Below are 72,089 nucleotides of genomic sequence, written 5' to 3' on the forward strand. Positions count from 1 at the left end.
CGACGGAAAAAAAGGTCATCGACGTCGCACCTGTCTGTTAACCACGCTTCCAATTACCACCACAACAACCCAAGATCTCACAACTCGTGTTGCAGCTTGGTCGATTACGTCACTTCGAGTTCGATCTCGACACGACTTAGCAGATCGAGAGACTGATTTGGCGACGGGGCACCACCCATTTCAGCCCTAACTTCTTGATTTCGTCCGACTAGGTGGATGTGGACAACCCTCGTGCCTCGATGTTCCCGTGCTGAAGCTTTGTGTGGTTTGTGACCGACGAGGTCACGATAGACTTGCCAAAGACGGTGATTGACGGCGGAAATCCATAGCGGTGTAAGAAGCTGCATAAGTTGTCGCGACGGCATCGTCTGCGACCTAAGAAGCCGATGAGGCAGGAGAAAAGATGGGAAATGATGCGTAGCCGACAGAGACAACTGCGGCATCGAGAACGGCGGAGCTGGTGAGGTTGCTGTTGATGGACTTGTTGGAGACAGACTACTAGATGAGGATGGAGGTGGCAACGGGAGATTCTTGTTGCATTCAAGCACAGAGCATATGAGGATGGAGTATAGGAGGAGATGAGGTTATTGGGATAGGTGAATGCGGCTGAGGATGGGGAAGACATGGGTTTTAAGGTTTATTTTTTTATTTTTTATTTTTTATTTTATACTTGTTTTTAAATAATTATTTTTAAATTTATAAAAAATTATTTATTTTTGACACGTGGCACAAATGTAGCATCCACGTGACATAAATGTGGCAGCCATGTAAGCTTTTAACGGAACAATGGATGGAAAAGCTAACGGAAGTATTATTTTGAAATAAAATAGTACGTGAGGTATGAAAGTAAAATGTTTTAAAGATGTTGTATGAGATTGTAATAGACCTCAAACATGAGAAGGTACTATGTAATTTACCCTTTATTAAATACATTTATTATTCATTTCCATCTACATGAATAAATACATTTAAAACATGTAAATTGTGCGTAGCACGCTGTGATTCAAAAAATGTCTTCTGCATGCGCTTTGCATATAAATACATTTAAAATATCTAAGTCGAGCGTAGCGTGCCATGATTCAAAAAATACCTTTTGCACGTGGTTGTTTATTAAATATTATTTCTCAACTTTTAAACACTTAAGATGTGCGTAGTGCTAGTTATAAAAAAGTATATCACACGCGCATAATAATGTGATTCAATTAATTGTCAAATGATCATTTTTTTTAACAAACGATTTTATCTACATTAAAGGGAGGGAGTGAATTTAACCTCATAATAAACTAACAATTAGTAAATCGTATGTAGCACATTGTGATTCAAAAAATATATTTTACACGTATATGAGCACGTCCATGAAGGCTAGTAACTTACAAGAAACAAGAAAGGGGTGACTTTTCTTTTTTAGTGTCGATATTTATTAAAAGTTTGGGCATCCAAAAAGACATGAGAGTGTGTGATGACTTTGCTTTCCATCTTCTCCTCCTTTTGCGTCACCATTCCGTCTTCTCATCGGCTTTTCTCTGTTTGTGATCTCTTTGTTTTCTTTTTTTCATTTGTTTTTCTTATCGACTAAAGTAGTGTACCTAAGGACGACTCTATGACATATACATGTCAAAGAGATTTTTTATTTCTACTTTATAGGATTTGGTCAGTTTTAGAGCTTGTTTAGAATTGTTTGTAAAACGAATAAAAATATTTTTGATAAAAATATTTTTAAAATCAATTCTTAGTAAAAATTTAAGTAGATCTGGAAAAACAATTTAAGTGCTTCTTACAAGAAGTATATATTTGGCGTTTCTTCCAAAAAACTTTAAAGTACTTTTGGGACTCAAAATTAATTTAACAAAAAGCGTTTTCAATCATTCTAAAAACACTACTCTTAATAACGATGAAGGACACTTAAAATGCTTCTCCATGATTAATTTGCATTTTTTTCTTCTGAGGATTGGTTTCAAAATAATTTTCTCCAAAAGTGTTTGTAGTCAGTTAAAATAATAATAAATAATTTTTTTTTCCTTAACATTTAAACAAAAGAAAAATCTTGTTTGTTACGTTACACACTACAACTAAAAGGTCCTTTAGTAACTACAACTAAAATTGTCCAATTATAATTTTGACCATGAGTAAAGAAAATGAGAGAATACCGGGTTTTAATCACGATTTTACATTTAATAAAAAATCGAAATTAGCAAAAATTCTTGCTCCCGTTTGATTTGGGTTTAGGTATAAATAATAGATAGTCAATTAACAAGAGGCGTAAGTATTTAGATATGAATAACAGACATCCAATATAGTATCCTTTCCATTTTAAATTCTAATCACCAGTGAGCGAAAAGGTCAAAGTTACTATTTCAACACTTTTCCACTGCTTGAACAAAAGTTAATTTTGGTATTAACTGTAGATTAATACCATCTTTTCATAGTAAAAAAAATTGAAAACAAGAAAAAATAAAAAATAAAACATGGTTGGCCTCTCATCTTTTGTGCACCAGACGTGCAATTCATGATTCATTGGCTTTCGAGTATGGTTGGTAACCTCATCTATAAATTGTCATCTTATAATATAAAAAAGATAGAAATAAAATTACCATTATTTAAAGTCACAACGTCTGTTCTAACAAAAATAAAGTTTACAAGTTTTAATGCTGTTTTAGAAGTATTTTTAAAATAGTTGAAAGTGTTTTAGTAAAAATATTTTTAAAACCAATACTTTATAAACATACAAGTAAATTATATAAAAGCATTTGAAGTGTTTCTTGCAAGAAGTCCACATAATTGATTTTTTTTGCAGGAAACACTTCGAGTGTTTTTGTGATCCCAAAACATGTTTAAAAACACTTTCAGCAATTTAAAAGCATATCCAAACCGGGCGTTTAGTATTTAAAGTTGCAATTTTACAAGTGCTTCGAACTATGATGTGGGTCGGTTTTGTGTAAAAGTTCAAAGATTTTTTAAGTAAATCGATATCGATATTTTTATACTAAAGGGGGGGGATTTTGGCTAAACCACATAATAGGCAGCCTAATTTGGTATCAAATTTGTCATGTACGAGATTCGATTCTAAAATATTTCACTTTTAAGTAAAAGAAAATACTGCCAGATCGTAATACTGAGTAGCTGATGACGCATGCAGGTCTAGAAGGCTGTGACTGTTTTTTAAGGGGTTTTTTAAATATTTAACATAATAAAGAGAGAAAGTAGAAATGGCTGTGACTGTTACTGACTGCCACTCTTTGCTCTCTCTTTTGCGGTTCATCTTCTCTGTCCCTGCCTGCGTGTTTGGTGGCCATAAGGAGGGTCCTTCTCATTTGCGGTTCCCTATCGTATTTCTTATCCGAGTCAAGTTCTTGCAACTGGGTATATTGCTTTATTTCTCTGAAAATTCTCACTTTTTGTTCTATCTTTCAAGGTTCATTTCTCTCTTTTGAGGCCAACAAAGTTCTTTTTTTTTTTAAGGCAAGAGAAAAAGGTTGGTTTTTTCTTGTGCGTTTTCAATGGCGCCTGATCTCTGACTGTTTTTTGCAGAGATATAAGGTAAAGAGTAGGCAGTTTTGGAGAGGAAGGGAAAGATGGGGGAGAAACCTGAAGTATTGGATGCTGTGTTGAAGGAAACTGTTGATTTGGTATATAGATCTGAGAAATTTGAAGCCTTTTTTGGTTTGTTTATCTGGGTTTTTGGTTTTGTTTACTGGGTTTTTACCTTTCATACGAACTCTGTGAGTGCAGGAAAATATACCCATTGAAGAGGTATTTGAGAATCTGAGATGTAGCAAAGAGGGTCTCAGCAGTGAAGCTGCTGAGGAAAGACTCACCATTTTTGGACACAACAAGCTTGAAGAAAAGCAGGTTTGTTTTTCATGCTTACAGCCCTTTTTTCTTATTATTTTGTATTTTTGAAGCTCACCCTTCTATGCTCACACAATTCCATGTTCTGGGTCTGTTTCAAACTTTCAGGAGAGCAAATTTTTGAAGTTTTTGGGTTTTATGTGGAATCCTCTCTCATGGGTTATGGAAGCTGCTGCCATAATGGCCATTGCTCTTGCAAATGGAGGGGTAACCGCTTGGCTCTTTCGGTCGCTGTTGTTATTTCTTTGACGCTGCTTGTGCTTTTGTGTTCTTATCTTTTAGTTGATTTGTACCATGATTTTCTGTGTGCAGGGTAAGCCACCGGATTGGCAAGATTTTGTGGGTATTATGACTCTGCTCGTCATCAATTCCACTATCAGTTTCATTGAGGAAAACAATGCCGGTAATGCTGCAGCAGCACTCATGGCTCGTTTGGCTCCCAAAGCCAAGGTATCAGATTGGAAACTTGTTGTCTTTAGTTTTTATTAAGGTTGTAGGAGTACTTTTTATCTTATGGAATTGAGTAATCCGTAAATTTCACCTTAGTACAGTGTCTATTCTGGATGCAGTGCAATCTTATGTGATCGTGTGCGCACAACTATTAGTTTTCTATTGTGATATATGTTTCAATTTCTTTGCTGGTTTCATTTCTAACAAAAAGAAATGTTTGAAAGGTCCTTCGAGATGGAAGGTGGAATGAACAAGATGCTTCGGTTCTAGTTCCTGGTGATATAATTAGTATTAAGCTTGGTGACATTGTTCCAGCTGATGCTCGTCTACTTGAAGGGGATCCTTTGAAAATTGACCAGGTTTGATCTGCAATTATAGCTGTCTTGTTTATCATGTTGAAGTTGGCAATAATATGTAATGGCGAGTCTTGGAAAAATTTGGCTGTTTCTGAAGTTTCCAATTTGGGCTTGCAGTCTGCACTTACAGGTGAATCCCTTGCCGTGACGAAAAGCCCTGGGGATGGTGTGTATTCTGGTTCTACTTGCAAACAAGGAGAGATTGATGCAGTGGTCATTGCCACCGGTGTCCATACCTTCTTTGGAAAAGCTGCTCACCTTGTTGATAGCACAAATCAAGTGGGCCATTTCCAAAAGGCAGGGAGACTAGTTTTTTTTGGCTTTCTTTTATTTTGGGCTTTGTGGGCTGTGACTTTATTGATTCTGATTTCATTTCATTTTTTTAGGTCTTGACTGCAATTGGGAATTTCTGCATATGTTCCATTGCTGTGGGGATGGTAATAGAGATAATTGTCATGTACCCGATTCAAGACCGAAAATATCGTCCTGGAATTGATAACCTTCTTGTGCTTCTCATTGGTGGAATTCCAATTGCCATGCCGACAGTTCTGTCTGTGACAATGGCTATTGGGTCTCATAGATTATCACAGCAGGTTGGCTTGATTCCTTGTAATGCTACAGCACTATGTGGTATAAGGTGTTTTGGAATGTGATTAGTTTTGTTAATAATGATTGCAGGGAGCTATTACAAAGAGAATGACAGCAATTGAAGAGATGGCAGGCATGGATGTTCTTTGCAGTGATAAGACTGGAACTCTGACATTGAATAAGCTTACTGTTGACAAAAATCTTATCGAGGTTGCTTATTTGTTATAAAATATTTTTTTTCCTCTATGAAAAAATCCTTGTTTAAATGCGTGATTGACCTTTAACTTGTAGGTTTTTGCAAAAGGAGTGGATCCAGATACTGTTGTGTTGATGGCAGCTCGAGCCTCCAGACTGGAGAATCAAGATGCAATAGATACTGCTATAGTTGGGATGCTTGCTGATCCTAAGGAGGTGATCTCATTTTTATATTGGATTATGCCCGTTTCCAAACATAGCTCTGAAGTTCTTTAGGCGTGTTTTACTACATATTTTGAAGTTGAGTAGTTTCTGAAATATATTTGTCATACACGAGTTATTATCTTTTAAAAATCCCATTTCTTTTGATTTTTGTGAAAAGGCACGTGCTGGAATTCAAGAAATACACTTCCTTCCTTTCAATCCTACTGATAAAAGAACTGCATTGACTTATCTAGATAGTGATGGTAAAATGCATAGAGTTAGCAAAGGTGCACCAGAGCAGGTAAATTGCCTTCCACTTTATGTCGTTGTCCTCCCTTTGTTTTCAAGATTAAATACTAATTCCCAGATGCTTTTTTTTTAGATTTTGAATCTTGCACGCAATAAGTCAGACATCGAGCGCCGAGTTCATGCTGTTATTGATAAGTTTGCTGAGCGAGGTTTACGATCTCTTGCTGTAGCATACCAGGTAACTGAATCTCTAATCTTTATCTTGGGCTTATGTTGTAGTTTAAAATTTTATTCTTATTTAAAGTCATTTCATTTGTTTTATGCAGGAAGTTCCAGAAGGAAGGAAGGAGAGTGCTGGAGCCCCGTGGCAATTTGTTGGTGTAATGCCACTCTTTGACCCACCTAGACATGACAGTGCAGAGACAATAAGGAGGGCGTTAAATCTTGGAGTGAATGTGAAGATGATTACTGGTATGTTTCTTTATAGTAGGTTAAATTAGTATTGTTTCTTCTCGTTGGATATTTGAAGAAGCATTAATAAATCTTTGCTGAATCTTTGACAAATCATGAGCAATCCAAGTGGTTGTTTTCACTTTTCAGTTAACATACTTTGGTCCTGATTTAGTTATGCCTTGATATTCTGCGTAATGTTGGACCATCCTTGGGGTGATATGTCATGGATGCTGCAGCATGTCCACACTTTACTTGATATGTGGTTATGGTGAAGCTGGTGTATTAACGGGTTAATGTGTTTGTGTTGTTTTAAGAGACATAGGTGTTGAAAGAAATGGGTAGAAGTTTGTTCTGTTATTTTTCATTAATAATGTTATTAATTGGAGTCTCTAATACTGCAAGTACGTAATTAGTTGTGTTTCCTGCCACCCTACCTCTGAGTTCAATAGTAAAAGTGATGATATTTAGTTCTTTGTTTATGTTGCCGTCTTGCTCAAAGTTGTATTTTGTCAGGGGATCAACTGGCGATTGGAAAGGAAACTGGACGTCGCTTGGGGATGGGAACCAATATGTACCCTTCATCTGCTTTGCTAGGACAGGACAAGGATGAGTCGATTATTGCTTTACCGATTGACGAGCTGATAGAAAAAGCTGATGGCTTTGCTGGGGTTTTCCCAGGTATGCTCTTCCCTCCCCATTGTTGGGGAAATCTCACACACGTACCATAGCATATGCTTGAGAAAAGGTTTTCAGATTTTACTATTGGCTGCTAGAACATGGTTTCAATTATCCAACTTAGAGTGACCGGGTTAATTTTGTTTTGGTACAGAGCACAAATACGAGATTGTGAAACGCTTGCAAGCTAGGAAACATATCTGTGGAATGACTGGTGATGGAGTCAATGATGCTCCTGCCCTCAAAAAAGCTGATATTGGTATAGCTGTTGCTGATGCAACAGATGCTGCTCGCAGTGCTTCTGATATTGTGCTTACTGAACCTGGCCTTAGTGTCATCATTAGTGCTGTTTTGACCAGTCGGGCAATCTTCCAGAGGATGAAAAATTACACAGTAAGCTTCTAAAGTGGCATATTATTCTTGTGATAAAGAGTCATTGTCCACCTCAGCAGTGAACTAAGTAACAAATTCTTGTTTATGGTTGGCAGATATATGCTGTTTCCATCACAATTCGTATTGTGGTAAGTTAATGGTTCTTTGTTTTGAATCGTTTGATTCATGTAGATGGCATCTTTCATAAAATTTTGAATTAAATTTCTTTTAGAGCATTCAATAGTATGGCCTGACTTTTCTGATTCTTTTTCATGACAGCTTGGTTTCATGTTGCTGGCTCTCCTATGGAAGTTTGACTTTCCGCCTTTCATGGTGCTTATTATTGCGATCCTCAATGATGGTTTGTTCTTTCTTCTCCCTGTTCAAAATCTCTCTCTCTCTCTCTCCCCCTCTCCCTCTCTCCCTCTCTGTGTACACATTTGTATAATTTTTGTTTTAGTTGAGTCCTATTTTGTCTCTCGTTAGCACCATCTTTTATTGATAGTTGGTCAATGTTGTTGCTGAAAGCACATGCACTCTTCTGTAGCCGATAAGTGTTTTCTTCTGCAGAATTTACTAACAGAATGACCTTTTAGGTACGATCATGACAATATCAAAGGACAGAGTTAAACCGTCTCCTCTGCCAGATAGCTGGAAGCTGGCCGAGATTTTTGCAACTGGAATTGTGCTCGGAGGCTACTTGGCAATAATGACTGTGATATTCTTTTGGGCAGCATACAAAACAGACTTCTTCCCAGTAAGATTCTGTCTTGTTTGAGCATAAAATGCTCTGATTGTTGCTGATGTATCTCTTGTAGTCATAAAATGTGCATTCGTGGGGCTAATTTGCTTATTCTGCTGCTACTTGCCATCTCTTGTTAGTGGTTAATTAATATCCAGCCACTAATTGTTTCAGAGAACATTTGGGGTATCAACCCTTGAGAAAACAGCTAATGATGACTTTCGGAAGCTTGCCTCTGCTATATATCTACAAGTGAGCATTATTAGCCAGGCCCTCATATTTGTTACACGGTCTCGAAGTTGGTCGTTTATTGAGCGACCTGGATTGTTGCTTATGGTGGCTTTTATAATAGCTCAGCTGGTGAGCCACTTTTCCCAATCTTCTCGTTTTATTTCCATTTTGATTGATTTTGAGGGGAAACTGAATTTCTTACCTTCTATTTTGAGCAGATAGCCACCTTGATTGCAGTCTATGCAAATTGGAGTTTTGCTGCCATTGAGGGGATCGGTTGGGGTTGGGCCGGGGTGATATGGCTTTATAATATCGTCACATATATCCCTCTGGATATCATAAAATTCATGATACGTTATGCTCTGAGCGGGAAGGCGTGGGATCTACTGATTGAACAGAGGGTACGTTATTGACACTGGATTGCTTACCCAGTATTACTTGATCAGGGAGTTTCTTGTTAAACTGTTTATTGAGGGGTTCTTTGTTTTTTGTTTTTTGTTTTCTAGGTTGCTTTCACAAGGCAAAAGGACTTTGGAAAGGAACAACGTGAGCTTCAATGGGCACACGCACAAAGGACATTGCACGGGTTGCAGCCACCGGACACCAAGATGTTTACAGAACGAACACATTTCACAGAACTCAATCAGATCGCCGAAGAGGCCAAAAGAAGAGCTGAGATTGCAAGGTGAGCCGCAAACTTTCTTTTCAGCTTGAGATTTTAGTCTCTTCATGTTGCGTTGGTTCTCTAACCGAGACTCCTGCCTACTTGTAGGTTGAGGGAACTCACTACACTGAAGGGTCACGTAGAATCCGTGGTGAGATTGAAGGGGCTCGACATCGACACAATTCAGCAATCATACACAGTTTAAGACAGATAGAATGTATTTACCTATTTATATACTGTATAAGATGATTGTGTGCTGAGAGTAAAGACGTGTACTCGGCATGTTGTGAGTAACCTCGTAGTAGACAGTCGTTTTAAATTTGCTACTCTGCTTTTCGGTTTTTGGCATGTAAAATGAGTGCTGCAGTCAGCTGTTTTCTTCCCTTTTCTTCACTCTAACCCTCTTCCTTGTGATTAAGAGAGGACGGAAATAAACTTTTCTCCATTGATCAGAACCGTTCATTCGATGTTTCGGTAGCCCCACAAGTTACCTAGCTTTGTGGTTTGTCCTACCCAGGTTTTATGATTAGGTTAACACAAATCGGTCTCTTGAAATGCATCAAGAGCTTGTTTACTTACCTGGAATAAGGAAAAGTCAATAACAACAACAACAACAACAAAGCCTTTTCCCACTAAGTGGGGTCGGCTATATGAATCCTAGAACGCCATTGCGTTCGGTTTTGTGTCATGTCCTCCGTTAGATCCAAGTACTCTAAGTCTTTTCTTAGGGTCTCTTCCAAAGTTTTCCTAGGTCTTCCTCTACCCCTTCGGCCCTGAACCTCTGTTCCGTAGTCACATCTTCGAACCGGAGCGTCAGTAGGCCTTCTTTGCACATATCCAAACCACCGTAACCGATTTTCTCTCATCTTTCCTTCAACTTCGGCTACTCCTACTTTACCTCGGTTATCCTCATTCACAATCTTCTCCTTTCTCGTGTGCCCACACATCCCACGAAGTATCCCACGAAGCATCCTTATCTCCGCTACACCCATTTTGTGTACGTGTTGATGCTTCACCGCCCAACATTTTGTGCCATACAACATCGCTGGCCTTATTGCCGTCCTATAAAATTTTCCCTTGAGCTTCAGTGACCTACGACGATCACACAACATGCCGGATGCACTCTTACACTTCATCCATCCAGCTTGTATTCTATGGTTGAGATCTCCATCTAATTCTCCGTTCTCTTGCAAGATAGATCATAGGTAGCGAAAACGGTCGCTTTTTGTGATCGTCGCTAGATTGCTCCGGTCATTAGTGTGGATAAGTATATAAATGGATAGAGATAGGAAAGCAAACACCAGATGTACGTGGTTCACCCATATTGGCTACGTCCACGAAATAGAGGAGTTCTCATTAATTGTGAAGGGTTTACACAAGTACATAGGTTCAAGCTCTCTTTTAGTGAATACAAGTGAATGATTTAGTACAAATGACATTAGGAAATATTGTGGGAGAATGATCTCGTAATCACGAAACTTCTAAGTTCCGGAGTGTGGTATCGTCTTGACTTGCCTTATCTGTCTCGTAGGTAGATGTGGCATCTTCTCTGGAAGTACTCTTCCTCCATCCAGGGGTGGTATCTTTAACTGGTGGAGATGCACAAGGTAATGTATCAATTTCACTTGAAGCTTACTTGTAGTTTCAGGCTTGGTCAAGCGCGATACAAACCATGTAGTAGGAGTCCTCCAAGTCGCCGAGTTAGGGGATCTGCTGAAAGAGGTGACAAACAAGGTAAGCAATCAGAGCTCCAAGCAATCAGTCCCAGATCAGAACTTTGATTTCGAGTTCCGGCTGATTGTTCACATTCTCCCTATCTTGCAGGCAGCATGAAGGATAAAGAGAAGAAAAATGAGAAGAGATGATATGGGATACTTTTGCTTTTGAAGAAGTAACTTTCCACAGGCTTATTCTTGAACTGGGCTGGAGGGTTTTCTGGTTTCCTCCAGAGTATAAGGCCGACTGAAGAATTTGAGGGTCAAAACAAGTCCATCAAATCTATAGTATGTTCGACCCTGTTGATATGGGATACTTTTGCTTTTGACAGAGTAGTGGATGTATCGGCACGTGTGCTGTTACGCTTGTCTCCACATGCTTCCTTGTATCCTTCTCACTTGCCTTATATGTTCCTCAGGCAGATGCGGTATCTTCCCTGGAAGCATAAGATGTTGAAGATGAGTACTCGAGAGCAATGCAAGGTAAGTAATCAAGTAAGGGATTCCAGGCAGTCAGTTCCTGACTGGAAGCTTGATTCCAAGTGCTGACTGATTGCTCTCTTTCTCCTTGTCTTGTAGGTAAGAACAAGGCCAAAGGAAAAGACAGGGAAAAAACATGATATGAGATACTCTTGCTTTTAACCCTGATGATATGAGATATTCTTGCTCTAGTATAGCTTGTTTGCAGAGGTATTATCGGGGGGAAAGAAAGCTGAATATTTCGAAAGGCTTCTTTGGGAGTGCCCTCTCAGATATGAGGAATGGTTGAGCATTTTTGCAGGTCTGCCTGTCTGTTGGGGATGGAGGTCAACATATATAGGAGTCTCCCAAACAACAAGTAGTAATGCTATTCCTTTACCCTGCTTGGCATAACACGGTAGTGGGAGCTGCCAGCTTCACATGTTTTAACTTTGTCAGAGCACTTTGAAAAAGTGGTCTATGGTATCTGGAAAGCTGATGTTGCGTGTAAAGATTACAGACAAGCTTTATCCAAGGAGATCTGGCTCTTGAAGTTGGGAAAGTGGTGCCTCTTCGGTTTTCGAACAAGCAATCCTGTCGGAGATCTGGCTCTCGAGGTTCGAAGAACGATGCCTTTTCAATTTTTGAGAAAGCCATCCTGCTAGGGGTCTGGCTCTCGAGATTCGGAGAGCGGTGTCTGTTCGATTTTTGAGAAAGTAATCATGTTGGGAGTCTGGCTCTCGAGATTCGGAGGGCGGTGCCTTTTCGATTTTGGAGCAAGCAATCTTGTTGGGAGTGTTTTCTCGAATGTGAGAAAAGGTTGGGCATGTTTGCTAGTCTATCTTGCCACGAAGCACAGAGGTTGACACACAGGGACTTTCCAATTATCCAGCAGTGGTACTGTTCCTTTACCCTTGTGGGTAATAATATGGTAGCTAGACCTTCAAAATTTATGTGTCTAAACTTTGTTAGTGCTGTTTCTTTGCTATTCTTTTACCCTTCTTAGTTAGAGCGGTGTAGTGGGAGCTGCAAGCTTCACGTGTCTCAACTTTGTCAGAGAACTTTGGCAAAGTTATCTGTGGTACCCATGAGCTAATGTTGCGTGTAGGAAGTGGGTGATTGAACAGTAAGATTCATGTGCTTTCTACTTCACCAGAAATCTTCGACATAATGCCCATAATTTCCGCAAAGCTGACAGGTGCTGACAAGGCTAGAAAAGTAGGTGCCTCTTCGATTTCTGAGATCGGCCTTCGTGGTCTCTGAGCAGCCCAGCTTTTGAGAAAGCAAGCGCCTCTTCGATTTCTGAGATCGGCCTTCGTGGTCTTTGAGCAGCCCAACTTTTGAGAAAGCGAACGTCTCGTGGTCTCTGAGCAGCTCAGCTTTTGAGAAAGCAAACGCCTCTTCGATTTCTGAAGCTCCGTCGAATGCAGATTTTTATAGAGGCTGGCATTAAGTTCCAAAGCACACTTGAATCTCCACCAGTAGAAGCTCCATTCTTGCACTTCTAAGATCTTGATTTGTCCGACCTCTTCTCTCTTCAACACCTTTGAAAATGTCTGGCCCCTCCGACCGTCGTTTTGACTTGAACCTTGTTGAAGAGGCAGTCACGCCTTCTCTAGACAACATATGGCGCCCATCCTTCGTCTCCCCTACTGGTCCTCTTACTGTTGGGGATTCCGTGATGAAGAATGATATGACCGCTGCGGTAGTGGCTAGGAACCTTCTCACTCCCAAAGATAACAGACTACTTTCCAAACGGTCTGATGAGTTGGCTGTTAAGGATTCTCTGGCTCTCAGTGTTCAGTGTGCAGGTTCTGTGTCTAACATGGCCCAACGCCTATTTGCTCGAACCCGCCAAGTTGAATCATTGGCGGCTGAAGTGATGAGTCTCAAACAGGAGATTAGAGGGCTCAAGCATGAGAATAAACAGTTGCACCGGCTCGCACATGACTATACTACAAACATGAAGAGGAAGCTTGACCAGATGAAGGAATCTGATGGTCAGGTTTTACTTGATCATCAGAGATTTGTGGGTTTGTTCCAAATGCATTTATTGCCTTCGTCTTCTGGAGCTATACCGCGTAATGAAGCTCCAAATGATCAACCTCTGCTGCCTCCTCCTTCTAGGGTTCTGTCCAGTACTGAGGCTCCAAATGATCCCCCTCCCGTGCCTGCTCTTTCTGGGGCTCTACCGACTGCTGAGACTTCTCCTAAGCAACCTTTGTGAAGGCTCCCTCTTGTTTGTTTATTTTGACTCATGTATATGTACATATTTGTGACTTATCGGGGATATCAATAAATAGCTTTCCTTCATTTCAACGTATTGTGTTGAATACACCAAAGCCTTCTTCGCTAAGTTCTCTGAATTTTCTTTTGTTGAAGCTTGTATGTTGAAGCTTTGTGAGTGGAGCATGTAGGTTGAGGTAGTATTCCCTTAATTTCCCGAGTGAGGAAAACTTCTCGGTTGGAGACTTGGAAAATCCAAGTCACTGAGTGGGATCGGCTATATGAATCTTTGAACGCCATTGTGCTCGGTCCTGTGTCATGTCCTCCGTTAGATCCAAGTACTCTAAGTCTTTTCTTAGAGTCTCTTCCAAAGTTTTCCTAGGTCTTCCTCTACCCCTTCGGCCCTAAACCTCTGTCCCATAGTCGCATCTTCTAATCGGAGCGTCAGTAGGCCTTCTTTGCACATGTCCAAACCACCGTAACCGATTTTCTCTCATCTTTCCTTCAATTTCGGCTACTGCTACTTTACCCCGGATATCCTCATTTCTAATCTTATCCTTTCTTGTGTGCCCACACATCCAACGAAGCATCCTCATCTCCGCTACACCCATTTTGTGTACGTGTTGATGCTTCACCGCCCAACATTCTGTGCCATACAGCATCGCCGGCCTTATTGCCGTCCTATAAAATTTTCCCTTGAGCTTCAGTGGCATACGGCGGTCACACAACACGCCGGATGCACTCTTCCACTTCATCCATCCAGCTTGTATTCTATGGTTGAGATCTCCATCTAATTCTCCGTTCTTTTGCAAGATAGATCCCAGGTAACGAAAACGATCGCTCTTTGGTATTTCTTGATCTCCGATCCTCACCCCTAACTCGTTTTGGCCTCCATTTGCACTGAACTTGCACTCCATATATTCTGTCTTTGATCGGCTTAGGCGAAGACCTTTAGATTCCAACACTTCTCTCCAAAGGTTAAGCTTTGCATTTACCCCTTCCTGAGTTTCATCTATCAACACTATATCGTCTGCGAAAAGCATACACCAAGGAATATCATCTTGAATATGTCCTGTTAACTCATCCATTACCAACGCAAAAAGGTAAGGACTTAAGGATGAGCCTTGATGTAATCCTACAGTTATGGGAAAGCTTTCGGTTTGTCCTTCATGAGTTCTTACGACAGTCTTTGCTCCTTCATACATATCCTTTATAGCTTGGATATATGCTACTCGTACTCCTTTCTTCTCTAAAATCCTCCAAAGAATGTCTCTTGGGACCCTATCATACGCTTTTTCCAAATCTATAAAGACCATGTGTAAATCCTTTTTCCCATCTCTATATCTTTCCATCAATCTTCGTAAGAGATAGATTGCCTCCATGGTTGAGCGCCCTGGCATGAACCCGAATTGGTTGTCCGAAACCCGTGTCTCTTGCCTCAATCTATGCTCAATGACTCTCTCCCAGAGCTTCATTGTATGACTCATTAGCTTAATACCCCTATAGTTCATGCAATTTTGTACGTCGCCCTTATTCTTGTAGATAGGCACCAAAGTGCTCGTTCGCCACTCATTTGGCATCTTCTTCGTTTTCAAAATCCTATTGAAAAGGTCAGTGAGCCATGTTATACCTGTCCCTCCCAAAACTTTCCACACTTCGATTGGTATATCGTCTGGGCCTACTGCTTTTCTATGCTTCATCTTCTTCAAAGCTACAACCACTTCTTCCTTCCGGATTCGACCATAAAAAGAGTAGTTTCTACACTCTTCTGAGTTACTCAACTCCCCTAAAGAAGCACTCCTTTCATGTCCTTCATTGAAAAGATTATGAAAATAACCTCTCCATCTATCTTTAACCGCGTTATCTGTAGCAAGAACCTTTCCATCCTCATCCTTGATGCACCTCACTTGGTTTAGGTCCCTTGTCTTCTTTTCCCTTGCTCTAGCTAGTTTATAGATATCCAACTCTCCTTCTTTGGTATCTAGTCGCTTATACATATCGTCATAAGCCGCTAACTTAGCTTCTCTCACAGCTTTCTTCGCCTCTTGCTTCGCTTTTCTATACTTTTCACCATTTTCATCGGTCCTATCCTTGTATAAGGCTTTACAACATTCCTTCTTAGCCTTCACCTTTGTTTGTACCTCCTCATTCCACCACCAAGATTCCTTTTGGTGTGGGGCAAAGCCCTTGGACTCTCCTAACACCTCTTTTGCTACTTTTCGGATACAACTAGCCATGGAATCCCACATTTGGCTAGCTTCTCCCTCTCTATCCCACACACACTGGGTGATTACTTTCTCTTTGAAAATGACTTGTTTTTCTTCTTTTAGATTCCACCATCTAGTCCTTGGGCACTTCCAAGTCTTGTTCTTTTTTCTCACTCTTTTGATATGTACATCCATCACCAACAAGCGATGTTGATTAGCCACGCTCTCTCCTGGTATAACTTTGCAATCCTTACAAGTTATACGATCCCCTTTCCTCATTAGAAGAAAATCTATTTGTGTTTTTGACGACCCACTCTTGTAGGTGATCACATGTTCTTCTCTCTTCTTAAAGAAGGTGTTGGCTAAGAAGAGATCATATGCCATTGCAAAATCCAAGATAGCTTCCCCATCCTCGTTTCTCTCCCCAAAACCATGGCCACCATGAAAACCTTCATAGTTGCCTGTCTCCCTGCCCACATGTCCATTTAAATCTCCTCCTATAAATAACTTCTCCGTCTGAGCAATTCCTTGCACCAAGTCTCCAAGGTCTTCCCAAAATTTCTCCTTCGAACTCATATCCAACCCTACTTGAGGTGCGTACGCACTAATCACATTGATAAGTTCTTGTCCTATTACAATCTTGATTGCCATGATTCTATCTCCTACCCTCTTGACATCTACAACATCTTGTGTCAAGGTCTTGTCCACAATGATGCCAACACCGTTTCTCGTTCTATTTGTGCCCGAGTACCAAAGTTTAAACCCTGAGTTTTCTAGATCCTTTGCCTTAAGACCAACCCACTTAGTTTCTTGTAGGCACATAATATTTATCCTTCTCCTCACCATAACTTCCACTACTTCCATAGATTTTCCCGTTAAGGTTCCTATATTCCACGTTCCTAAACGCATTCTACTCTCCTGAACTCTACCCTTCTGTCCTAGCTTCTTCACCCTCCCCCGTCTAATGGAATCAAAGTACTTCTTTTGTGTGTCCCGTGTAAAGTTGATAGGTGCATATGCTCCCAAACAACTTTGAGTGGAGTCGTTCGAAAAGAAGTTTCTATGGCCCCCTTGCTCATTTAACACTGCATCCGGGTGCCTATGGAGATACAGCGACCCTTGCTCACTTATCACTGTGCTCGGGCCACACAGCGCGCCACTTACGGGTGACGCCCTAGCTTTAGCGCGATTTCGTTCTGAATTCATTTTCATAAGGATTCGACGTAACTGTGGAGTGCCGGCTGTCGACTACCTGACGCCCTCCCCCTCCTCCTTTACCCGGGCTTGGGACCGGCCATGTAAGATAAACTTACATAGGCGGAGTTAATAAGGAAAAGTCAATCATGGTAAAAATTGTCGAGTAACATATCAACTATAGTATAATCAATCCTAGTTGTGCACATATTAGATGAAGGATTGTAATGTGGACTGCACATGTTTTTTGACTTCATGTGTTGGAAAACAACATGAAGTCGTGAATTAGAATAATTTCGATTCTTTTGATACTATTTCAAGTAAGTAAATGTGCTATTATAAAATTGACGATGGTTTTATTGTTCACTTATGTACTTTAGAAATCTGGTAGAAATATACATTCTCATCTAGGTTTGCATCAAATCTCATGTTCATGTGATTTCTGCACTACTTCAACTGGAAGGGCATTGTTGTCCCCATCACCTTTGTACTTGTACCACTTTGCACACACTAAATAGTATCCCAAACTAATGGCTCCAAGAGCAGCAATCAAGTAATAGTAGTGATCCAGCCTCCCCTTGTTGAGATCTTCCGGCAGCCAATTCCCGGTCTCAGCCCTCTCAGTATTCCGGTGAACTATGACGATTAACGCACTACTCAAGTAACTAGAACTAGCCAGTCTACAAAAGTAGATAGACCCTCCAATGCTTCTCATGTTTTCCGGGAATTGCTTGTAGTAGAACTCGACTTGGCCAACGGAGGTGAACGCTTCAGCAAGCCTGGTTAGTGTGAGCTGAGGGACCAGCCAAAAGCCGGACATGGATGAAATGTCACCCCTTGTCTGGATTCCTGGAATTGGTTTTGTTAGCGCTATAGTCCTTCGGTGTCCTTCTACAAATCCAGATACTAGCATGGCGATCACAGAGAGAAAAATGCCGATTCCAATTCTTTGCAGCAATGTGATGCCGCCTTCTTTTCCCTTGAGCCTTTGGAGGAATGGGACAAGAAGGCGGTCGTAGATTTGGAAGCTGGTTTTTCCGAGGCGTCGATTGGATTGAAGGGCTTGGAAGACAACAAAGGTTTGCTGCTGGACTATGGGAATATGGAATACGAGGGCTGCTGCCCATATTGGCAACACTCTCAGCAGGCATTTCACTTCTTCCACTTGCTGCATGCTGCAAAGTCTCCACGGATCAGCAGCTGATCCATCCGAGTTCATTTTGTCTTCAGGCGTAAGAATTGCTGCCTTGTCAAGGCATCTGAGAAGTGAAAATAAGATTCTTAAGAACTTACCTACACCTGGGATACTACCTCGTGGATTTCACATTTGAAATCTTTCGAGTCAAACTCAAAGACTTCAAAGAGTTTATGAACCGCCAACTAAAACAGCCTCTTCGAATTGATTCAAAGAGTTTCCAATTTGAAATCGAAGAACGTGCTCAAAACTGAATCAATCAAAGAACATGATAAAAATGTATGTATATGCAGAAATTCTTTGTGCATGCGCATGGCGTCCGTTTCTTTAATATGTTCCAGATATGTGCATTATCTTTAACTTTGTATTTCAATCCAATCACCCGTTGCCAAGGAAAGTAAACAGTGCGCGATTGACTTAGAACACCACAATGTCATTCCAGGTGTAGATAAGTTTCTCTCTTTCACAAAGAAGGCATATAAAATGCATGAAGTTATAAACAAAGAAGGCATATATAAATGCATGAAGTTATAACTAATTTACCTGAATTGATTTGTGTAAGGAAGCTTGGAGTTGATTGAATTGGGAGGCATGTACATAAACATGGAGAGGCATGGATGCTCTGGCTCTTTAACTTTCAAGTGCCTTTTCGCAAAGGAAACGGCCACCACTTGTGCTACACTCTCCATTGGACTACCGGAGGCTTTCACTTTCACGTACATTAATTTTTGATCCCATGAAGAAGAGAACACATGATATCAACATTAAAATGGCTGGAATACCATACCCTAGACCCCAACTTACATTTGACTGGACATATACAAGCTGTTGATTCCTCGTTTTCCGGACTCCGTTTTCGGGTCGAATTGGTCTGCCCCAAATGCCAAGTTACATGGCCTGATGCCTGCAGCTCCTACTGTTAGCATCCCAAAACCAGTTAGTAAAAATGCCATTTGACCAACTGTTGGTCCTTTACATGTTCCTCTCTCTTCTCGTTTGCACTGAGGAGGATGCAAGTTCTTGAATACTGCAGTAAAATCTATCAGCAGCAGTCCCTAGATAAAGCATTAATTATAGGATTAAGAAATATACATTTTGGAGCTAATGAGTTAAAAGCGGTCATGATGAGGTAAGAAACTTTGGAAGTGAAAATTAATCAAAGCTTCTTTTTCGAGGAAATATGAACAAAAAAAAAAAAAAAATTAGTTTCCAAATTTTAATAAAATATATAATCGGATGTACGTTAAACATACAATAAGAGACACTAAAATGTGGTTTAGAAAAGGCTTATTGCTTAATTGTGTGCATGTTTTTGGAATTTTCGTATGTTGAACATTGAAAATGAACCAAAGTAGCAAATAATAGTTTTGTCAGTACCATAAAAGAAGTGATATCCGAATATCTCAGCATTTTATAATGATTGAGATAATTAAGTGTTTGTAATGAAAGCTCCGAGCATTAAGATACATTTGGAGCCAAATAGTCATAAAGGTAAGAAACCTTGAAATAGAAATTAATCAAAGCCTAATTTTTGAGAAAATATGCACTATAATAGAACCGCTACAAACGTTTAATATAACTAGAATCAGATGGACGCTAAATAGACAATAAAGAGGAACTCAACGTTGGTTTATAATATACTATTTAACGTCTATTTGTGCATATTTCCCTAATATTTGTATGTTGGACAACGAAAATGAATCAAAGTAACAAATGGTAGTTTTGTAAGTACCATAAAAGAAACGATCGACGAAAATCCCAACGTCTTGTAACGACCGAAATAAGTGTCGGTAACGAAAGCTCCGAGCAAGGTTGCAACGTTGGTGCCACTGAAGATAGTAATAAGAGTTGCAGCTGTAATTCTATTCAGGTTGAATACACTAGTATGATAGACCAAGAGGTTGGCCAAGGTCCCAATGGCTCCTAGCATCTCAACTGTTTCATTTCCTGGAATTTTATGCAGATGGATTGCTAAAAAATAAGTGAAAAAAAAAGAAAGATAAATTCATGATTAAACAGAAGAGAAAAGGAAATTAATCTGATGGGAAGAGCATGAAACAAAAAGAAAGAAAAAAGTTGCACTCACCTATGACAAATGGCATTGCTTTCCATCCTCTGTATATAATTGGTTCTTCACCTGTAGAACCTCTCTTATTCTTCTCCACGCTATCTCTCTCATTGTTTTCCATGATTGCTCTCATGTTTTAAGAAAAAAGGAATCAAAATGAACTATATAATGGGAGAAGAAAACTTGACCACGTCATTCACATAGCACTTCTCATCATATTAAGAGATTTCTCACTGTATTAAGAGATTCAGTGTATTTGGTCTCATCCGACACTACACTAGTCTCATTTGAGCTAGAACTACACTAATCGAGCAGCTCTACCACATGTAGCCGAGCTACCTATCACGACTAGTTTGTATTTTACCAGATTAATAGATTGAGTAAGTGCCCTGTCTGTCTTTGGCAGTTGTCCCGATTTGAGCAGTATTTACATATGCTTTCTGAGATTTGTTGGACCAACAAGTCGTTATGTGACTCTAAGTCCACCAGCTAATCTATATATGGTATGGTTAAATTGAATATTAGTCTCAAAATTAAATCTTGAACGAAAGAAACTTCTATAAATATCATACACAATCTATATGTAATGCTGGATTATTGCTACATCTAATCCCTTAATTTTTCTTCTTATGTTGTTGAAATCGGTTAACTTTGAATAAAGAATATTGCGATGCCAAACTTTTATTTTCACATGCGATAGGTTAAATTGGCCTTATTTTGATGGATGAGGATTGGATTTGGAGGATCGAACTCAAGTACAAAGGAGGAGACATTATTGCTCTAATGAACCAGCCTAATTATATATTAAAAAAATGGGTAAAGTACAAAAAACTACATCAACTATTGGTGTCATGACATTTCGTACCTTATCTTTTAAAATTGACAATGTCATACGTCTTCTTACGAATTTGTGCCAATGTCAGACCTCCGTCAGTTTTTCTGTTAAATGCTGACGTGGCTAGAAACGAGACCCATTTTTATTAAAAAAAAAAAAATTAAATATTTAAAAAAAAATTAAATATTAAAAAAAACCAAAACAAAAAACAAAAAAACTAAAAAACAAAAAACCAAAAAAAACCCATCAACCCGTGTCCCCCCTCCCCAAAAACCCAAATCCCTTTCTCTGAGTTCTCCCCCACCCTCTCTCTCTCTCTCTCTCTCTCTCTCTCTCTCTCGCCTCTCTCTCTGCTCTTTCTCTTCTCTCTCTCTTCTCTCTCCTTGCAACCTGCATCCCTAAAATCCCAAAACCCAGAAACCATTCCCACCCAAGTCATCACCGCCGGCGAGCTCTAAATCCTCTGAGCCGACGATCGCCGATTAACCCCAGACCCTTCCCCGCCACTCCCGCTGGCGTCAGAGCTCTCTTTCTGGCATCACAGGTGCTTTTGGTTCCCCCACTTCAAATACCACAACAAGTTGAAATTGTGCAGAGGCTTCGCCCTCTCAGAACCCATTGCCATGGACTTTACCTCCACTCTCTCTCCTCATCCGACCCGCCTATATACACCATTTATCGGAAACTCAAACCAAAGAGAGCCACTCTCAGATCACAACTCTCTCTCTGTTTCTTGCGCCTCCTCTGATTTTCTCGGAAAGTCTTGGAATTTTCTGGGAAAAACAGAGAGTTTTTCTATTGGGATTGTTGTTGTTGTTATTGTATTGTTTTTCTCTCGCAAATCGCCAGAGGGGCAGACTCCGGGGGCGAGGAGGAGAAATGAATGTTGTTGTGGAGGTTGTGGCTAAAGTTAGGGTTTGGGGGCGATTGGGGGTCGTGGCTGTCATCGCTGGAGTCAACGACAGAGGTAGGGTTGTCGTTGGTGGGATCAGAGAGGAAGGTTGGGGGGTATGGGTGGGAAGAATTTTTGGGTTTTGGGATTTTAGGGATGTAGGTTGCAGGGAGAGAGATGCGAGAGAGAGAGAGAGAGGAGAGAGAGAGGGTTGGGTGGGATCTGGGTTTTTGGGGAGGGGGACATGGGTTGATGGGTTTTTTTTATTTTTTTATTTTTTTAATTTTTTTAATTTTTAATTTTTAATATTTAATTATTTTTTTAATATTTAATTATTTTTAAATAAAAATGGGTCATGTCTCTGGTCACGTCAGCATTTAACAGAAAAAGTAATAGAAAAATTGACGAAGGTCTGACTTTGGCACAAATTCGTAAGATGAGGTATGACATTGTCAATTTTAAAAGATGAGGTATGAAAATGTCGTGACACCAATAGTTGAGGTAGTTTTTTGTACTTTACCCTAAAAAAATTCAAGTTTGGAGAACAAATGAAGATTTGTAGATGATATGCATACAAAAATGTAATTATCCAAGGTCAAATAGACGTCTTAAGAAGATATAGTAAATCCCCTCAAAAAGGAAAATAGATGATGTAGTAGGAGAAGGCTCATTCCAATGGTTTCTACTCATCCTTGGCTTCAACCCCATCGTGTACCATTGCAGGAAAAAAGTAGAACCCAACAAGATTCTACAAAGTTAGGAAAAGAAAAAAAGAAAGCTTAGTTGAGGAAAAGTTGCTTACGTTTTGATGAATGCATACATTGGAATTTCCTACAATTTCAATGATAAAAGGAAGGAAATTTTATAAACACCTCCCAAAACCAATATCTTATTTTTATTTTTAGTCATTCCTTCCACGGTAATTACGGGTTCGTGTGATAATTTCTTCATAATTTTTTCAGTGTGTTTTTAGTGTAACACTGCATACAACCACTTAGTACTACAGTCTAGTAGTATTTTTTTTTACTTGTAAGTGAAAGGTCTTAGGTTCGATTCTTGCCAAAGGTAAATTTGAACTACATTATTGCTAGCCCATTGTGAGATTTAGCTCATCCCCTCACTCTTTTAGTGTAGATAATATCGTTTGTTAAAAAAAAAAAAAAAAACTACTACATGCAAACCTCTACAGGCAGGGCCGACCCCTATGAGAGGCTGCCGCATAGCGCGGCTGTATGCTAGAATTTATCGACAAAGATGTGGGCACAGGAGGCACCGACTCACTGTCTCTGATCATGAAACCCCAAGAGTACTTAGACCCTGTTGTCGTGACACTTTGGTGTTTCACTAGTCTTCTGTTTTGTTGGGTGCAAGCAATTGTCTGCAACCCTAATTTCAATTTATTGTACTTGTTTCCAACCCTATAACCCTAATTGCAAATGATAGTAATAAAATAGAAGGGAAGCTAGCTGCAATTGTACTACATGAATGGAAATTAATGTCTTGGTTTACATTGCAAAACATCTAACAATGCTTTAAACCATTATTTTTGGCGATTATCTTGTTGACTCTAAAAACTATTACGTGGCTCACACTCGAGTACAAATAGTTAACTACGTCATTTTCATTCAACAACTTAGAATATATTGGCCAAGTGCGTGCAAAAGGGGGTACAAACAGATCTACTATTTAATTCTTGAGTTGACTGAACATGATAAATATCTGCAAAAAAAAATAAATGAAAGTTTCATCCTTGTTCTTTTGACTCTCCATCTCTCCTGGGGTGCAGTCGTGCATGTTGAATTGAAAATTCTGATCCCAACCAAAAAATTCCAATTTGAAAAATTTCTAAATCCGAATATTTCGAAATAATAAAGATGGAAACTGACTACATCCAGAGATTACGAAAATTTCAAATTTCTCTCTTATCCAATAATTCAAGCTTATTATGATTTGATAAGTCATAAGTGCAGACTGCAAAGCATATTCAAGGCATAAAGATGAGAATGTAGCGGGAAACATCAGACAATATTGGAATTGTGCAGATTTTTTTAATTGAAAAAAATAGTTTGAAACTAGTGAACTGCCCATTTAGTCTCTGAATTGTCACATCCCGGCCCTGGGCAGATCACTTCCAGAGCCCGCTCCACCACTGTAGCACGATATTGTCCGCTTTGGGCCCCGATTACGTCCTCATGGTTTTGTTTTTGGGAACTCACACGAGAACTTCCCAGTGGATCACCCATCCTGGGAATGCTCTCGCGCGAACTCGCTTAACTTCGGAGTTCCGATGGAACCCGAAACCAATGAGCTCCCAAAAAGCCTCGTGCTAGGTAGGGATGAGAATATACATTTAAGGATCACTCCCCTGGGCGATGTGGGATCTTACAATCCACCCCCCTTAGGGGCCCGACGTCCTCGTCGGCACACATGCGGCCGTGGTTAGGCTCTGATACCAATTGTAACATCCTGGCCTGGGGCGGATCACTTCCTGGGCCCGCTCCACCACCGTAGCACGATATTGTCCGCTTTGGGCCCCGACTACGCCCTCACGATTTTGTTTCTAGGAACTCACACAAGAACTTCCCAATGGGTCACCCATCCTGGGAATGCTCTCGCGTGAACTCGCTTAACTTCAGAGTTCCGATGGAACCCGAAACCAGTGAGCTCCCAAAAGGCCTCGTGCTAGGTAGGGATGGGAATATACATTTAAGGATCACTCTCCTGGGTGATGTGGGATCTTACATGAATTATCACCTGAGTCTGAGTGAAAATTAGGTCCCTAAACTAATTTTTTTTCCAGAAAAATCAGTCATTGAATTATAAAAATCTATCAATCACATCCATAATATTATATTCGAACTACTATATTCAATTTTCCATCAATTTAAGTCACGTTACTTGCATGTGATACACATTAGAGGGTAGATTGGTAATTTTATCATAAAGAAATAGTGCATTGAGTTGCCTTTAGAGTGTAAATTATACATTAAATTCGCAACCTGTATGAAATGTTAAGGGCATATAGGTGAGAAAATGATGATATTGCACTCTAAAGTGTGTCAAAAGACTTAAGTTGAAAAATTGGATAAAATAGCTTTGATTGTAATAGTAGGGATGAAATTAGTAATTTGTAACGAATTTAAAGACTTATTTTACTAAAAAAAATAATTTAGGGACCTAATTTTCACGGAGGTGATAGTACATGGACTAAATTGGCACTTCACAAAATTTTTTTTATTCAACAATATATTTATACTAAGAGGCTGAAGGAATAAATTGGCTGCAAACTCGTAATTACGAGATTCGAACTAAAGACTTCTCACTTACAATGAAGAAGAATACTATATATTGTAATACTAAGTGACTTAAAACCACAAAAATTTTCATTGGAATTGGAGAGCTTGTTTCCGATCCGATTCTCTTCTATTCGTTTAATTGGAAATATTAGAAAGAAAATTGTTTCTTTCAACAAATTCTAATATTATAAGAATAGAAAAGCAGTGGGATAAATATTTAAACCAAATTTTGTAAAACAATTAATGTGGATGTTGATGATTAGATTATTACTTAAATGTTGATTAAAGTGCTTATTTTATATTAGTGACATATCATTTTATTTGAAAATTTAGTTTAAAAATTTGGTGCATATCCTATATGTTTGTTAGTAGTTACATATAAGATACTTTCAGGATCCGTTAGGAAAATGATTTTAGGAGGGCAAAATCATTTTTGTGAGTTCATGGAATCAATCACTTACGTACATCCGTTAGGAAAATGATTTTAGGAGGGCAAAATCATTTTTGTGAGTTCATGGAATCACTCACTTACGTACAAGCATATGGTAGATATTTCTTTTCAAAAATAAGTCTAACGATGACTCTTCTAGAGTCGTTTTCGAATTGGCCTTTAATGCTAGAATCTTTAATTATGCGATTCTAGAATCTTAATTATCAGAAAGTTCCTCACAATATGCTCATATTTGATCATCATACTGCTGGAGAATGCATCCCACATCAATTGTACAACAAAATGCTACTTATATAAGAATTTCCACATTTAATATTACCGAGACCAACAAAATTTAACGCCTAATAATAAGCGGTTATTTTGATGATGAACTGTGCTGACCATACAAAATTTGTCACCTACCACTTCAACTAATTCTAGATTCTGAACTTTAATGATAATCATATCATATATTTTGATGTAGATGTTGAATTCTCCATATCCTTTCGATTTTCTAAAACCATAGGGATGAGTGATATGGGTCAACTGTTGCGTCATGCAATATGGTTTCCCTTTCTTTTTGTTAGCCAGATATTTATAAATTATATATATGTATAATTGTAGCTTGAATTATTAGTCCATATTTCCCACTTGTTGTATATGTGCACTGGATGATCGGCATTGAGCTTTCATTTTCTTCACAAATGGAGTTGCTCTCTTGGTTTGCGTTTAGGACTTGGAGATGGAGAAATTCTGATCAACCTCTTTATACCAAAACAGCAAACACGTGTTGCAATTGTAAAATTTTCTTTTGGTATAATGTAAGAAATTTTTGTGTGCAACTGAATTCATGCTCCTTCAAAATAAAGGAAAACTAATGAAAATGGCTTGAAAACTTTGAGTTTTAATGATAAGGACAAAATAAAGGGTAAAATGAATAGTACCAGGATTGACTTTTTAGTGTAAAAATGTGGTTTTTCGTTAAAGTGAACAGTACCGGGAGCTTTTCGTTAAAGTTCCCTAAAATAACCGTACAAAAGAGGAGTAAAGTAAAATTGTAACAGAAAAAAATTACTGAAAATATGACTTTGGCCCCTAAAACTTAATTTTTTTTACATAAAACTCGACATAAGTTTTTTTTTTGAATAAAACTCATTGACTAGATTCTACATCAGCAAATTCATTAATTCTGTTTGACTTCACACATTAAAAAAATTTCGGATACCTAAAATACCCCTATTTGAATTTTTTTTTGTAAACCCTATTTGAATGTTTGATGTACATAATTAATGCCATGCGGATGGATGGTAAGGCAGAATTAATGATTTTACAAAAAAAAAATATTAATGTTATAAATTCATTGCCTAATATATAATAACATAAAACATGTCTAATATATGTTATTATACATGCTTAATTAAGTCAATAAAATTATATTTTACATATTAATGTAGGTAAATTGTTTCACACACACACACACACACATATATATATAAATGCGTGATATATATATATATATAAATGCTTGATATATGTAAAATTCATGCAAAATAATTTACCTACAAAAAAAAACATTTGATTCAAATAGTGCACCTACTATTAAAATTTTAAAATGTTAGATTGCTTAAAAAAGAAAAATAATATACCTAGTATATGTAAAATACATGAAAAATAATTTACCTACATAATAACAAACCCATATATGCAAAATACATGCAAACTAATTTACCTTATAAATTCATTGTTTAATTTTTAAAAGAAACAATGTTTCTACGAGTTTTTTTTTTCCAAAAATAAAGTACCTATTATTTAATTTTTACGAAAATTGTGTACCTATTGTGTAATTTAAAAAAAAATTACATATTGTTTATTTTTTTTATGAAAATAATGTAACTATTGTTTAGTTTTTACAAGAAACAATGTATCTACTAGTTTATTTTTACCTTTTTTAAAAAAAAAAAAAATTTCACAAGTTAATGTATCTACTTTTTCAATAGAATGTATATTGTACTAATTAGATTTGGATTAGGCGATTTCACATAAAAGAAGAAAAGAACTTCTTCTTTTTAAAAAAAAATTAAAAGCAAAAAACGCTACTAATTGAATGTTGTTGACAAACAAAAGACAATAAATTAAAAGTCTACAAAAAAAACTGTAATAGCCATATTAATGTTGGTGGCATGGTGCTGTAAACAAATTTAAATGTATGGACATCTTTTATCTTACATGGCATCAAATTCAAAATTTAGGTTTTATTTAGATGTTTTAATATAGGTGGGTTTATGTCTAGAGTTCAACAGTTGTAAGGGGCTAATTCTAAAGCACCCAAAAAATTATACACTCGTTTCTTGCATGATTTCCCTAATCGAGACCACGATTTTGTAGCTAGCTGGCTACGTTTGATCTTAGTCTATCAAACAAGATGTTTCTCAGATTGCATATTCTCCATCCCAATTTCAGAGGCACTTCCACCACTTCCTTTGTACTTAAACCACCTAGCAAGTACTACGAAATAGACAAGATTCAAAACCTCCAATACAACAACCACATAGTAAAAGTAATCCAATCTCGCCTTGTTAAGATCTTCAGGCAGCCAATCACTGGTATGGTGAACTATCGACACCAAAAAACTACTCAGGTAATTGGACATTGCCATCCCTACAAACAAAAATGAACCCCCAATGCTTCTCATGTTTTCTGGGAACTGCCTGTAGTAAAACTCCACTTGGGCAATCACTGTGAAAGCCTCAGAAAGTCCGATTAGTGACAACTGAGGAATGAACCAAAATCCGGACATCGAAGAAATTGCACCCCTTCTTCCCTCCATTCCAATTGGATTAGAGAGAGCCAAGCTTCTTCTCTTCTCTTCAACTAGGCCAGACACTAGCATGGTTATTATAGCAAGAACCATGCCAATGCCCATCTTTTGTAGTACTGTGATGCCCCCTTCTTTTCCTGTAATTTTTCTCAATTTTGGGACTATGAGTCTGTCATAGATTGGTATCCAGATTGTGAGGGCAAGCATGGTGAATACTGTGTAAGACGCAGCGGGGATCTTGAAGCCGGTGTTGCCAAGGTGCCTGTCGGATTGCAGTGCTTGGAAGACTGTATAAGTTTGTTGTTGCACCAGGGTAACATAGTATATAACTTGTGAGATCCAAATGGGAACCACTCTCACCAAGCACTTAATTTCTTCCACTTGCTGCATACTGCAAAGTCCCCATGGATTTGCTGCTGACCCATCCGGGTTGATTTTGTCTTCATTGGTCATGATTGCAGCTTTGTCAAGGATTCTGGAAAATTAATAGTGTTAACTTTTTGGTTAGTCAAATATGTCAATTATTAATTGGTTTGTCCTACTATGGGGCTGATCCAGATAAAGCCTTTATGATGAGGCTGATGCTGATTCAATTATTGTATCAAATAATTGTCTTATATTGGTTGATAGGCCGAGTTGTAAAGGAAATGATTGATTGCTACAGATATCAATCTACAATACTTAAGGGATTGTTGATATTATCAAATACAAAGTGAATATCAACAATGTATCTGGTACTGTAAATTCACAAATATTAATCAGTCTTTTCACGAGTGGAAATTCACAAACTTTACTAAAATGTTCTTGGGAATTTTCAAGTAAAAATTAAAAGGGAACAAGACATTCTAATCAAGAGGAAATCTAAAGCAACTAATTAGTCATTATAGTTAAGTTACCTGAATTGATCAGTGTAAGGAATCTTGGAGTTGATAGAGCTTTTCGGGACGTAGTTAAAAAGTGAAATCCATGGTTGCTCCGGTAATTGCAGTCCTCTCTTCTTGACTGCAGCAACTGTGACCCTCACTGCAGTTGTGAATGGACTACCATCTGGTTTCACTATCACATAAATTTTTGTACCCATGAAGAATAGTGCACAAGACAAAAACATGAGAAATGTAGGAATTCCCAACCCCCAAGCCCAGCTCACGTTGGATTGCACGTAGACGATGATTGTCAAAGAAACCATCATGGCAAAAGTGAAGGTGAAGTAGTACCAGTTGAAAAAGCTGTTGGTAGCCTTCTTCCCTGATTCAGTATTGGGATCAAATTGGTCTGCACCAAAGGCTAAGTTGCAAGGCCTAATGCCACCAGCTCCGACAACTAGTAGACCGAGTCCGCTTAGTAGAAATGCCATTTGCCATGGTGTTGGACCAATGCATGGGCCACTTATTCCGTCTACTTCACAGCTTGGAGGATGCAGCTTTGCAACCGCTGCTGTTAGGGTTAGTATCAGCATCCCCTACAGAAAATAACCCGTTGCGACGAAAAAACAATCAGACGTAGTTCTCGTTGAAATTTTTTCATGTAATGGAAATTAGTGCAACCAGAAATATACCAAGAAAGAAGCAACTGAAGCAAATCCGAGGGTTTTGTAGCGGCCGAAATAGGTGTCACTGAGGAAGGCTCCCGGCAAGGTGGCAAAGTTGGTGGTGCCATTGAAGACATTGACAAGAGTTGTAGCTGTGATGCTTTTCATGTTGAACACTGTGGTCAGATAGACCAAAAGGTTCGATGAAGTTCCTATAGTTCCTAGCTTCTCAAAGGTTTCATTTCCTGCAATTTAATTTTTACATATTGAGCACTTAGGGAAAAAATCTTCAACAGAACAAAAAAAAAAAAACGGAAATTAATTAATTCACTACTATTTCTTATACCTATAACAAAGGGCATGGCTTTGATGCCACGGTACTTGATCTCAGACTCATCTTTTGTAACAGCCTCCTTGTAATTCTTCGCCATTCTACTTGCAACTTTAAGCACTTTCTCTCCCTCCTCTCTTTGTACAGCTACTGGCCGTCACTACTGCAATTTTGGGTTCAGGTAACGGTTTTTCTCCGTTGCCTATTTTATTTTATATAAAAATCGAAGTATTGGCAGGTGATAACTATCGTTAGAGAACGGCTAAATCTGCTAAATAAATTGATAAATTTCTGAATGAGCTTCCACATATTTAAGCTCTCCTTCTTGATCGGAGGAGGATGAGTCATCACTCTCTCATTTATTATATTTGTCAGGTTGCCTGTTAGCAACTGGACCATGGATGCATTATAGAGTAGCCAATCTTGACTCTACTGCCGCAATTGTGAGAGGGTGTAAAGATTGTCTACAAGTGATCCAAGTCATTGGGTTAAAATGGTCTACTTATTAGGCTTAAAAATTCGTCATTCGTGAAAGGACATGTGAGTGAAGATCGTTTCATATCGGAGAGTTAACAAATTAACCTTCCAAAAGCTTATAACTAATAAAGAGTTGAGTCACTTACCCTATTACCAATTAATTTTTGAGGCGAGATCTTAACTTATTTAAGCAAGTATTATTTGTAAGGGCGATGACGTTGAGAATTTGAACTCTCTTCTGGTGTGCTTGACTTCCCGCCCTTCGTTTTTCTTTGCCTGCTCATGTGAATGCGTCCTTACAGATTAATGTGTGAATTCTCAACCAAGCTCATTGCAGGAAGAAGCCAAACTCAGGTCACTCTCAGTCACACTCTTGTCAATTTGTATGATTCATGGTGTAACAGTTAACATGTATTTTTTGTATGTTCAATGAAGTAGAAAAGCATAAAAAGAAAAGATTTATGTTTCCACGAGGAAAAATAATATGCGTTACGAAAAGGTTCTTTGACTACAGATTTTTACTTAAACCTTACGACAAAAGATGAGTCGACTTTCATTGTAGCTGGTGTTGAATGTAATAATTACGTGTACATAGGATTTGTTTCCTACAACGACTTATTTTCTTTTTTAATTAGGTTATATGACTTATTACACTCTTTTCTTACAAGTTTCTTTACCTAAAGAAAGAATAATACATACTAGAAAATCAGGGGCTGACCCATTAAGCGGTAAGGGCGGCCAGTTAACCCTACGAACTTTGCTGAATTTTCATGGATAATTTGAGTCCTTCAAGGAAATGTCCTTCGTACATACCCCTCCAACTGCTTGGTAAAATCCCTCATAGAGGAGTTGTTCCTTCTTATCATTATTTTTTAAATATTACCTGGTCAGAACGACGTCGTTTTGAGTTAGGTTACTTTAGACCATCTCCAACCCTTGGGCTAAAAGCCAAATTTTTTAGCCCGGAAAATTTAGCTTTTAGCCCAGAAACATCTTTTCTGCTCCAACCCTTCTACCCTAAAATTTTAGCCCGGAATTATTAAAGAATGAAATTAGCCTAAATTTTTTTCTTAAATCAATTTAAAAAAAAAAATAAATATGTAGATTATTGTAAATTAATTTTATGAACATTTTAATCTAAAAAAATTTAAATTCCGATAAACATTTCGCATTTAGCCCGGGGGGAAAGCTGGGGGGTATTTGGCCCAGAAATAGCATTTGGCATTTAGCCTAAAATTTTAGCATGGGTTGGAGAGTGTTTGAGGGGGTAATTTGGAGGGTAATTTAGCTTTTAGTCCAGGGTTGGAGATGGTCTTATATAAAAAATAAAATAGATAATCATTAGTTAAAAAAAGACAAAAAAAAAAGTAGACATGTAGGCTGCAGCAAACAAACCCCAAATTCAATTTCAAGTTCAATTCTCAAATCCCAACCCCACCAAGTTAACTCAACTGCTTACGCCGAAACTCTTACCACCCTACACCGGCTATCATTCCGACAACAATGGCGAATTCAGAAATTGTTTGCGGAGGAACAAAATTTAAAAGGATAAAAGGTCTCAAAAAAATATAGACAACAAATCTTTTTCAGATAGTAGACAATATTAATGTTGTTCATAATGCAAAATTAAAAGAGGAAGGGAGAGAATTAGACAAATAAAATAAAATAAATGAATTATTTACTCATAATGATACCTAGAAATCCAGAAAATCCATTCCAGTAACAAAACAATCATAAAATCCCAAACCACTCTACATAGCCACATCCAGACCAGCAACAACCACGAACTCAAACCCTGAACGCAGATCCGATGGCCAAAACGGTGACGATGACGACCAAGGCAGAGATAAATGAGGGGGAGGGATGTGGCTGGGGAGACTTTGGAGCGGGTCCAATGCAGGTTTTTTCAAAGTACTCAGACAGATCCTTACTCTTAGGGTCGATTTCTGATGACTGGAAGTGTGGCCATACCTCCTTGCGCCTATGTAGCTTCGCCATTGTCTGAGGACCACCTAAACCGCATCTTTCAAATTCCAAAGTAAGTTATTCATAGCTTATTCAAATTAAATTTCTAATTGTTTTAGTGAATCGGTTAAAAATTGTTTCTTTTATGAATAATTAGAGTTGATTATTAATGTGGATCATATATGATTTTTATTTAGATTGATTGATATGTGTGTTTTAGACCTTTTATTTATAAATAGACAAAAGTTTTTATTTAGACTATTGAATGGGTTGAGTTTTGTGTGAGGAGTTGGTTTGTATGAGTTTATAATTATGTGTATTTGCTACTTACATTACCTTTGGTTTATAATCATGTGTATGAGTTTATAATTGAGTGTCCATGTCATGATACACGTGTAGTTGACTCATGATTTAGAATGAGGATTATTTTCAGATTTTCTTTGTAAAAGATCATGGGAGTTTCAAATTGTGTCGTTTATCGTATATTGTGTAGTAAAAAATTATTTTAAATATTTTTATTTAAAATTAAATATGAACAATATCTGATGAAAACTAACCGCACGACATATAATAAATGGACACGATTTAAGGATCATCGGGATTCTCGTTCCATGATTTGTATCTTTGTATCTTTCCTTTTGTTTGGATTTTTGCTTTATCGAAAAAATTTCTCACTTGAAATTTACCACCAACAAAGAATTAAATCCTTGCATGTTTCAACTTATGTCCCTTTTTAGGTCAGCTCTTACTGCAGAAATTCCCAGGTGCTTAGCATTATAAGCAATTAACCAGCCATGTTCCACTCTGAATTAGTAAATCATCCAACGACAAACGATTGGCAGTTTGATGTTTCCATTTTCTAAAATCCAAGAGAAACTTGTATTTTTTTTTTCTGCAACCAATTGAAAGGGACACAATAAGAAGCATGCATATATATTCAATACACGCTTATTTGAAGCCTTGAAACTTCTATCCACCCCCCCCCCCCCACACTTGAATATAATAACAAATTAAGTTTGTGAAGCGTGGGCTATCCGTGTTAGAAATCAAATAATCCATCATTGAACACCCCCCCCCCCCAAAAAAAAAAAAAATTAAGTTTGTGAAGCGTAGGCTATCCGTGTTAGAAATCAAATAATCCATCATTGAACCCCCTCCCCCCCCCCCCCCAAAAAAAAAAACAAATTAAGTTTGTGAAGCGTGGGCTATCCGTGTTAGAAATCAAATAATCCATCATTAAAACCACCCCCCCCAACAAAAAAAAAAAAAAAAAAAATTAAGTTTGTGAAGCATGGGCTATCTGTGTTAGAAATCAAATAATCCACCATTGAACCTTCCCCCCCTACCCCCACAACACTTGAATATAATAACAAATTAAGTTTTTGAAGCGTGGGCTATCCGTGATAGAAATCAAATAATCCATCATTGAAATGAAAAGATGAAATTGGTTTTTGATTGAACTAGCCACAAGTGTGTGGTTTCAATTACATCTTTGCAACTGGACATGAGCTAGACACGAGGTGTTCATACTACTATTTGTCTTGAACTCTTGATTGACATTTTTATCTTCAACTTGTTTTTGAGTGTTAAATAAACAAATGATTTGCATGTTAAATACGTGAAGGTTTTTGAGCTTGACGATGAATGTATCACGTGATATTATCAATTAATTCACGTGTTATAATATAAATGAATGATATGATTGATATTTCATGAACTATATAGTTTTAATAAATAAGTACACGTTTTGTAGCATTAGAGTATTGGTGACAACACGAGACAGTGCGACAATTGATTGTATCAAAGAAAAAAGAATGAGGGCCAAGTTATGTCATGTGTCTCCAACCCTCCCTAGTCACCTCTAACACGTCCCAACCCCGATATCCCCAAATACCAAGGTAGGCACGTGCTGGCCGATACCCGAGGATGACGAAGCCATTTTAAACATGCATACAAATAAAAGATATGTAATTAGAACGATTATGCCAAAATAGGAACATGTTCAGAGTATACAACTACTAAGAATAATATGGAAGAATTACTAGAAAAATATACGAACAAAGGAATGACACCTATACTGAGAAGATTTGAGAATATCTACGCAAAGGTGCCCTGACGAAAGGATTGTGTGCCTTGAATCTAAATCCTGAAGAGGGCACAAAACATGAAAGGTGAGTGGACAAGAGTTTATAATATTAGTACTAATAATAGGATAACATTTTATTTTTGAACATAATAACCCCCTGTTTTGAAAACATATATATAATACTACATAGTAGGTTTTATGAAAAACCCTAGCATGCAGTGTAAAACATTTGTATAACCTCTGCAAATCATATCCGTGAAGTACTCAACTAGGGGTATCATAGTCGCCCGAAGGCAGTACCTGTCCATCGCTCGAAGGTGAAGCTGTATAGCCTGTCCATCACCCGAAGGTGAAGCTGAATAACTTGTCCATCACCAGCAAGCTGAATCAAATAGCATAACATCCACATCGACACTAGCTGTGGCTAGTTAAGCTGTCCGACATCGCTTTCGGCGGTGAAATTGGGGGTATATAATATATCATATCTCACTCCTCCATCATCTGTGTCCTATGGGCATAGACATAATACCCATGGTGTGCAGATGTGCCGTATGATAACCCACTAGATAAGTACTCAAAAACATATCTCAAAATCTCATATTCAAACATCGAAGCTCAAAAACTCAAACCTCGTCTCATAAATCCATAATCATTCGTAATCTTAACTTCGTAAAATAATTCATATTCGTAAGCCATGGAAATAGCCATATTCAAATCCATAGGAATTCATATATGCAAATCCGACATTTCATAACCTTTAATAAAACGTAGTTCAATATATCATAATATTTAGTAAAGCAATTTAATTAAATCATGAATTTTATGTAACCCATAATCATAGAAATCCGAAACGCATAATATAAAACATATTCGATGCATGAATATGAAATGCATGCTAGATCAATATTTTATAAAAATATATAAGTTTAGAAGGGATCCACCCATTGATTTTATTGCCCGAAGCCGCTCGAACTATCAAGGATGTCATCCTTTCCCGCTACCGCGCCTAAACAAAAATTGGGACCTTTTAGTAAAACTATACTAAAACATTATAATTTGGGAAAAAAGATGGCAGATTCGGATTCGGCATGTTGAGGAACCTCGAGTTTTTCCTCCACGCCCGCCGCACGTGGCTGTCGGCCACCCTAACTAGCCGGAAAATCTAACAACTCTAAAAATTCTCAAATTTTACAGGACTGAAGATCTCGATGAGAGGAACAACTTTCATACCAGTGACTAAGGCCAATTTGGCTGGGAAAAGCCTTAATTTCACTCAAACCCGTCGGAACCCTAGATTTAGGTGTGATTTGATTCGACTCCTCCGGTGCTCCGCCACCTCTATGGTTGGTTGGGGTTTGTTCTTGGGTTTAAGGAGAGTCTAATAGTGGTAAAGATCGACAAAAATTGTTTCACAAATGGTGATTCAAGGCCGAGACCCACCCAGACCCGTTGGTGGGTTTTCTCACCACATTGGGGCTAAATTTCGTCGAGTTTGGTTAGAATTAGGTGATGGGGATGTTGTGATAAGGTTTGGTGGTGATGGAAGGTTGAAGAAATTCGAAAAATTGGACGGAAAATCATCGAGAAACTTCAAGGAAATCGAGTCATCACGCGGGTTAAGAGGAACTCGACCGATTCCCTCCATCTTCTTTTCCCTCATTTTCCCTCCTTGCTCTCTCTTCCCATTGGTCACTCACTCTTCTCTCTTCCCTCGATTGGGTAGCGCCCATCCTCCTTCCTTTCCTTTATCTGACACGCCTCGATCCTGATATTTCCCCGAATACCAGGATAGGCACGTGCTGGCCGACACCCGAGGGTGACGAAAGCCATTTATTGAGTGCAATTGCTGAAAACAAGGAATATATAAGGTTTATAAATATAAAAGAATAAAGAATATGCATTTAAGGAATGTGTTTAGAGCATACGACTAACTAGAATACTAAAAGAAATAATATAATATTGAATGAATAAAAGAATGGGTCCCACACCAAGAGGACTCGAAGATGCCGATGCGGAAGTGCCTTGATGCCGGGATTGTATGCCTCGATTCTAAGTCTTGAAGGGGGCACAAAACAAATATGAGTGGACCAAGTTGATATATATATAATAAAACAGTTATCAACGTACTAACCCCCATGTTTTATGAAAACACATATATAATGTTAAACATAGGTTTTTCGAAACCTAGCATGCCGTACAATGTCTCAAATCATAACTCATATATAATAATCACTAGTGAATGTCCGTTAACCCTCAGGCCCCATGCCAGGTCCTCGTCTCTGAACAGACAGTCAGAGGAAAATATACTTCAGGCCCTATGCCGGCTTCCCTTCCCTGTGCTAATAGCCAGAGGAAACACACTCCAGGCCTTATGCTAACACCAAACCGTCGCCTGGGACGGACCATAATCTATCCATACGTCCCATAGCGGAAATAACCACTAGGTAAGTACAAAACCATTGAACATATATATATTGAAAAGCAACTTCATAGTATAAAGTCACCCATCATCTATACTATAAAGAGGTGTGCGAAACATGTTCTAAATATCATATTGTCATCCATCGGATATTCTATAAGAACACGGGTTATAGGAAAAATAGTAATAATTCAAACTAGCCTTAGTAAGCATGTTATCTCAAAGCGTTTCATAAAACGTAATCATTAAATCATGCCTTTCATGTATACATTTCTACTATTAAAACATGCATTTTTAGAAAGGGTCCACTCATAGTACTTAGCTACCGAAGAGCCACGCAAACTAGCAACCACAAAAACGTCACAATTATTGCCCCTAAGCATATAAATGGTACATTTAGTAAAACTTTACTCAAAACATTGAATTTGGGAAAACGGACTTCAAAAACAGATCCAGGACGTCGAATTAGCTTATGAGGGGTTTCAGATGAAATCCCGAAAAGTTAACCCTAAAGTCAACGTTGACTGTTGACCGATCAAACTCAAAGTCAACAGGTCAAAGTCAATCAGTTTGGTCAAACCAGTTTAGGGTTAGAGTTTAGGTTTAGGCCTTTTAGGCTCTAAGGTTGGACTTAGGGGTTTAGGGTTTATGGGAAATAGGGAAAAGGGTTTAGAATTTGGGTTTTAGGGTTTAGATAAATAGGTGGGTTAGACTTAGGGGTTTTAGGATTGGGTTAAGAGATCTCTGGGCTCAGACCCAGACCCACACGGCCCGAGGGCTTAATTCGAAAGGGTTTAGAGTTTTAGATAAGGCCCAAAGGCCTTGGTTTAATAAATAAAATAAAAACAATCTAAAATAAAGGGTTTGGGTTATAAAGGGTTTTTGGGTTAGGTTGAATGGCCCAAAGGCCTTTAATAAATAAATTAAAACAAAACGAAACAAATAATAAAAAGTGGCTTGGGCTTTAATGGCAATGGGTAAAAGGCCCACGTTCTACACGGCCCCAAGGGCCTGGGTAAAATGGTTGGGTAACCTGGCCCAAAGGCCTGGGTTGAGAGTGGTTTTTAGGCCACCTTTGGCCGGTTTGGTGGTTGATTTTCAACGGCTCATAACTTCTTCGTTACTCATCCAAATCAAGTGATCCAAACATGAAAGTTGTAGTACTCGACGATATGAAGAGATTGATACCCTTCATGGCGGCCAAATCACAGCGATTTGGCCAGAAAACGCCTCGAAAGGGGCGGTGCTCGTCGGGAAAACTGGGTTTTGGCCGAAGGTTTGGGGAATTTTCAAAGCTTCGTAACTTCTTCGTTACTTAACCAAATTGAGTGATTTAAGGGCCAAAATGCTACTAGAAATGTGGAGAAGAGAATCATACCAAGTGGTGGCCAGAGTTGGCCGGAAAATGGCCTAAAAGATGGCTAAATGACCACGGTTTATCGTTGGAAAAACTGCAGAGGTCCTCCCGAGGTGTTTCTGCGTCCTACAGCTACCAAAGCTACTCAATTTCATCCCATAATTCCATGTAAACACTAACCAAGGGATTCTAGGGCTTACCTACGTCGGAGGGAGTAAGAACTCGTCGAAATTCTCCATTTCCAGTTTTCCTCCGATTTGAACGTGGGTCCAAGGATTGTTCGACGAGTTTAGGCTCGGGAAGGAAGATAGGACGATGTGAGGATGATGATTTTTGTGTGTGTGTTTCCAGAGAAGAGAGGAAGAGTTGAAGAGAGAGCTAGAGAGAGAGACTTATCAGAAAAAAAATAAAAGAAAAGGGGAGAGGGAGACTCATGGGTCCAAAGGGAAAAAAGAAGAAAGGAGGCCGGGTAGGCATTAAGTATTAGAAATATATTTCTCATTGATTAAAATGATTTACATTGGAGGTATTTATACACAGTAGCTAATAAAGTTTAGTTATTAACTAATGTTACTAATTAAACTTAATCTATGATTAGTTACAAATCAGTTACAATAAGAAAACTTAAAAGCTAAGTAAGTGCTGACTGTGTTCCAACCTTGGACTCTAGCTGGCACTGTTGAGTTGTCTGAGGATAATGTGTGTCTTTACACCCCTTCAAGCTGAACGGAGGAGAGCCAAGTGAAAGCTTGGACCGAAGAAACTGAAAACGAGCTTTGGACAGAGACTTAGTGTGAATATCTGCAATTTGATTGTGGCTGGGAACAAACTGAACTCTGAGTAGAAAAGCCAAAACCAGTTCTCGAATATAATGGTAGTCAATCTCAACATGTTTCGTTCGAGCATGGAAAACTGGATTTGAAGCAAGGGAAATTGTAGACAGATTATCATACCAAAGAGTTGGAACCTGGGATAAGGGAAAGCCAATGTCCTTGAAAATTTTGCAGATCCAAGTGATCTTAGCAGAGGTGTGAGCCAAAGAACGATATTCAGCTTCAGTGGAGGAACGTGCAACAATATGTTGTTTCTTTGCACTCCAACTGATGAGATTGGTGCCAAGATAAACACAGTAACCACTTGTAGAGCGGCGATAAAAAAAACATCCTGCCCAGTCAGCATCCGAGAAGGCAGTGAGAGTGAGGGTACTATTTTTAAACCAAATTCCATCATCAACAGTGCCTTTAAGAAAGCGTAATACATGCTTAACAAACTGATAATGTGTGTCTCGAGGACAGTGGAGAAACTGACAGAGTTGATTGACAGCAAAAGAACGATCATGTCGAGTCCAAGTCAAATATTGCAATGCCTCAACTATGGATCGATATTCCTGTGGATTAGAGAGAAGTGTACCATTGTGATCTAACTTCTGAGTACCGAGAAAGGTAGTGCATGGTTTACTGCCATCCATATGCGTCTTGAGAAGAAGATCCACGACATATTTGTGTTGAGAGAGAAAAATGCCTTCTGAGTTTCTGTGAATCTCCAAACCCAAGAAGTAATGTAAAGGGCCTAAATCTTTGACTGGAAATAGTTGACTGAGTTTGTGAATAAAGGCTGTACAGACTTGAGCATTTGGTTCAGTAACGAGTATATCATCAACATATACTAGGACAATGACAAGAGTTGGCTCAAACGCAACAAACAAAGAACAATCAGATTGAGAGTTATGAAATCCCAGAGAAATCAAGGCTTGAAACAGTTTATCATACCATGCCCTTGGGGCTTGCTTGAGGCCATACAAGGACTTGATGAGTTTGCAGACATGGGATGGCTTTGATGGATCAATAAAACCAGGGGGTTGTTGCATAAAGACCTCCTCTTTAAGTGTGCCATGTAAGAATGCGTTGCTAACGTCCAATTGGTTCAAAAACCAATCAAATTGTACTGCTAAGGTCAAGAGAATTCTGATTGTCACAGGTTTTGCAACGGGACTAAAAGTCTCTTGAAAATCAATACCTTCTTGTTGATGGAAGCCTTTGGCTACTAAGCCGGCTTTGTATCTGTCCACACTACCATCGGGTTTCCGTTTGATGTGAAAAACCCATTTACACCCGACAAGATTTTGATCTGGTGTAGAAGGAACAAGAGACCAGGCTTCTGTAGATTGCAGTGCTTGAAACTCCTCAACCATTGCTTTCATCCAGTGATCATACTTAGAAGCTTGTAAGAAGGTTGTAGGAACAAAGTTCAATGTATCAATAGGGTGTTTAGTAGCATCCAAAGCTTTAGGTTTAAAGATTCCAGCCTTGGACCTAGTAGTCATGGAATGAGTATTGGTGGAAGGGAGAGGTGAATGGGGGATTAGAGAGGTAGGTGGGATAAAAGAATTGGGCAATGGTGAAGTAGAGTGTAGGGTAGAATCTGACACTGTGGGAATGGAGGAAGAGGAAGTAGGGGAAGAGGAAGATGGTGATGCAGGTGAGGACAAGGGAGAAGTGCAAGGGATGGTAAATGGAAGTGTGAATGGTGGATACTAAGGGTGCAGACTAGGTTGCAACTGTGAATTGGACTCTGTGAGCTCATGTGGTTTATGAAAAGGGAAATTAGATTCATTGAAAAGCACATGGCGAGAGATGTAGAGTCTGGATGTAAGAGGATCTAGGCAACGATAGCCCTTGTGTTGCAAACTGTAACCAAGAAAAACACAGTGAATGCTTTTCCCATCAAACTTGGAAGCAGAATATGGTTTAAGCCAGGGATAACAACTACACCCAAAAACCTTAAGCTTTGAATAATCTGGAGGTTTGTGAAAAAGTAATTCCCATGGAGATTTGTCAAGACCAGAGATTGGAAGCCTGTTTATCAGATACAAGGTAGTAGAGAATGCCTCAAACCAAAATGAATGTGGAACCTTTGATGCAGTGATAAGAGTCTGAGCAGTTTTTGTGAGGTGCCGATGTTTCCGTTCAACACAACTGTTCTGTTCCGGTGTGTGAGGACAAGAATATTGATGCAAAATACCATGCTGTAGAAGAAAGGAATTAAAATTTGAACTTGTGAATTCACCTCCTGAATCAGAGCAGAGAACTTTGATTTTATTGCCAACCAAGTTTTCTACATAACACTTGAAATCCACAAAAACTGAATACACCTCAGATTTGAGCTTCAATGGGAACATCCAACTATATTTTGTGAATTCATCAACAAATAACACGTAGTACTTATAACCACTGAGAGACAATGTAAGGGCAGGTCCCCAAACATCACAATGAACAAGTGCTAAGGGCACAAATACAGAGCTAATACTTGCAGTGAAGGGCAATTTGTGGTTTTTGCCAATTGCACAATCTGAACAGAAGAAAGAAGTAAACTTTTTATCACTGTAGACTATAGTACTACTATTTAAAGTCTTCCGAAAAATAGCAGAAGATGGATGACCGAGCCGATTATGCCAAATTTGTAAATGAGCTTTGCTACTGACAAGAGCCGAGGGAGAAGTGAATGCTGGAGGAATGCCTTGAAAAGGATAAAAACCATCTTTAACTGGTCCTCGGAAAAGCATCCTCCCCGAAATACGATCCTTGATTGTAGAGCCATCAGAATCAAAGGTTAATTTGCAGTGATTGTCTCATAAGAATTGATACGCAGAAAGAAGGTTATGCTTCATTGCAGGAACATGTAAAACATTATTCAGACGAAAAGTGGCAGTAGGAGTAGTAAAAAAGGTTGTACCAGTATGGTGGATGGGCATACCTTGACCATCACCAATATAAACCTTGTCCTGACCATTGTAAGGAGTGGGAGAATGAATGGCAGAGATGTCATTGGTTATGTGAGACGTGGCACCAGAGTCCATAAGCCAAGTAGGAGAAGAGGATTTGATGGTGGTGTGAGCACACATAGCTGCCAATTTTGCAGGAGGAATTTTTCCAACAAAGGCATGATTCATCCGTTCAAAACAATCCAATGCTTCATGATCTGGAGAATGACAGATTTGGCAAGGATCTCGGTGACTAGTGGTGGTTCCAGAAAGACGAGTGTAACTTCCAGAGTTGCGATTGAAATTGCCTCTAGAATTTCCCCGATCGTTATTGCCTCGATAGTTATTGTTTCCTCGATAGATATTAACCCTGTAAGTGCCTTTGCCACGATTGAATTGCCTGGGAGTAGAGATGTACAAGTTCTATCCAGGAGGACCCTGGGGTGTGGGAAGAAGAGGCGCTTGAGAGTGTTGATACTGAGCCGCATAAGCTTGAAAGGGTTCAGATACTGACGAAGCTACAATCTTCTTCTTACAATTCATGAACAATTCTTTATTGATCAGCAGACCATGTAGTTCGTCCAATGAAGTAGAGGAAATGCGTAGCATAATGGAGTCAACAAAAGACTCATAATCCTCAGAGAGACCATTAAGAGTAACTGCAATCAGATCACTTTCAGAAATCGGAGCACCGGCAGCCATGAGTGCATCAGAAATGGTTTTGATTAGCTGAATATAGTTAGAAATTGTGAGATTTCCTTTCTGAATAGTGTGCAGGCGAGATCGAAGCTGGTGGATATGAGCAGCAGATACGCCGCCAAAGCGTTGCTCAAGATTCAACCATAACTCTCGAGACGATGTAACACCAACAGTAAACGGAATGAGATTTTCCGAAAGGGTGGAGTTAAGCAAGATAAGGATATTCTGATCCTTTTCATACCAAAAATCAAAAGCCGGATTTGGAGTGCTAGTGGTGTTGCCAGATGCATCAAGTAAAAATGGCGAAAGACAAACATTCGAGCCATCAAGAATCCCTGTAAGCTTGTAACGACGAAAAATTGGAGCAAACAATGCTTTCCAAACAAGATAATTGTCATGCTTCAGCTTGGTAGGAACCATACAACTGATGTGTTGAATTGAAATCAAAGAAATTGAGGGAGAAGACGGAACCGCTGTGAAATTAGGGTTCGTCGGGGACGAATTTGGGGCAAGAACATTAGGATTCATCGGAGAGGAACTCGACGATGTCATCGTAAGCGAGAAAGATAGTAGAAGATAAGAGAAGATCGATCAAGATCCACAAGAAATTGAAGATGGAAGATCAAAGATCGAAGAAATCTCGAAGAAATCAGAGATCACAGGGAGCGACGGAGAAGAGGATCGAAGAAAGACGGTTAAGCAGAAAAGGGGATGATACCATATTAGAAATATATTTCTCATTGATTAAAATGACTTACATTGGAGGTATTTATACACAGCAGCTAATAAAGTTTAGTTATTAACTAATGTAACTAATTAAACTTAATCTATGATTAGTTACAAATCAGTTACAATAAGAAAACTTAAAAGCTAAGTAATTGCTGACTGTGTTCCAGCCTTGGACTCTAGCTGGCACTGTTGAGTTGTCTGAGGATAATGTGTGTCTTTATTAAGACCCAAAAATAATTTTAAAAGTAAGATAATCTTAAACTTAGTGAAAATACAATGTAAATTAGGGGTGGGTGTAACATTATCTTTCATCTCCACCGCCCATCTTTTCTTCCCTTTCATTTGGGCCACACACGTGGCTTTCCAGATTTTGCTCCAAAAATTTGAAGCATTCTAGAAAATAATAAATTTACAATCTTGCCCTCGACTTAATTCGTTAATAACTTCTTCATTATAACTCCAAATTACGTTTCGTTTGCGCCCACGTGTTCATAGCGACGAGTTTACGAGGATACGTCAAGAAAACAAACCTTACGTGACATAACAAGGCGGTCAACAAAAGTCAATTGTATTTGCCTCGAAGAGCATTTTCGAAATTTCAAATTTTAAAATTATACCGTTCGTTACAAGCTCTCTCTAGTACTGTCTAATTTTATGCATATACTTTCAAAAATAGAATAGCATCAATAAATTATGTCCATTTCCATGTACGAAATTCTTAACAAACAAAATAGCACAAATAACATAATTATATGTCCATCTCCATCTATGCATGAGTACCCAACCCCTTCTCCTCATCCGTCGATTCACGTTCCACCAGGTCTCTTGAGCCACTCGGATTCTCCGGCTGCATCTCCCTTCTCCCTTTTCCAAACCTTCCAACCGTTACGTAATGTCGAGCAAAGAAATTGAAATACGCAAGGTTAACAACGCCGAGGCCAGCAATGATGTAGTAGTAGTAGTCCAGCTTATTCTTGTTAAGGTCATGACCGCCGAGCCAGGGCGTTTCCCCCTTCTTTTGGGTTGCCTTGTGGACTATATTGACTATCAAAGAGCCTAGATAACTCGAAACCGATAAGCTGAGGAAGAAGACTGCCCCGGCAATAGTCCTCATACTCTCCGGCATTTGCATGGTGAAAAACTCCATTATGGAAACAGCCGCAAAGGCCTCAGTCAACCCTGATAAGACAAACTGTGGTAAGAGTAGGCCAAAGCTCACGGGTGAAATGAATGATCCGTGTTTCAAAGCAGTTTTCCGACGGTGCTCTTCAACGATCCCAGATACCAACATGGACAGAATGGACAGCACAATGCCGGTGTTGATCCTCTGTTGCATCGTCAGTCTTTCGTCCCTACCGCTCATTCTTTGGGCCAGCGGGAGGTAAATTTGCTCGTAGATGAAGATCCACGTTGCGAGTGCAAGCATTGCTATGATATTCATCCATCCGGGTGCGAATTTGAAATGCGGTCCTATGGATCTGTCCGTTTGCAATATTTGTAAGACCCCGAAAGTGTTATGTTGGTCCATGCACATGAAAGTCCCGATTGCTGTAACCCAAACTGGAAGAATTGCCACTAAGCACTTCAGTTGCTCAACTTGTTGGAGGCTACACAGCCTCCAACTGCTCCTAGGCTTGCCTTGATTGTCCAATTCATTCGGGTTAGTTATTATAGCAGCTCTGTCAAGGAACCTGAAGCGATTAGTGTGAGGGAGCTTCAAGATCGTATATGACTGATCAGATGCATTGTTTAGTGGAGGATCATAAAATGAGTGCTCGGAAGCCAGTGAAACCTTAACTCTTGATTTTCGACAGGCAGCTGTGATGACCTTGGCTATGTCCATAAAAATGCTCCCTTGAGGCTTCAAGTAAATGTAAGTGTGGCGGCCGACCAAGAAAATGGTGATAGAGGAAGCAAGGCAGGCAGTGGGAATGACAAACCCTATGACCCAACTGATATTGGTCTGGATGTACACAACTCCGGTGAGGGCCACAACTAGAGCCAGTGTGAAAGAGAAATACCACCAATTGAAAAAGCTTTGGAGTTGCGCCCTTCCTTTCACTGTCCTGGTGTCGAATTGGTCAGCACCAAAGGCAATGTTGCAGGGCCTGATGCAACCTGCTCCTAGGGAGAGCAGTAGAAGAGCAATGTAGAGGAAGACCAGCTGCCAAGGCTGGGGCTGAGGGCAATGTTGGGGCTCTTTGCAGGTGGAGGGTCTTAACTTATCTATAGATGCAGTAAGCGTCATGGCTCCCATACCCTGAAATAAAATGAAAAAGTGTAAAGAAAAATTTGCAACCATGAGTACAAAATCATCATTTTCCTGGATTACGTGATACTTTACTACCAAAAGGAAAAACCTAGGAAGATGAAGAATATATATGCAGGGGACAGACATGAGAAATAATTACAATGCACAATTGAATTTTTATAGCAAAATATGCATAAATATAACTAGTTACAAACGTTTAATAAGATAGATAATGAGACACACTAAACAGATGATAAGCCGTATATAAAACGGGTTTGGTTCTATATTGAAAGTTTATAGCCGGTTTGTATGTGTGCACATTTCCCATTCTTCTAAGTTATTTCACTTCAATGTTAGTTATGCTAGACTGAAATTCCAAATAATGGATTAAATGAAATTGATGATTAATCTAGAGTGAGATAGAACTTCTAATTGGAAAAGAGACAGACGAATCATAACTATTACCAGGAGAGATGACATGGATCCAACGAGGAGGGTACTAAATCTGCCCAGATAAGCATCAGACACAAAAGCACCTGCTAGTGTTACAACATTCGATGTACCATTCCATATATTAACCACATTTACCACAAATATTCCACTTAAGTTGTATCTTGTACTCAAGTACACTGTGATGTTGGCTATCAAACTCATCGAAGCCAGCTTCTCGAACGATTCATTCCCTTCAAATTAATCAACCAACGAAATAAAATTAACGAAATGGCAAACCAAAACCCCATCAGAAATCACATGAAAGAAAAAATTCAATACAAGATTATAAGATGAATGATATTGTGTACCAAGAATGTATTTGATAGCTCTCCATCCTCCTTTAGGGTTTGGAGGGGGCACTTGCTCTAATGGTGAAGAATCATTCTCATTCTCCATCTCTCCCTCTTTCTCTTTCTCTCTATTTTTCCCTTGCTGCTCACTTTCTCTGGATCCACATTGCATCTTTTTGTTTTATTACTTATTAGAGCTTAGTGTATCTTATTTAGGTAGTGTAAACAAAATTAGGATATAGATAAGTATCTAAGATTTGATTCTATCGGCTTACCCGGACTCAGCCCAAGATACGAAATCGGAAACGATTAGAATTTAATTAAGTAAAAAATTTGAAACTTTAGTCTTCAAGTGTTGACTTAGTTATGGTGGGAATGGATGACTGGTGAGAGAAATGTGGAGCAGCTTGTTATGGGTGTGATGACTTGTGAGTTATGGACACTGACTTGGATTCTATGTTTACGTTCATTACGTACCCTAACAAACTTCAGTACAACACATGTGCAATATTCTTCTTATCCTAAGCCTTAAGTTTCTCCCAACCTTAGCTGTATATTCAACGCCAAACTTACGTGTTTCCTAACGAGAACTTATCTGATCACTTTGGTTGTAATTTAGGCTTTTTAGTGATTGTTTACCGAATTTATTGAAATAATAAAACACAAAAAAAAATGCTTAATGTTGTGGTATAAATTTAGAGAGGGAGGAACGGCAAAGTGGGAGAAAAGTAGAGAGTAGAGAGGGCTTGAAGAATTTTATGATAACATTTGTCATCTCTTGGACCTTTATTTATACTAGTAACTTGCTTTTGAAGTAATACAAACATTAAATGAAAGATTTTCAGTTTTCTAAGGGTTTGTTTGATAATCATAATAAAATTCGTAGCATGCTTTTGATCATGTCGAGTTTGTTTGATGACCATATCAGTTTTTTACTTTTTGGTTTTTAAACAAAATGAAAATTAAAACCCAAATTAAGCAAAGCTACTTTTGTGAGTTTTTTAAATTTAGCTTGATTTTAGTTTTTAGATTTCATTTTAAAGAAACCTGAAAACTATATCAAACAAGTTTTCAGTAAAAAAAGTGAAAAGTGAAAAGTGAAAAAAAGAAAAAGAAAAAGATTATTGAACTGCCGCTAAATTAATAACCGTTGTATACATCAGGTACATATGATGATAGGGGTATGATATCCACACACCTCATTTTACTTCTTACACACCTTTTTAATTTTCGGCCGTTGGATCGGATGAATTGAAGAAGATCAACGGACATAAATTATCAAGGGGTGTGTGAGAAGTAAAATAGGGTGTGTGGATAGCACACCCCATGATGATATTAACAACAATAAATAAATAGTCATATTAATTCACACTATTGACTAATAGAATTGATAACTTGTTTAGCAGAGCTCTGAAAGGAATTAGAGCTCACCCATACAAACATTCCTGGAATGACTTTTCGTCATGCTTGTCAGACTAATCTTAATTTCAAGTTTCAATCTGAAACCCTAATTATGGTTTCTAAACAATTATATAATCTCGGATCACACATATTTATGAATGTGAATGAATTTACTATGTAGAAAGAACAGTGATGGAATCATAATTTCTTATAAAAGGGCGTCGTACTAATATTATAAAAAAAAACAGTTGGAGCTCATACAATACACCAAACCACTAACTGAAAACATTTATATCCACTACAACCATGGTTGTCCTCCATTTTCGTAAAGATGGAGAGAGAAATAAAATCCCCATTATCAAAGATTCAAAGTACACATCTACAAATGAAAAAGAGATTCACAAAATTTTAGTTAATCCTCGTTCCTATTCGCTAGGGGGAAAACACATCTTAAGATTTTATATAAATTGTTTGTGTAAATCACCTAAACTGAATAAATATATGATACAAAATATTTTTTAGACAATTCTGTTGGATAGGATTTGGACTCTTGTGTTGTTATCATGTATTAGGATATTAATCCTCTCTGTTGTAGGCTTTATCTCTTAGGACATTGATCTCTAAGTTTCCTGAATTACGAATTGAATCAGTTTTTACAATTTCTTTCCAGATATCTGTTGAGAGCAAGGTCTAAAATATCAGCAGTCCAAAAACACAGAATCACTACTACAAAAGGGTGTTATAGTGTCAGGAGGTGGTGTCGCTTTAATCTAATATAGTGGCGGATAAGACAATTGCGACACTAACTGAACATGACGTTGAATTTACTGTCGCCTATAAGCGTCATAAAATGTTTATGTCGCTTTTAAACAGACGTAAACATACATTTTAATAATTTTTAAATACTGGTGTCGCTTTTAAGCGACATAAATTATATATATATATATATATTAAATTAAATTTATACCCCTAAAAACTATAATTATATATATATATATTAAATTAAATTTTAAAAATTGGTGACCATTGGATTGACTTAAATATACATACGATTCCATTGCTTAAGTGTTATACATACAAAATAAATAAATTTAAATCTACTTAATAAATAAATATATATATATATACACACACCATGGAACTTGATTGAATACAAATTCTATGAAACTAATTTCGACAGTTATAAACGAAAAATCACGATTTAACGGTTATTTTAACTTCGATTTTGATGATTTTTTTACAGCTACACTCCTTGACCCTATATCAATACAATGAATGAATTTGATCTTCAATTTAAAATATTTACACTAGTGGATACCACAAATCTTATGTTATACTTAATGAAAGTATAAATAAAACTCTAAGTGTTAGTGAATCTATCGGTTTGATGAGATACACATCCTATGAAACTAATTTCAACGATCCAACCATGAAATTTGTTTGTATATGCTTCGAGATCGCATACGCCAAAAATAAAAAAAAAATAAACATTCAGAGATCAAATAACGGGACAAAAATTTTGACGGTTATAAACGAAAAATCACGATTTAACGGTTATTTTAACTCCGATTTTGATGATGTTTTACAGCTACACTCCTTGACCCTATATGAATACAATGAATGAATTTGATCTTTAATTTAAAATATTTACATTAGTGGATACCACAAATCTTATGTTATACTTAATTAAAGTGTAAATAAACTCCAAGTGTTAGTGAAATCTATCGTTTTGATGAGATACGCATCCTACGAAACTAATTTCAATGATCTAACCGTCAAACTTGTTTGTATATGCTTCAAGATCGCATACACCAAAAATCACAAAAAAACAAATATTCAGAGATCAAGGAATGGGACAAAACTTTTTGACGGTTATAACGAAAAATCACGATTTAACGGTTATTTTAACTCCGATTTTGATGATTTTTTACAGCTTTATTCCTTGACCCTATATGAATACAATGAATGAATTCGATCTTCAATTTAAAATATTTACACTAGTGGAGATACCACTTAGAGTTCATTTATACTTTCATTAAGTACATAGGATTTTGTGGTATCCACTGGTGTAAATATTTTAAATTGAAGATTGAATTCATTCATTGTATTCATATAGGGTCAAGGAGTGTAGTTATAAAAAATCATCAAAATCAAAGTTAAAATAACCGTTAAATTGTAATTTTTCGTTTATAACCGTCGAAAAGTTTTATCCCATTACTTGATCTCTGAATGTTTGTTTTTTGCGATTTTTGGCGTATGCGATCTCGAAGCATATATAAACAATTTTGACGGTTGGATCATTGAAATTAGTTTCGTAGAATGCGTATCCCATCAAAACGATAGATTCACTAATACTTAGAGTTCATTTATACTTTTATTAAGTACAACATAAGATTTTGTGGTGTCCACTAGTGTAAATATTTTAAATTGAAGATCGAATTCATTCATTGTATTGATATAGGGCCAAGGAGTGTAGCTGTAAAAAAATCATCAAAATCAGAGTTAAAATAACCGTTAAATCGTAATTTTTCATTTATAACCGTCGAAAAGTTTGTCCCGTTACTTGATCTTTGAATGTTTATTTTTTACGATTTTTGGTGTATGCGATCTTGAAGCATATACAAACAAGTTTGACGGTTGGATGGTTGAAATTAGTTTTGTATAATTCGTATCCCATCGAGTTCAATGGTGTATATATATATAAATATATATATATATTTATTTATTTATTTATGAAGTAGATTTAAATTTATTTATTTTTTACGTATAATACTTAAGAAATTGAATGATATGTATATTTAAGCCGATCCAATGGTCACCAATTTTTAAAATTTAATTTAATATATATATATATATATATAATTATTATAGTTTTTAGGGGTATAAAATTGTTAAATTAATATATATAATTATTTTAGTATTGTTAAATCAACAATGAAAATTTCCATACAAGGGTTGGCGTGGAAGAAATTCATTTTCTTGAATCATTACCGTTGCCTACCGAGTTCGTTAATCATGCAAATGCCAACGATGAGCTAACAGATGATGACAGGGAAGAAATATATTAATTATTTTATGTATTAATTAGACTATGTTTCAATTTGTGTGTGACGATATCTTATCATAAAATTATATTTATGTTTTTTTATTAAGTATTATATATAAATTAAATTTTATTTATTAAAATATTATATCAGATAACATAACTGCTTATTTTTAAATTTTGGGTTAAACTTTAATTTTTTTGGGCGGGAATTTTCCCGCTTGTTTCAACACCACTTGCAAGTTTGTTAGGCTCACGTCGGTTTGAATCGACACAACGTTTTCTTATTTCCACGCAACCTGCAATCACTGTATGTTTGTCAGGCTCGCGTCGGTTTGATCCGACGCAACATTTTCTTATTTCGACGCCACTTTCCTAAGTTTGTTAGGCTCACGTCGGTTTTAACCGACACAGTTTTTCCTTTATTTCAACGCCACTTGCCTATCAGTAAGTGTGTCAGACTACTTGACTTAGTGTCAGTTTTAACCGACGCTAAGTCCAAATATTTCGACGCCAAGTGCATTTCAGTCAGTGTGTTGAAAAGAAACAATAGAGCTCAATATATTGGCGTAACAATGCAGTCCTTATTTCTCATCTTTGAACCCTTTTCGAAAACCTGTGCTGACGTAATTTTTTTACAAAATTTCTTCTTCTTGAAATGGGTAGTGGCCGGAAGGGTAATATTCCCCAGAGGGTTTTTCTCCCCCCTCCTGTGTATGGAGCATCATCTTTCAGCAGCTAAGCGTCATCTTTCAGCAGCTAAAAAACTTCCAGTGCTACCAGTTTCAATTCGCCATCTTTCAGCAGCTCAAAAAGTTCAACATGCCGCCATTAACAGCCTCAGAGGAAGCTCCCTCACCGGAACAAAGCTCGTTGTGAAGCCCACTCGCCAGAGCATCAGAACCAAACACATCAGGTACTACATGGATATTTGAAAATAGTAAATGCTTCTTGTCTCTTTTTCTTGTATACATTCTGATGGGAGTGTAAATGCTTGTTGTCTCTTGTTCTTGTATGCATTGTGATGGGTGTGTTGAGTAATATTACTAGTGTGGTCTGTGGTGGTTTAAGAGTGGTGCTGTGGTGGCCAAGTACGGAGACAATAGTGTCTACTTTGACCTTAAGGATCTGGGCAACACCACCGGGAAGTGCGATTTGTATGGTTCAGATGCGATGATGATCCATATGTTAGTGAATATTCTGGTGATTTTTTTGGTTGTTTAAGAAGAAAATGAAAAAGAAGTGAAGAGTGTTAAACCAAGTCGTTAGTTTGTTTGTATTACTTAGTTTGAAGTGTTGTTTTTTATTTCAAACTCTTGTCTCTTTGGAGTTGGATAGGCTTAGGACTTTGTCAACGTCTTTAAGCTTTCTCTTTGTATATTTGAATTTCAAACCTACCATGTAAATTGGGTTTTCAAACCCTGAATGTAATATGTACATTTGGTTATAAAAATGCAACCCAAGCTTTTCTGGGTATGCAAATTGATGTGAAACAACCTTCTTCTCAATTTTACAAAACCTGCAATTCTTAAGTTTGTATAAAGAGCTGGCCTCAAAAGAAGTGAAGTTCTGTTGATTTTATGGACGACAACATCTTAATTGTTTTATTTATGGAGACGTTAGGTAATGTCGGTTACGACTGACAATAGATTGATTATTTTATTTATTTAACTTACGTGATGTCGGTTTGGACCGACAGTAAGTGTGACATTTTTATTGTTTGTTTGTTACTTAATGTCGGTTTTGACCGCCATCATATCAGATTTTCATGTCGCTTAAAAGCGATGTAAGAGCCGATGTCGCTTTTAAGCGACGTTGTTGTTCATTTATATTTTATATTACTTTGCTTCTTGGTGGCGGATTAAGGGGTTTAAGCGACGTCATTACCCTTTTGTGACGGTAGTATTGATGTCGTTTTTTCTATGCGACATTGCACGATTTAATGTCGGATTTTTACCAAAAATCCAACATTAATGGGTGTTTCTTGTTGGTTTTTCACCGCCACTGATGTGTCATTTTGTAGTAGTGAATATCGATAAAAATTGAATAAAAACCACGGAAATTGTAAGAAAAACTTGGAAATTTTTATTGAAACTTTGCAGGATGTTTATTTAGTCAATTATCTATTAGTTTATCACAAAAAATTGGAAGGAAATGCATTGCATGATGGATTTAACTGATTTAAGTTGATTATATAGCGAGCTGGCAAACATTATGAGTGTAGAAAATATGTAGTAATTAATGAAAGAAGTTTAAACACACCATAATCATTTATATATAATGAATTAGTACAATATTTTACACTTTATACATTGTATGGTAAGATACATGAGTGACTTAGTACCACATAGAGTTCCTATGAGGTTCAAAATTTTCACTATCTTCATCATCTTTATGTGTAGAGTAAGTGTAAAATGGGAGGGGTTCGAATCCCCTTGGTGTTTTTTTAAATATAGAAATTTATCCTAGATTAGGTAACCAACGAAATTTGAATCCACATCGTTGTGCAAGGGCAACACATCTCTCTACCATTGTGATAGCCAATTATATTGAGGTTTTGGAGGGTATCAACTAGCGAGGGTGAGAGGTATTAAATTGGTGGAGCCGGATTAGTTTATCCGGTGTGTAATACGGCAAGTCAAATTGAAACATGCATCCCGTCTCTCAGAAACTCTCTTAGGAGCTTGTGAGACTAACACCCCAAACCCCCGAATCCCCTTTCTATGCGTGAAATTGAAACATGCAATTGTCACCTCTCTCTCTCTCTCTCTCTCTCTCAAGCTGTCATGTCATGTCATGCAGAAAGAGAAACACAAGGAGCGTATGCAGATCCTAAGACCCATCACCACCGTCCAATCCAACCTGTGTACTTCTCTCCCACCCGAACCGTCCGATGCTCACCAACTCCATTCTACAAAACTCTGATTCAAATCAAAGCTCACAGCTTTAGCTTTTGTTGTTAACTAAGCTTCAAGAGATAACATAGAGCAGAAGAAGAAGCGGAGAGAGAAAGAGAGGAAATGGCGGGAACGAGTGGGAGTGGGAGGAGCAAGAGCGAGAAAGAGAAGACCAAGATGAGGGAGAGGTAGAGGAGGGCTATCACCACCAAAATCTTCCACGGCTTGCGCAAGCACGGCGGCTACCGCCTCTCTCCCCGCGACGACATCAACGAGGTGCTTCGGCATTTTGCCACAGAGGCAGGCTGGCTCGTTGAACCCGACGGCACTACCTACCGCCCACCCAACGTAACGCACCTGCCTCTTTTTTTAGTTTTTCCTTTCCTTTGCTTTCCTACATTTTCTCACCATCCAAACACATTTTGTTTTGTTTCCTTTCATTTCTTAATTTGTGGACGGAAGGCTCCTAATTGCTGCCCAGATTGTGGAACCCCCAAAGCGACCACTCCAGTGGCAACAACGACACCAACCCCAAGCAGTAGCGTGGATAAGTGTGAAAATATCGTCCTCTAAAAAAAACGATATTATCGGCGAAATATCGCTGATAATATCGATATTTAAGACCTTGGTTGAGATAAATGTTATGAACTAATTAATCTAGTAGTTATATATATACATATGTCATCTTTTTTTTTTTTTTTTTTTTTTTTGTCAAACGGTAGATTTTGTTAGATTAGATATTAGATTAGTCACCGACGGAGTTCGAACCTACGCTGTCATGCAAGGACTTAACTCATTTCCATCACTGTGATAAATGACCACTTGCACTTATGTCAGCTATTCAGTAAATGGTTATATATGCCTCTACTTCTCTTGTATCAATGTGGGCCATATATTATCTTGCCAAATACCCGAACTCGAAAAGCTTCGGGTAGGTGCATAAGATTCCATATTTAAAAAAAAAATTATATTAAACATAAAAGATTAAATGAGTCATCCTCATTAAGTTTTATTATCTTGAGGTTCTCGGTGGATTTATATACCGAAGGATAATATAGTTGTAAGTCAGAACAAGAAAGGAGATCTGATTACATTTGAAGTATTTTGAAAATGAAATACACAGACAAGGTATTGTCTACAAATTAATGTTAACATTTTATAGTTTAAATTGTTGCTTTCCTTTTTTTTTTTAATCCACTGAGTCCGGTTTCAAATCCTTTCCTCTTTTTTATTTTTTATTTTTTTATTTTTTTATTCTAGCTCAAAATAGTAATATTGCTTGTAATTAAAAAATAATAATAAACAAAACAAAGCTAGTATGTGTCTTGCCTAGCATTCTTTTCCGGAAAGCTAACATGGAAGCTGAGTATAAATGTACAACTAATCCATTGTTCAAGTGCATGCAATAGACGACTAATTAGACCTTGTTTGTAATCAAGTTAGTGGTAGTTTTAAATTCCTGCAGTTTAAAATACCCAAAGGTTGGACTGTGATTCATTGGATCCGATATCTCCACACAAATCCTGAGAATTTTGATGATCCTATGTGCTTTAATCCAAATAGATGGAGTGTAAGACTATAAATATTCTTGCATGACTCAATTATATATGAACTATTAAAAGATATAAAGAAGAAAATATATTTTCACAAATTTTCAGGAATCATCTAAGCCTGGAACTTACCAAGTTTTCTTATGGTGGATCTTAAATTCTCAGGCGGGACGGGAACTTATCAACCCTGAAATCATTTATCTTTCACACCCAACCCAGCTGATAAGGTTGAAATCACGATCAGCCAAATTTAGAAAAATGGATTCCATATTTTGTTTAGCTTTGTATTTTGGGTAGTAGAAGAATGCCACATGCAAACGTTGGGTAACTTTATTGGAGTATTATTTGAACTAATGTAATGTTTTTCGTTCTCGACTGGCAAGTCTGGCATAACAAGTGTTTGTCCAGCTTTTCTTTTTTCTTATCTGGATATTATCAAGCCTTTTTCCTTTGAATTTTTTACTTTAAAAAAACTAGTCGATCATCTGAGTTCACTCTGTATTCTAATTAAGTACACTACAATTTTTAATTTCAATTCTCGTTATATCTACGAAAACCCCAAACAAAGCCGATTGTTTATAATAACGTAAAAGGAATTGGCCTCAAACTGTTTATATAAGATGATCATTAGAAATTCGTACATACTCAGATTGGATGGCCTCAAAAGGTTTTATTGTCGATCAAAATCTCAGTAATAAGAAAGACAACACAAATTGTCCTGGCCATCCAAGTGACGAGGAGAAAATAAGGTTAAGGAAAAGAAACAAAAGAATTGATCAATACAGCCAGCAATATATATAGGTTTAATCGTTGCGTAGACAGAGGAAGAGGGTTTTTTTAAGGGAAAAAAAACAATTTTTCTTCAATTGTACGTAGTACTTAGTGGGACGAAAAATCAATAGCCGAGATTGAATAGTTGTGAAAATAAATTTAACGGCTAAAACACCCGTAACACTGAATGTTAATAACATTGAAGTCATGCACACCCGCGAAAATGAGCAGTTTTTCTTCCATTATATGTATCACTAAGTAGTCCATAAAATCCACGATTAAATTTTACATATAGAAATCTAATGGAACTTTCAAACCGTTAATTCTTTCATAAAATTCGTAGCCGAACCCATTTGTACAATTGGTGTGTACGGATTAATAGTGACACACCCCGTCCCGAAAGAGGGAGTGCTGGCCGTCACGTGAAAGTGACGTAACCAAGTGCACAGTGCGGAAGCTAAGAAAATAAATAGAAATACGAATAAATAAAAACCGAAACACTAGCCATTCTAGCTAAGAAAGGATGCCAGTGCGAGTCTAGGTGTATAAATACACAACCAGAGCAATAAGAACATCTAGTTACAATCAATTAGGACAATTACTAAGATATGACATCCAAAGGTGAATCCTACTTTTGTGAATTCTGTCAGAACACTGTTGGATTCCTCGTGGCCACCAAAGCACTGCTATCTAGAACCTAGAGGGGCGAAAAACAAAAACACGTGAGTGGGCAAAAACAAATCTTTTCAAAACTTTTTCTCCTTTTTAAAGGTTCTAACCCCTCGCCGTAAAACCTGTATAATTTCCCGGAAAAATAGCATATACACATATATACTCATCTCAAAACATAACTCAAATCATGCTATCAATATGCCACTAAGTATATGTCATGCTCATAACCATAATATGACAGAAAGGTATTAACAGGTGATGCATCTCAAATCAAATCACATAAGCCGGATCCACCTCAGTGGCCTATACGGCTGAATATAGCTCATCAATCAATCTAGCCGAAGTCACCACAAGTGACCTGTACAGCTGAATTCATAGCTCATCAATCAATCTAGCCGGAGTCACCACAAGTGACTTGTACGGCATTACACTGCACACGAGTCGGAACCACTTAAATGGTTTGTACGACAAGATTGGGTGTAATATAGTTATGCTCACTGCTATGCTCTCATGCTAGTTGTGCGATAAATCGCTAGTCACCTACGAGTCGGAACCACTTGTAGTGGTCTGTACGACAAGACTGTGCACCTAAATTGGATCCAATATGAGCATATGGTGCGGGAGGTGACATAATATACAGGCATGTGCCAGCTTTCTCTGGCTAAATAACAATCACCCTGGTGCAGGTTTATGAGCTATCGATTCTCAATCACATCTCACATAATCAATCAAACATTTCCATTACACCATTCAACTCCTCAAATAAGCATATTTCTCATTCATTTCATCTCATCTATGGTATGGCTACATCTAACCTCTCGTTAGACTGCCTACGTACCCTAAACAGGGATCAAGCTGTTCGTAGTTCACAATAGTATTTCAAAGCATTCACAGTAGTTAAATGTATTACTCAATTTATAAACATTTGTGAAATTATCAATCACACACACACACACACACACACACACACACACACATATATATATATATATATATATACACACGATAGAAAGGAAAATACCCACTCACCTGGAGTCCACGCTATGATTCTCTAGCACGCACATCAAGGCGTCTCGAACGATTGGTGCCTGTGACCAATTATCGAATCACATCTCATAACTCTTATCAATAGAATACGTAATTCACATAAAGCATATCCTCAAAGACATTCTAAAATAGTTTGAGACCCATTGGTCACAAATCAAACGTCGATCAAGATCGATGGTAGGGTTTACAACCCTGTATAATTCGATCCGGAAGATCCGCATATCAGATTTCCAATCCGCAACCTCCAAAGATCCACAATATGCTTCTAGAATAACATACTAATATTTCATTACGATCCAACGATCGGATCTCCGCCAATTGCCAAAACCAAGTGGCATCCAACATTTTATTTAATGAACTTAAAAGCCCAATTTGGGAAGATACCTACGTCAGATTCCCAATCTGTAAGTTCCTAAATTCTTCAAATATTATGTACTACCACATACCAAAGTTTGGTGACGATCCAACGGTCGGATCGTCAATTCATATTTTGACCTAACCATGCATCGTAACGAATTTAGGTTCGAATGATCATCATACGTCATTCATTCACCAAAACTGAATTCAGAACATGAATTATGGCCTAAAAATAGCATTGGCGGTTCACTGGCCACACGCCGCCATGGGTGGCGGTTGGCCACCCCGATTCGTTGGAAAATCCAACTATTTCCAAAAATTATCAAAATTTATAGAAATGAAGATCTCAACTAGTAGAGTAAACTTTATACCTACAACCAAGTCCAATTTGGTCTGGAAAGGCTCCAATTTCTTCAAAACCGTGCCAAACCCTTGTTTTTGGGTGTCTTCGATCCGTCTCCAAAACAGCTCCGCCGTTCCCAAACTTTTTTGGGCTTTGTTCTAGGCCTCAAGAGGAAGCTAGGAGTGGTAGTGATTGGAAGAAATTGCTTCAAAAACTGGAGGATTTCGAACACAAACTCGCGGCACCCACGAGTGCGTTTTTCACCAAACCACCACCAAATTTCAAGATTTTTGGGGTGAAACATGAAGAGGGAAGGTCTAGGTGTTGATTGGGAGTGGTACCTTGATCCAATTTGTGAGAAATCCAGTGAAAATCGTCGAAAAAATAGAGATGGGTGCGCGGGTGCACAGGTTGGGGAAAACCCGTTTCTTCATTTTTCCCCCGCTTCTCTCCCTTCTCCTTTCCCTCCTTTCTTGCTTTCTGATTGGTCTAACCCCTCTCTCTTCTCTCCCCATTCGGTTTCTACCTCTTTTTCCAGATTGGGCAGCTTTGCCCAATCCCTTATTCCTCTAATTTCCTTCTCTCCGATGCCTTCCTCCTTCTTTTTCCCATTCTCACAACAATTAATAGAATAATAAAGTTCATAAAATATAGACATATAAAAAATATATATAACTAGAACTCAAAATAAAAGTACTTCTCGATTTAGAGTTCCGTAAAACTTTAAACGTAACTCTAAATCCTCTTCTGCTTGCGCCTACGAGCCTGTGTCGAGTACTTCATGAATATGCTAAAAGAATTTCGTACGTCTCACTATATATTGGTCAATGAAAGCCAAAAACCCTTTACCTCTAGGGCATTTTCGTAAAACCACGTTTTTAAAACTTATTAAATTGTAAAATTAAGGACGGGTTGTCATAAATAGGGTTAGGGTTGAAGTGTTAATACGTAAGCAACGTTGTAGAATAAAATATATATAATATATTTAAAAAGATCTTAAGTACCAGCAAAAGCATCTGGTTAATCGTAACGACGCATATGATTTTTGGTTTGACTACAAAAATGCCGCAATTTAGTGTCAACAGCTAATTAATAACTTTTGACGGAGCTCAACACATATGCAGTCAGCTAGGTTTACCTTTACCTTTTGTATACAAGGCTGGTTACAAATAGATAGAGGTTGGTAGATGGAAAGGGATTTTACTTGAGGACACGGACTAAAGCTCATCAACTATGCTAATTGAGCACAATGATATTCTGTTTTGTATTCAACAATGTAAACAAAATTAACTTTGTCCTTTGAAAAAAAATAAGAATAAATAGAAGAGCATTATGCTAAGACGGGTGTAAGTGCAACTTCCTCTTTGGCACATAAGGACATCAACTAAATTACCTCTTTAGCACATAAGGGCACCAAGTAAATTAAGTATACAAATAGCCCTATTTGGCATATGGGATATTTATTTTATTGTGTTATTCTCATTTGATAGGGATAGGAGATTAAACATAATATATGAGGGGTGTGACCGAGGCAGTGTTTTGTATGTAGGTGTCAAGTGGGCTTTGTTCACCTTGTCCGCAAGCCAAATCCTGGTCATACGAATATTTAAACTAGGATATTTAGCCAAGAGGGGCTTTCGTATGTGCTGCCTCTCAGATTACGACATTCGCCTACTGGCGCTAAATTGCGGGCCGGTCATATGGGATTTTTTTTTTTTTTTTGAGAACTTTAACGAAAAGCTTCTGGTACTGTTTACTTTAACGAAAATCACATTTTTACACTAAAAAGTCAATCTTGATACTATTCATTTTACCCTTTATTTTGTCCTTATCATTAAAACTCAAAGTTTTCAAACCCTTTTCATTAGTTTTCCTTTTTTTTTCTCTCGATGTACTGGAAATTCTCATTACCAAGGCAGAGATGCCAAAAATACAAATGAAAGTCCATTGTGAGGCAAGCAAAATAACAAGGATATAAACTAAGCAATGTAAGGGGGTAAAAGAGAACCCATCGTTGCTACCAAAGCTAAGACGTCACCCCTTACACTACCAATACATAAATTTAAGGGGCGCAAGGTAACCCATCATTGTTTAGAACATGAACAAGAGAAGATAGGGGTTGATCGACCCAAGTAAAGTCACACATCTCCAAACATCTTTGCGACGCCAGGTGGTCCACTGCCATATTGGCTAATCTTGAGATCCAAGACCATCAACAATCTTGAAAGGATTCTCCTAGTTTCTTGCTCTTTACCAGAGCGGGAAAAGCCTCCCAACTGCCATTTGTTAGTATATCCCTAAGGCATGAAATTGACTCTAACGAATCGGATTCAATGATAATTGAGTTCAGACCCAAGGAAATACCTAACTTGCACCCATGAAGAATGGCCAGTGCCTCAGTCGCCGTAACGCATGAAGCAGAGAGACGATACTTACGAGTTGCAAGAAAGCTACAATTTTCGTCCCGTGCAACAACCTTAGCAAACCCCGCATGCGAAGCAACCAACCAACTGGCATCAACATTAATTTTGACAAATTGGGAGCCCTATGGAAACCATTAGGCTGTCGCCAGGGTGACTTGGCTGCTTGACACCAAATTCAGAGCGGGAACACGAGAAGCTTCCCTAAACGCACTGGCATTGGTGGAAATGGCTGCAATCACCTGTCTTAGGTTAATCGGTTGTTGTTGGAAAAGCAAGCATCATCTAGTTTTCCAGATATGCCAACATGAAAACGCAACATAAGACAGGAATCGTCCCCGATCACATTTTGAGCCACTATTAGAGTTGATAAGAGTAAAAAGCTAGTTAGCCCAAGTTGTGATTTCACAACGGTTAATTTTGTACTTTAAAACTCCACCAAACCACACCGTCTCCACCCACGGGCACATCAGAAAAGGTGTTCTACCGATTCTACCTAGGACTTTCAAAAAGGGCATAATGGTGATGGAGCGGATTTCCACTTAAAGAGGGTTGTCATTGTAACAAGCGTCTTATGAAGCGTCTTCCACATGAAGCAACGTTTTTTTTGGGGAGGGGTGTTTCTAGCTTCCACACAGCTTTCCTAATAGGACCTGGGATGGACGCGGAAGAGGAGGATCCATAATGTAACAACCTGTCCTGGAATTTACAGAACGGGAAGGCAAATTCATAATTCCATTATGGGTAGGATATTTGATTTTAAATTTTGGTTTTTGATTGGTCTTGTTTGGTGTGCCAGTGGGGCCCACCCTCACTTTTTGGTCCCCGACACTCTCTCTCTTTCCCCTCTTCTTCCTTCTCGTGTAACACTTACCCTTAGCTCTCTCTTTTCTATTTTCACTCTCTCCTTCAATGCACATTCTCCTCCCCCGAGCACCACACACCCAGACACCCCATTGATGACTGGGTCACCACCACCGTGGCTCCCACACCGGTGACTTCACCACCCTCGAGATCTCTCCATCACGAACCTAGAACTCCCTCGGCTTTCCGGCGATGGCCGTGATCCTTGTAGGCGGTTCTCAGCCTTCTCCGACCACTATGCTACTTTGGTGAGGTCGGTTCGATTCCCTCATCTTTTGATCTTCATTTTGGTATAATTTTAGAGTAAAATGGTGGAAGATCAAGGTCGATCGGAGCTCGGGAAACTTCGACCTTCTTCTTCCTCGAAACCGGTCTGAGAACCCAGTCAACCGACCCAAACCTGGATACCCAAGTCCTCTAGCCCAAAGCTTTGGGCCGGGCTATCAAGCCCAAACTTATTATAACCTAGCCTTAAACCCAGACCCAAAACCCATTGTGCCAGCCCAAACCCTTGGGTCGGGTTATTAAGCCCTCTGAGCCTAAACCCATGTTAGAACCTACAAGCCCAACCCATTAAACTTGAAACCCAAAACCAGGCCTTTGGGCCACGAACCTTTTGGCCTAGAACCTGTGCCCAGGCCCAACTTAGAGAAACCCTTTGGCCCAGAACCATAGAACCCAGGTCGCGCGTGAGTGGCGCGTGTTAAAGATCGCTTGTGTCGGTGTGTGGAGCACATATGCCTCCGATGAAAGTACTATGCTCTACCGCTGTCCACAGCGGCACCGATGACTTTTCCAGTGAAATTTCCGACGACCCATCTCGGTGAATGCAGCGGCGCGTGGCCGTCGGGGCCGCCACCCCGTGGCGGCACGTGGGGTACTTGAGGTCCCCTCTTATGTTTTTCGATGTCTTGAATTCGTTTATGATGTCTGTTTTCTGAAATTCAATCGTTATGGTCGAATTTTATTAATTTGACCATTTATGTGCTTAGGTACTATTACTACGGTATTTCCATTCTTCTTATTTCGCAGGGCTCTTCGACGATAGAGTATCTGTGAGTGAACCCCCTTCCAAAATGCATAATTTTGCTATTAGAAATGCATACATGAAAAGCATGATTTAATGGTTTTGTTTTATGAGTAAATTAACATAAAAAAGCAATAGGCCCAGACGATATACCAATCGAAGTGTGGAAACTTTTGGGAGAGACAGGTATAACATGGCTCACTGACCTTTTCAATAGGATTTTGAAAACGAAGAAGATGCCAAATGAGTGGCGAACGAGCACTTTGGTGCCTATCTACAAGAATAAGGGTGACGTACAAAATTGCATGAACTATAGGGGTATTAAGCTAATGAGTCATACAATGAAGCTCTGGGAGAGAGTCATTGAGCATAGATTGAGGCAAGAGACACGGGTTTCGGACAACCAATTCGGGTTCATGCCAGGGCGCTCAACCATGGAGGCAATCTATCTCTTACGAAGATTGATGGAAAGATATAGAGATGGGAAAAAGGATTTACACATGGTCTTTATAGATTTGGAAAAAGCGTATGATAGGGTCCCAAGAGACATTCTTTGGAGGATTTTAGAGAAGAAAGGAGTACGAGTAGCATATATCCAAGCTATAAAGGATATGTATGAAGGAGCAAAGACTGCCGTAAGAACTTATGAAGGACAAACCGAAAGCTTTCCCATAACTGTAGGATTACATCAAGGCTCATCCTTAAGTCCTTACCTTTTTGCGTTGGTAATGGATGAGTTAACAGGACATATTCAAGATGATATTCCTTGGTGTATGCTTTTCGCAGACGATATAGTGTTGATAGATGAAACTCAGGAAGGGGTAAATGCAAAGCTTAACCTTTGGAGAGAAGTGTTGGAATCTAAAGGTCTTCGCCTAAGCCGATCAAAGACAGAATATATGGAGTGCAAGTTCAGTGCAAATGGAGGCCAAAACGAGTTAGGGGTGAGGATCGGAGATCAAGAAATACCAAAGAGCGACCGTTTTCGTTACCTAGGATCTATCTTGCAAAAGAACGGAGAATTAGATGGAGATCTCAACCATAGAATACAAGCTGGATGGATGAAGTGGAAGAGTGCATCCGGCGTGTTGTGTGACCGCCGTATGCCACTGAAGCTCAAGGGAAAATTTTATAGGACGGAAATAAGGCCGGCGATGCTGTATGGCACAGAATGTTGGGCGGTGAAACATCAACACGTACACAAAATGGGTGTAGCGGAGATGAGGATGCTTCGTTGGATGTGTGGGCACACGAGAAAGGATAAGATTAGGAATGAGGATATCCGGGGTAAAGTAGGAGTAGCCGAAATTGAAGGAAAGATGAGAGAAAATCGGTTACGGTGGTTTGGACATGTGCAAAGAAGGCCTACTGACGCTCCGATTAGAAGATGCGACTATGGGACAGAGGTTCAGGGCCGAAGGGGTAGAGGAAGACCTAGGAAAACTTTGGAAGAGACTCTAAGAAAAGACTTAGAGTACTTGGATCTAACGAAGGACATGACACAGGATCGAGCACAATGGCGTTCTAAGATTCATATAGCCGATCCCACTCAGTGACTTGGATTTTCCAAGTCTCCAACCGAGAAGTTTTCCTCACTCGGGAAATTAAGGGAACACTACCCCAACCTACATGCTCCACTCAGAAAGCTTCAACATACAAGCTTCAACATACAAGCTTCAACAAAAGAAAATTCAAAGAACTTAGCGAAGAAGGCTTTGGTGTATTTAACACAATACGTTGAAATGAAGGAAAGCTTATTTATTGATATTCCCGATAAGCTACAAATATGTACATATACATGAGTCAAAATAAACACACAAGAGGGAGCCTTCACAAAGGTTGCTTAGGAGAAGTCTCAGCAGTCGGTAGAGCCCCAGAAAGAGAAGGCACCGGAGGGGGATCATTTGGAGCCTCAGTACTGGACAGAACCCTAGAAGGAGGAGGCATAAGAGGTTGATCATTTGGAGCTTCATTACGCGGTACAGCCCCAGAAGACGAAGGCAATAAATGCCTTTGGAACAAACCCACAAATCTCTGATGATCAAGTAAAACCTGACCATCAGTTTCCTTCATCTGGTCAAGCTTCCTCTTCATGTTTGTAGCATAGTCATGTGCGAGCCGGTGCAACTGTTTATTCTCATGCTTGAGCCCTCTAATCTCCTGTTTGAGACTCATCACTTCAGCCGCCAATGATTCAACTTGGCGGGTTCGAGCAAATAGGCGTTGGGCCATATTAGACACAGAACCTGCACACTGAACACTGAGAGCCAGCGAATCCTTAACAGCTAACTCATCAGACCGTTTGGAAAGTAGTCTGTTATCTTTGGGAGTGAGAAGGTTCCTGGCCACCACCGCAGCGGTCATATCATTCTTCATCACGGAATCCCCAACGGTAAGAGGACCAGTAGGGGAGACGAAGGATGGGCGCCATATGTTGTCTGGAGAAGGCGGGGCTGCCTCTTCAACAAGGTTCAAGTCAAAACGACGGTCGGAGGGGCCAGACATTTTCAAAGGTGTTGAAGAGAGAAGAGGTCGGACAAATCAAGATCTTAGAAGTGCAAGAATGAAGCTTCTACTGGTGGAGATTCAAGTGTGCTTTGGAACTTAATGCCAGCCCCTATAAAAATCTGCACTCGACGGAGCTTCAGAAATCGAAGAGGCGCCTGCTCAGAAATCGAAGAGGCGTTTGCTTTCTCAAAAGTTGGGCTACTTAGAGATCACGAGGGTTGATCTCAGAAATCGAAGAGGTGTTTGCTTTCTCAAAAGTTGGGCTGCTCAAAGACCACGAAGGCCGATCTCAGAAATCGAAGAGGCGCTCGCTTTCTCAAAAGCTGGGCTCCCCAGAGACCACGAGGGCCGATCTCAGAAATCGAAGAGGCACCTACTTTTCCAACCTTGTCAGCACCTGTCACACGCACACTCAGCTTTGCGGAAATTATGGGCATTCTGTCAAAGACTTCTGGGGAAGTAGAAAACACATGAATCTTACTGTTCAATCACCCATTTCCCACACGCAACAATAGCTCATGGGTACCACAGATAACTTTGCCAAAGTTCTCTGCCAAAGTTGAGCACGTGAAGCTTGCAGCTCCCACTACATCGCTCTGACCAAGAAGGGTAAAAGAATAGCAAAGAAACAGCACTAACAAAGTTTAGACCCATAAATTTTGAAGGTCTAGCTACCATATTATTACCCACAAGGGTAAAGGAACAGTACCACTGCTGGATAATTGGAAAGTCCCTGTGTGTCAACCTCTGTGCTTCGTGGCAAGGTAGACTAGCAAACATGCCCAACCTTTACTCACATTCGAGAAAACACTCCCAATAAGATTGCTTGCTCCAAAATCGAAGATGCACCGTCCTCCGAATCTAAAGAGCCAGACTCCCAACATGACTATTTTCTTAAAAATCGAAGAGAGGGTAAAGGAACAGTACCATTGCTGGATAATTGGAAAGTCCCTGTGTGTCAACCTCTGTGCTTCGTGGCAAGGTAGACTAGCAAACATGCCCAACCTTTACTCACATTCGAGAAAACACTCCCAACAAGATTGCTTGCTCCAAAATCAAAGAGGCACCGCTCTCCGAATCTCGAGAGCCAGACTCCCAACATGATTACTTTCTCAAAAATCGAAGAGACACTGCTCCCCGAATCTCGAGAGCCAGACCCCCAGCATGATTGCTTTCTCAAAAATCGATGAGGCATCGTTCTCCGAATCAATCGAAGAGGCGCTCGCTTTCTCAAAAGCTGGGCTGCTCATAGACCACGAGGGCCGATCTCAGAAATCAAAGAGGCACCTATTTTTCTAGCCTTGTCAGCACCTGTCACACACACACTCAGCTTTGCAGAAATTATGGGCATTCTGTCGAAGACTTCTGGTGAAGTAGAAAGCACATGAATCTTACTGTTCAATCACTCACTTCCCACACGCAACAATAACTCATGGGTACCACAGATAACTTTGCCAAAGTTCTCTGCCAAAGTTGAGCACGTGAAGCTTGCAGCTCCCACTACATCGCTCTGACCAAGAAAGGTAAAAGAATAGAAAAGAAACAGCACTAACAAAGTTTAGACACATAAATTTTGAAGGTCTAGTTACCATATTATTACCCACAAGGGTAAAGGAACAGTACCACTGCTGGATAATTGGAAAGTCCCTGTGTGTCAACCTCTGTGCTTCGTGGCAAGGTAGACTAGCAAACATGCCCAACCTTTACTCACATTCGAGAAAACACTCCCAACAAGATTGCTTGCTCCAAAATCGAAGAGGCACCGTCCTCTGAATCTAAAGAGCCAGACTCCCAACATGACTACTTTCTCAAAATCGAAGAGAGGGTAAAGGAACAGTACCATTGCTGGATAATTGGAAAGTCCCTGTGTGTCAACCTTTGTGCTTCGTGGCAAGGTAGACTAGCAAACATGCCCAACCTTTACTCACATTCGAGACAACACTCCCAACAAGATTGCTTGCTCCAAAATCGAAGAGGCACCGCCCTCCGAATCTCGAGAGCCAGACTCCCAACATGATTACTTCCTCAAAAATCGAAGAGACACTGCTCTCCGAATCTCGAGAGTCAGACCCCCAGCATGATTGCTTTCTCAAAAATCGAAGAGGCATCGTTCTCCGAATCTCGAGAGCCATATACCACAGACCACTTTTTCAAAGTGCTCTGACAGAGTTAAAACATGTGAAACTGGCAGCTCCCACTATTGTGCTATGACCAAGCAGGGTAAAGGAATAGCATTACTACTTGTTGTTAGGGAGACTCCTATATATGTCGACCTCCATCCCCAACGGACAGGCAGACTTGCAAAAATGCTCAACCCTTCATCATATCTGAGAGGGCACTCCCAACGAAGCCTTTCGAAATATTCAGCTTTCTTTCCCCCCGATAATACCTCTGCAAACAAGCTATTCTAGAGCAAGAATATCTCATATCATCAGGGTTAAAAGCAAGAGTATCCCATATCATGCTTTTTCCCTGTCTTTTCTTTTGGCCTTGTTTTTACCTGCAAGACAAGGAGAAAGAGAGCAATCAGTCAGCACTTGGAATCAAGCTTCCAGCCAGGAACTGACTGCCTGGAACCCCTTACCTGATTACTTACCTGGCATTGCTCTCGAGTACTCATCTTCAACATCTTATGTTTCCAGGGAAGATTCCGCATCTGCTTGAGGAACAGATCGGGCAAGTGCGAAGGATACAAGGAAGCATGTGGAGCCAAGCGTAACAGCACACGTGCCGATACATCCATTACTCTGTCAAAAGCAAAAGTATCCCATATCAGCAGGGTGGAACGTACTCTAGATTTGATGGACTTGTTTTGACCCTCAAATTCTTCAGTCGGCCTTATACTCTGGAGGAAACCAAAAAACCCTCCAGCTCAGTTCAAGAATAAGCCTGTGGAACGTTACTTCTTCAAAAGCAAAAGTATCTCATATCATCTCTTCTCATTTTTCTTCTCTTTATCCTTCATGCTGCTGCAAGATGGGGAGAAGGTGAACAATCAGTCGGAGCTCTGATTGCTTACCTTGTCTGTCACCTCTTTCAGCAGACCCCCTAGCTCGGCGACTTGGGGGACTCCTACTACATGGTTTGTATCGCGCTTGACCAAGCCTGAAACTACAAGTAAGCTTCAAGTGAAATTGATACATTACCTTGTGCATCTCCACCAGTTAAAGATACCACCCCTGGATGGAGGAAGAGTACTTCCAGAGAAGATGCCACATCTACCTATGAGACAGATAAGGCAAGTCAAGACGACACCACACTCCGATACTTAGAAGTTTCGTGATTACGAGATCATTCTCCCACAATATTTCCTAATGTCATTTGTACTAAATCATTCACTTGTACTCACTAAAGGAGAGCTTGAACCTATGTACTTGTGTAAACCCTTCACAATTAATGAGAACTCTTCTATTCCGTGGACGTAGCCAATCTGGGTGAACCACGTACATCTTGTGTTTGCTTTCCTATCTCTATCCATTTATATACTTATCCACACTAATGACCGGAGCAATCTAGCGAAGATCACAAAAAGCGACCGTTTTCGCTACCTAGGATCTATCTTGCAAGAGAACGGAGAATTAGATGGAGATCTCAACCATAGAATACGAGCTGGATGGAAAGAGTGCATCCGGCGTGTTGTGTGACTGTCGTAGGCCACTGAAGCTCAAGGGAAAATTTTATAGGACGGCAATAAGGCCAGCGATGTTGTATGGCACAGAATGTTGGGTGGTGAAGCATCAACACGTACACAAAATGGGTGTAGCGGAGATGAGGATGCTTCGTGGGATGTGTGGGCACATGAGAAAGGATAAGATTGGGAATGAGGATATCCGAGGTAAAGTAGGAGTAGCCGAAATTGTAGGAAAGATGAGAGAAAATCGGCTCCGGTGATTTGGACATGTGCAAAGAAGGCCGTCTGACGCTCCGGTTCGAAGATGTGACTACGGGACAGAGGTTCAGGGCCGAAGGGGTAGAGGAAGACCTAGGAAAACTTTGGAAGAGACTCTAAGAAAAGACTTAGAGTACTTGGATCTAACGGAGGACATGACACAAAATCGAGCGCAATGGCGTTCTAGGATTCATATAGCCGACCCCACTTAGTGGGAAAAGGTTTTGTTGTTGTTGTTGTTGTTGTTTTATGAGTAAATTATATTTTACTTCTTATGAGATATCATGCTTTACTGAGAATATTTTGGAATAACATGCTTTATTGATTTAATGTTCTTTGTAGTATATATGATGGATGACTATATACTATGAAGATGTTTTGAGATATGATGTTTTAGTTACTACGCTCCGATTTGAGATATATATATATATATTAGAAATATTATTTTAATATTCTTATGAACTTACTTAGTGGTTATTCATATGACCTGCTTACGGGCGAATGATACTGTCTACGGGCGAATGAAGAGTTCTATATTGGTTGGTGCCTACGGGCGGAAGATACTTATATTGGCTTATGCTGGGAGATGTATGATATGACTTCTACTGGGAGATATATGATATGGCTTCGGCCGAGAGATATATGATATGGCTTTGGTCGGGTGATGTAGTGGCATCGGTCGGAAGTTATTTACATTGGCTTCGGTTGGGTGATGTAGGGTCCTACGAGTCAAATGAAGATACTTATATTTGGCTTCGATGGGTGATGTAGTGGCTTCGGTCAATTATGATAACACTACTAAGCACATTATATACGATATATGTTTTATGAAAGGTTTTATGGCATGCTAGGGTTTTCGGAAAAACCTATTACTTATTATGCTATATTAGTTTTCTAAACCTGGGGGTTAGTACATTGTGAATAACTGTTTTTGTACTATTTATATATAAACTTGGTCCACTCATATTTGTTTTGCGCCCCTCAAGACTTAGAATCGAGGCGTACAATCCCAGCGTTAAGGTACTCCCGTATCAGCATCAATATCCCACTCCCCATTTGTCTGGCAAATTAGAGACACAACCCGAGTATTCCGGCTTACCTAGCAGTGCCGCGTGGGAGAGGGCGCCCAGTAGGAAGGGAGGGAAACCACCTGTCAATCTACACCCTCACCTCCTTACCATTCATGATATGCCAGTGCGACCCTTTAAGCAATAAATCTCTTTCGAAGAGTAGACTAGACCACGCTTATGATGCAAGGCCTCAACGCTTAGCATCAATGAATGAACAATATGGAAAGTAGTAGGCTTTCAGAATCGTTGCCCATAGGGAATTTGGATCTTGGATTAGTCGCCAACATTGCTTGGCCAGTAGGGCATCATTAAAATCCATAAAACATTTGAACCCAAGCCCCCCATTCCCCTTTGGTAGACCCATCGTCTCCTTTGAAACCCAATGAATGTGTCTTTCATCCCCTTTTTGACCTCACCAAAAGTTGACAATAAGAGCATCCATTTCTTTACATATGACTACAAGAAATTTAAAGAGGTTCATCGGGTAAGCAGGGATTGCCTGCGCCACATCCTTGATCAACACCTCTTTACTCGCTTGTGACGAAGTAGATTGTTTCCACCCTTGAATTTTCCCCAAAATCCTTCCTTTAACATATGCCAACCCCCTTATCTTGGACCTCCCCCAAATCGATGGCACACCCAGATATGATGGGACTTCCATTTTGGGGTGAGGTACTCACCTTCTTTTGGTGTTCCAAAATTGTTTGTCGTCTACTTTATCAATGATAATTTGGTTAAGTACTATATATTTTCATTTTCTTGGTTCTATATTTATGTAACTAATGAGTAACATTAACATTGCCTTTTTTTTTCTTTCAAATAAAATCTAATGAGTATTGACAAATGATTTAGGCTTATTTTTAGTCATGCACTATGGAACTCGATGTTAATCTTACTTTGCTCCCTATAACTCAAAAGTCACTACTTTACTCTCTAAAACTCAAAATTCGCTTCACTTTGCCCCTTGGGACTCAAGTTTGATCTCAGTTTGCCCCATGAAACTTGAAAGTCGTTTCTACAAAACTCAAAATTCGCTCTACATTGGCTTAGATTTGTTAATTTATTATGTGATTCGATTTGGGCGAGGCAGCCTAATCAATTTATTTTTTATTTTTTTATCTCTTCAATTTCTTTTAAACATAATATTCTATGATTGTTGAATGTTGATGCATGATGGAGATTTATAATCAAATTTATTGCACATGTGACATAGTCTTATTGGGTGTTGGATCTCACATATGTTTTAGGAGACGACTTGTAAGTTTCAGGGAGAAAAGAGAGTCCACAAGTTTCAGGTAAATGACCTATAAGTTTCAGGGAGTAAAGTGATGACTTTTAGTTATAGGAGGCAAAGTGAGATTAAAACGGAGTTCGAGAGGATGTAGCCAAAAATAAGCCAATGATTTATTTCCATTCTTTTTCTTCCATATATGTCTACAGTATACTAACTAGCTAGGTAGCTTCTTAGTAGGGATTTCTTTGA

General features: G+C 38.8%; 3 protein-coding genes and 1 pseudogene across 4 annotated transcripts; 1 reads left to right on the forward strand and 3 right to left on the reverse strand.

The window, feature by feature from the left end:
* The first annotated feature begins 3,186 nt into the window (after positions 1-3,186).
* On the forward strand, positions 3,187-9,483 carry LOC114821182 (ATPase 11, plasma membrane-type-like). 2 transcript variants are annotated; one of them, XM_029093128.2, is made up of 22 exons: positions 3,187-3,360; positions 3,529-3,626; positions 3,730-3,849; positions 3,958-4,056; positions 4,162-4,299; positions 4,524-4,658; positions 4,773-4,952; positions 5,042-5,248; positions 5,334-5,453; positions 5,535-5,654; positions 5,821-5,943; positions 6,025-6,129; positions 6,218-6,362; positions 6,858-7,022; positions 7,174-7,412; positions 7,508-7,540; positions 7,671-7,752; positions 7,988-8,148; positions 8,308-8,493; positions 8,583-8,765; positions 8,871-9,049; positions 9,137-9,483. In XM_029093128.2, the coding sequence occupies exons 2-22, from the start codon at positions 3,573-3,575 to the stop codon at positions 9,231-9,233; spliced, it is 2,871 nt and encodes a 956-aa protein (XP_028948961.1). In that variant the 5' UTR covers positions 3,187-3,360; positions 3,529-3,572; the 3' UTR covers positions 9,234-9,483. The 2 variants fall into 2 exon arrangements, with proteins under 2 accessions (XP_028948961.1, XP_028948962.1); XM_029093129.2 differs by having other exon boundaries at positions 3,258-3,412.
* Positions 9,484-17,165: 7,682 nt separating this feature from the next.
* LOC103428298 (protein NRT1/ PTR FAMILY 2.11-like) lies at positions 17,166-20,225 on the reverse strand (annotated as a pseudogene).
* A 7,557-nt stretch (positions 20,226-27,782) lies between these two features.
* LOC114820959 (protein NRT1/ PTR FAMILY 2.10) lies at positions 27,783-30,858 on the reverse strand. Its single transcript, XM_029092332.2, has 4 exons — positions 30,238-30,858; positions 29,919-30,136; positions 29,260-29,822; positions 27,783-28,838 (listed from the first exon to the last, which is right to left on the reverse strand). Exons 1-4 carry the CDS (start codon positions 30,320-30,322, stop codon positions 27,959-27,961), a joined length of 1,746 nt encoding a protein of 581 aa, XP_028948165.1. The 5' UTR covers positions 30,323-30,858; the 3' UTR covers positions 27,783-27,958.
* A 13,499-nt stretch (positions 30,859-44,357) lies between these two features.
* On the reverse strand, positions 44,358-46,996 carry LOC103411157 (protein NRT1/ PTR FAMILY 2.8-like). Its single transcript, XM_008349801.3, has 3 exons — positions 46,766-46,996; positions 46,431-46,648; positions 44,358-45,974 (listed from the first exon to the last, which is right to left on the reverse strand). Exons 1-3 carry the CDS (start codon positions 46,917-46,919, stop codon positions 44,481-44,483), a joined length of 1,866 nt encoding a protein of 621 aa, XP_008348023.2. The 5' UTR covers positions 46,920-46,996; the 3' UTR covers positions 44,358-44,480.
* Between the last annotated feature and the right edge of the window lie 25,093 nt (positions 46,997-72,089).

This window comes from Malus domestica, chromosome 14 (genome assembly GCF_042453785.1).
Source record: "Malus domestica chromosome 14, GDT2T_hap1".
NCBI lineage: Eukaryota > Viridiplantae > Streptophyta > Magnoliopsida > Rosales > Rosaceae > Malus > Malus domestica.

Bases quoted from the DNA above. Each gene is read 5' to 3' on its own strand.
- LOC114821182 (XM_029093128.2), top strand. From the start codon at position 3,573: ATGGGGGAGAAACCTGAAGTATTGGATGCTGTGTTGAAGGAAACTGTT. The intron at 5,454-5,534 runs GTTGCTTATTTG...TTTAACTTGTAG, and splicing joins TTGACAAAAATCTTATCGAG to GTTTTTGCAAAAGGAGTGGA. The intron at 7,023-7,173 runs GTATGCTCTTCC...GTTTTGGTACAG, and splicing joins CTTTGCTGGGGTTTTCCCAG to AGCACAAATACGAGATTGTG.
- LOC114820959 (XM_029092332.2), bottom strand. From the start codon at position 30,322: ATGGCGAAGAATTACAAGGAGGCTGTTACAAAAGATGAGTCTGAGATC. The intron at 30,137-30,237 runs GTATAAGAAATA...ATTAAATTGCAG, and splicing joins AGCCATGCCCTTTGTTATAG to GAAATGAAACCTTTGAGAAG. The intron at 29,823-29,918 runs GTATATTTCTGG...TATTTTCTGTAG, and splicing joins CTTCAGTTGCTTCTTTCTTG to GGGATGCTGATACTAACCCT.
- LOC103411157 (XM_008349801.3), bottom strand. From the start codon at position 46,919: ATGCAATGTGGATCCAGAGAAAGTGAGCAGCAAGGGAAAAATAGAGAG. The intron at 46,649-46,765 runs GTACACAATATC...ATTAATTTGAAG, and splicing joins AGCTATCAAATACATTCTTG to GGAATGAATCGTTCGAGAAG. The intron at 45,975-46,430 runs GTAATAGTTATG...ATTTTATTTCAG, and splicing joins GATCCATGTCATCTCTCCTG to GGTATGGGAGCCATGACGCT.